Source organism: Euphorbia lathyris, chromosome 5 (assembly GCF_963576675.1).
Source record: "Euphorbia lathyris chromosome 5, ddEupLath1.1, whole genome shotgun sequence".
Lineage (NCBI taxonomy): Eukaryota > Viridiplantae > Streptophyta > Magnoliopsida > Malpighiales > Euphorbiaceae > Euphorbia > Euphorbia lathyris.
In genome coordinates this window covers 20,698,114-20,770,202 of record NC_088914.1, presented here as the reverse complement: position 1 = coordinate 20,770,202, position 72,089 = coordinate 20,698,114, and the positions used below count along the sequence as shown (strand labels likewise).

The 72,089-nt window shown below is 34.9% G+C and overlaps 3 protein-coding genes and 1 long non-coding RNA gene across 14 annotated transcripts; 2 read left to right on the top strand and 2 right to left on the bottom strand.

Moving 5' to 3' along the window:
* Positions 1–12,700: 12,700 nt before the first annotated feature.
* On the top strand, positions 12,701–16,892 carry LOC136230403 (U4/U6 small nuclear ribonucleoprotein Prp31 homolog). The gene is made up of 9 exons (XM_066019469.1): positions 12,701–12,860; positions 12,974–13,022; positions 13,432–13,497; positions 13,679–13,816; positions 14,136–15,028; positions 15,115–15,185; positions 15,557–15,659; positions 15,767–15,842; positions 16,629–16,892. The coding sequence occupies exons 2-9, from the start codon at positions 13,020–13,022 to the stop codon at positions 16,734–16,736; spliced, it is 1,458 nt and encodes a 485-aa protein (XP_065875541.1). The 5' UTR covers positions 12,701–12,860; positions 12,974–13,019; the 3' UTR covers positions 16,737–16,892.
* Positions 16,893–33,665: 16,773 nt separating this feature from the next.
* Positions 33,666–38,685, bottom strand: LOC136228950 (uncharacterized). 11 transcript variants are annotated; one of them, XR_010688907.1, is made up of 10 exons: positions 38,368–38,685; positions 37,000–37,078; positions 36,626–36,731; positions 36,149–36,524; positions 35,592–35,702; positions 35,459–35,522; positions 35,226–35,376; positions 34,971–35,102; positions 34,252–34,448; positions 33,666–34,050 (listed from the first exon to the last, which is right to left on the bottom strand). It is a non-coding gene; the product is annotated as an uncharacterized lncRNA (long non-coding RNA). The 11 variants fall into 11 exon arrangements; XR_010688911.1 differs by having other exon boundaries at positions 35,226–35,341; positions 35,459–35,702; XR_010688910.1 differs by having other exon boundaries at positions 35,226–35,543.
* Positions 38,686–45,550: 6,865 nt separating this feature from the next.
* Positions 45,551–50,607, top strand: LOC136229260 (benzaldehyde dehydrogenase, mitochondrial-like). The gene is made up of 11 exons (XM_066017914.1): positions 45,551–45,800; positions 46,394–46,546; positions 47,676–47,818; positions 47,906–48,059; positions 48,158–48,387; positions 48,743–48,832; positions 49,255–49,428; positions 49,514–49,651; positions 49,753–49,890; positions 49,981–50,042; positions 50,118–50,607. The coding sequence occupies exons 1-11, from the start codon at positions 45,731–45,733 to the stop codon at positions 50,389–50,391; spliced, it is 1,626 nt and encodes a 541-aa protein (XP_065873986.1). The 5' UTR covers positions 45,551–45,730; the 3' UTR covers positions 50,392–50,607.
* Positions 50,608–54,636: 4,029 nt separating this feature from the next.
* LOC136230349 (probable xyloglucan endotransglucosylase/hydrolase protein 33) lies at positions 54,637–57,275 on the bottom strand. Its single transcript, XM_066019402.1, has 4 exons — positions 57,037–57,275; positions 56,863–56,963; positions 56,569–56,777; positions 54,637–55,368 (listed from the first exon to the last, which is right to left on the bottom strand). The coding sequence occupies exons 1-4, from the start codon at positions 57,272–57,274 to the stop codon at positions 54,999–55,001; spliced, it is 918 nt and encodes a 305-aa protein (XP_065875474.1). The 5' UTR covers position 57,275; the 3' UTR covers positions 54,637–54,998.
* Between the last annotated feature and the right edge of the window lie 14,814 nt (positions 57,276–72,089).

The window sequence follows — 72,089 nt, the reverse complement described above, 5'->3', positions numbered from 1 at the left end:
CGCCCGACTCAAAAGACATGCTACAACCCAATATGGTAGAACCACCAACATCTCTCCCATCACCATAGACATCAATCTCCACACATAAATGAATTTCACCATGCTCCTCAAAGAGATTAACAAGCCCAAACTCCTTCTCCCCCTCTTCAAGACAAATATCCTCAATGTCCCTAAGCACACATATGTGCCTATGCCTAAGGGGCATTTCATCAAACACTTGGGGAGTACCTTTCTCAACATGGGTTTTCTCAATATTACCACACACAAATTCAACCTTCCCCATGTCCTCACATACAAGCATCCCTTCCTCCTCATCCACACATACATTTAAATCCTCATTCACAAATTCATTATCAACAACTCCACAATGAGAATTTAAATTGCTAACAACCCCATAAACAACCAAATCCTCAACAAAAGTAGGCATACCCACAACTTCCACATCAAGAATTGAAAGCTTTGGATTTACCTTTTCCTTGTGCAATAGAGGACAGATTTGGGACGAATCCTTAGGAGGCAAAATGGAAGTTGCTTAATCCTTTTTCCGTTGGGCTCGATGTTGTCGTCTTCGGCTATTTCGGGTTCCCCTTTGGAGCCTTTCCATCTCTTCTTGCTCCAAGTTCTCTCTTGTCTTTCTTATCATCTCAACATATTGGAGCCTCATCTCCATTGTCTCGGCTTCAAGACGTTCCTTTAAGGCTTGTGAATAACTCGGTTGAATCATTGTCGAAAGAAGTCTCCGTTCAAGGAAAACGATCAGCTCTGATACCAACTGATACAGATCGGATTTATCTGAAATAGTAACGTGTTAGTTTTAATCGTAAACTAACAAAGATTAACAACTTCTCTAGCTAACTAGAAGGAGTGGATCCCAAATTCATGGACTAAATCCATAGGAATAATAAAATCCCCATTGTTGAAGGATAAACCTTAACAAAAGCTTCTTGAAGAAGATATAATTTTGATTGATAAAAAGTTAAAGGCTTACAAAGATGAAGAGATGAATTTATATCATCTCAAAAACCCTAAATGCTAAATTACATAAAAGGGTAAAGAGCTTAGTTAATTAAAACATAGAGATAAGGGTAAATGGTGTAAAGATAAGTGGAGGGGGTTGTCTTGAAGGAGGGAGAGGAGCTGAGGGACCAAAGGTGTAAATAACCAGGAAGCTAGAGTAAGGAGCAAGTTTCTGAAAAGTGTAAGTACACGGGGCGTATCCAAAAGTACGCGGGGCGTACTTTGGCTGATGAGCCATTCTCTGGATCAGTAGCCATTTTACACGGGGCGTACTCAGAAGTACGCGGGGCGTACTTTGGCTGTTGAACTCTTCTCCGGATCAAACCCACAAGTACGCAGGGCGTGTTTTCTTCCACGCGGAGCGTGCCCAATCCAAGCCCTGCATATGTGACCTTCCCGACCTTCTCCGGATCAATCCCAAATACACGCGGGGCGTGTCTGAGCAGATGTGTTGTATTGTTTTGGCCTATTTACTCGCTTGTTGCTCGCACTTGGTTCTTCCTCCGACTTCCCTCGCTCGGACTCGATCCTAGGGAAAGATGCCCCTCATCATAATTCAATTTAGAAGTACACTGGTCGCGTTTAAAGTTTTTTCAGGATATGTGAATTGTCGGTCTCTCTTTACAAAAAAAGTAAAGAATAATTGAAAATGGAAAACAAACTCATTCTATTCCCTTATTAGTTTAATATTTATTCTTTTGTTTTTTATATAACTTTTGTGATTCTTTTTTAAAATGATTAGATTAGGTCAATTTTATTCTTTCTTTCAGCCACTCAACTCAATTCAATCTTATTTTTTGACGTTATACTGTATCAAATACTAAGAAAATGGAGAATAATAGAATATAAATTTTATAATAATTCCTGTTTAAAATTCGGGGATAGAAATGGAAAATTCTCGATACGTGGGAGAGCATGGATGAAGAATTTAATTACAATAACTAGTCTTCTACCCGTGCGATGCACGGTATATATATTTTTAAATATATTAGAGTTGAAGAATTAAATTAATATGATATCTGATTTGAAAAAAATGCATATTTAATCATTTGATCAATTTAATTTTTATATTATTAAGTCCTTGATCTTTTAAATGCATACATTAAACCCCTAATTCATTATTTTTAACATATTAAACTCTAATCCTTTAAATGAAAATATTAAAGTCTTGATTATTTATTTTTTAACACGTTAAATTCCTCTTGGACGAAGACTCAAACTTCATCTAGCGCAAATAGAATTGCGGTATGTTAGTCAATTGATATATAGATTGTCACACTGGATAATTTCATAACTATTTTACTTTAGAGGAAGAGTGATATCCTGACAGTTTTATACATGTTAAACAAAGTTTGAATTACTCACATAATCGATGTGACAAATATGAGCTTAAAAATATCATAAAAATCAGTCATGGATCATTTATATATCATTTTCGGATAAATTAGGCAACAAATAGATTATTTATGTATTATTTTTGGATAAATTATAATGTGTCATTTAAAAATTAGTCATTTCGGTTAAGTTATTGTTATTTTTATGTGGAACTTAGAAATCTATTATATTTAATATAAAAAAGTATAAGGGGATACATGAAATATAAGAATAACAAAATTAAATATCATTCATAATTATACATAGTTATGTATATGTGTTTAATTCTCCTGAAAACTTTTTTTTTTACAAACAGAAAATTAAATTATAGCTTTATATTTGAAAAAAAGATTTTGATAGTTAGTAGCTGAGTGTAGGTCAAGAAAGCGATTAATGTTTTTATATTGTTGTAAAAACACGACCAGACCAATTATATATAGTAGATTTAATTTATAACCAATTTTAAGAAATTAGATGATAGATTTAGAGTAAAACTAGTTTTTGGCCCGTGCGATGCACGGATTCATCTTAATATATAAATATTAATAAAAATACAATCTAATAATTACAATTAATGACATAAATGTGTTATATAAATTAAATATTATTATTTCATTTTCATATTTACTTTAAATAATATTTTTATAGATAAATATAATAATAAAATAAAAACTAATATATTATATATTATATTATATTTTTTATCAGTAAAAAAGGAGGAAGTGACACCTCAGTTCCATCATTACTGTTTTATATTATATATAGATATGTAGAGAATTAGAGAGATTTTAGGGATTAATTTAAATTCTGTAGTACTCTTAGATATATGGGATAAAATAATCTTTTTATAGATAAATATACATAATAAAATTAAAATTAATATATTAAATTTTTTATCACTAAAAAAGGAGGAAGTGACACCTCAGTTCCATCGTTACTGTTTTATATTATATATAGATTTTTATAGATAAATATAATAATAAAATAAAAACTAATATATTATATATTATATTATATTTTTTATCAGTAAAAAAGGAGGAAGTGACACCCCAGTTCCATCGTTACTGTTTTATATTATATATAGATATGTAGAGAATTAGAGAGATTTTAGGGATTAATTTAAATTCTGTAGTACTCTTAGATATATGGGATAAAATAATCTTTTTATAGATAAATATATATAATAAAATTAAAATTAATATATTAAATTTTTTATCACTAAAAAAGGAGGAAGTGACACCTCAGTTCCATCGTTACTGTTTTATATTATATATAGATGTGTAGAGAATTAGAGAGATTTTAGGGATTAATTTAAATTCTGTAGAACTCTTAGATATAGTACGGATAAAATAATCTTTTTATAGATAAATATATATAATAAAAATAAAATTAATATATTAAATTTTTTATCACTAAAAAAGGAGGAAGTGACACCTCAGTTCCATCGTTACTGTTTTATATTATATATAGATGTGTAGAGAATTAGCGAGATTTTAGGGATTAATTTAAATTCTGTAGAACTCTTAGATATAGTAGGGATAAAATAATCTTTTTATAGATAAATATATATAATAAAATTAAAATTAATATATTAAATTTTTTATCACTAAAAAAGGAGGAAGTGACACCTCAGTTCCATCGTTACTGTTTTATATTATATATAGATCACAAACATTTATAGAGTGAATATATATTTTTAAGGACGGGTTAATACACATATTTGCCCTCGTATTTTCTCGAAAAAACGGATTTGCCCTTATATCAAACAAACTCTCAAAAATCTCCCTGAGCTTTCCTCGAACCTTCACATATGCCCTAATCTAACGGGGTAGTGATTTGGCACAAACGGCGTGCCACGTACGACGCCACGTCCACTGCCACGTCCGTAATTACATTATTCTTTAATTTAATAAAAACCTATGTGACAACTATTATATAAAAGTGAAATTAAAAATTCAATTTTATTCATTTCGACCCATCAGTTCAAACTACACAGACAAACCTTTCGTGTTCTTCCTCTCGATCGTAAAGGATCGTCATCATGTTCTTGCTCTGGGTTGACAAAACCGAAGAGAGAAATCCTAATAACACTTGCGTTCAGACGAGTGAAGGGATATTCGAGCTTATTGGAGGATGAAGTACAGTACGCCGGAACACTAAGCACTGGAGTCGAGTGAAGAATCGAACGATCGATCGCGCGAGGAGAAGAAAAAAAACGCGTAAAGGTAAGTTTCTGAACTTCTTCTTTCTATGGAGTTTCTTTACGGGGTTAGGGCATGCAAGTTAGATATATGGGTATGGGTTTTTTGGTATGTGTTTGATGGGTATCTGTGTTCTGAGTGTCGTCGAATGAAATTTCATGTTTGATTGGTATGTTTTCTGTTTGTTGGAGTTTCGATTTTTATGTTACCGGCTTCTTTTAGAAAACCGTGGATCTTGTGTTTTTTTATTGGTGACTTGTGGTTTTTTCTCCTGGTAATGTATTTTTTCATTTCGATTTCTTTTGGAGAAGTTCTTGATTATGGTAGAAGTTCCCTTCAATATGACAGTTTATTAGTGATGTAGTCGGTTAAACTAGGACTGACCAATCTAGGCAGTGGACGTGGCGTCGTACGTGGCACGCCGTTTGTGCCAAATCACTACCCCGTTAGATTAGGGCATATGTGAAGGTTCGAGGAAAGCTCAGGGAGATTTTTGAGAGTTTGTTTGATATAAGGGCAAATCCGTTTTTTCGAGAAAATACGAGGGCAAATATGTGCATTAACCCTTTAAGGACAGATAGTAAAGAGGTTATTCAAGGAAATGAAAGCTAAATAACCATCAAATGCCTCTATTTCAACTATTTTATTAATTTTGTTCATAGAATTTATCTTAAGAAAAAAATAGGCATTTAAAATTCATGTTAACATGTGCAGCAATAGAAATAGATGAAAAAAGTATGCTCATAAAGAATGACATAACCGGTTAGAAAAATACTCAAACCTATAAAGAATATAAAGTATATAAAATCAATTACATGAATTCTATAAAAACACCTTTAAAATCTTCAACAAAAAATTTCAATTGAAAATTATCCACATAACGCAACAATAATCGATAGATTAACAATATATATAATTTTGAAAAAAAATATATTCCATCAAAAGATTAATTATACTATAATACAAACATGACCACTTATCCATCATAATAAGGAAGAAGAAACTAAACTTTTCAAAAAAAATAATAATAATAGTATGTACCTTGCCATCACTTCCAACTAAATGCCTAGTGAAAAATATATTTTCATAATTCCTTGATTATCTCCTAAAATCTATCTAATACTTATCCATAAGCAAATACATAATAAATGTATAGAATTTATTCATACCCATGATATGTTAATTGGAATGCTAAGGAGTACCATATGATAACATGACTATAGTGCTACATCATACTAATCATTTGATTTCCTAAACATATATGTATCTCTTTTGTTCATTAAAAATGTTACTGAACGGATTGTAATAATTACTATCAATTAGGAAACATACCTTAGAAAAACTAAAAAAATAGCCTAAGCTTTTATAAACTAAGTAGATTAAGTAAGGAAACAAATTTGAAAATAGGAAGAGACCAATGCTAATTTCCAATCCAAATCGTAGAATGCAATAAACAAAGCCTAAAAAGAATGCAAAATAATTAGGCAAAATTAGAGTTCATCAACAACTATTGTGCCTTTGTGGCAAAAACAAAGAGACATAAAAGATGATCTATTAGCAACAGGCTTTTGCAAGTGCATACCTACCTTTCTAATGTGATAAACTCTCCATTTAAGCTTCTTAACCTGAAATTAACAATTAAAAAAAAAAGATAAGAAACCAATATATCATAGGCCATTGATCATCATCATCAAGAACGTCTAAAATTAGATAAATAGAAAAGATCAATAAAAAAAACATGAATTAATAAGGAAAAGAAGAAAATTAAGTTCAATTCGAATTAAGCAATAATATGCGATTAAGAGCTATCAGCATCCAAATCAAATGTGATCCAACACATTTACAACAGTGAGCAATAGAGACCAGAAATTGAGAACCTTTAAGTAAAGAAAAAACATTGAATAAAGAGGTTTCCTTGCTTCTTGCCCTTGAAAATCAATAAAAGCTATCAGAATTGCTCAAGAAAAAGTAACCATTGTACAAAAAATCACAAATTCAGAGGAAATACTTACCTTCAGAAATCAAAGGTTAACCCTCTCAAATGAAAACGAATTTGTTATTCATTCATAACAACACCAATGGTAAAGTTGAACTTTATACACAATATCCAGACAGGGACAAAACAGTAAAATCCCTATCACTAAAACGCCATCCTCTTGCTCACGTGCTATTCTTAACACTCCCCCTCACGTGTGCAAGCCCAGAAACAAAACAACAAAAAACACATAACAAGAACAACAAAACACATTATCAGCATAACATATGCCAATAAGAATGACAACTCAAATCTTCATCTGGATACTTCAATCCTGCTTCATTTCTCAGGCAACTGAATAACTCCCATTTGCTCTAACATTTTCTTCATGCTCTTCAAAGTCAGGGGCTTTGTAAAAATGTCAGCCAACTGTGATTCAGTGGCTATGTAAGGAGTATGTAAAATTCCCTCTTGGATATACTCTCTAACAATGTGACAATCGATATCCAAATGCTTCGTCCGCTCATGGAACACCGGATTCTCTGCAATATGTATTGCAGCCTGATTATCACAACACAATGGCACTGGTTTTGGAAACCTCAATGTGAAATTCCTTCAACAAATACATAAGCCATTTCACTTCACAGGATGTAGTAGCCATTGATCTATACTCTGCCTCTGCTGATGATCTACTCACAGTGGCTTGCTTCTTGGCCTTCCAAGATATCAAAGCATTTCCCAGAAAGACACAATAACCACCAATTGACCTTCTTGTCTCCCTGCATCTTGCCCAATCTGCATCACTATAAGCCACTAAGTTCATCTTATCTTTCTTCTCTTGTTCTGTAAAATCATTGTGACAGTAAGCTTTCAACCTCAATTGCCCTTCTTGACAAGGATACAACAAACCAAAGTTCATAGTACCCTTCAGATATCTCAGCAAATAAATCACAGCATCAAACTGCACTTTTGTTGGCTGAACCAGGTGCTGACTTAACTGCTGGGTGGCATAGCATATGTCTGGCCTAGTAAACCCCAAATACAGCAACTTTCCCACCAACTTTCTATACAACTCTTCATTCTTAAATGGTGGACTAGTCATCAACATATCAACTCCAACTGCCATAGGGCTATTTACAGGATCCATTCCTTCTAACTTTGCTTCCTTAATCATATTAGTAATGTATTTCCTTTGAGATAACACTAATCCCTCCTTATCTCTTGTCAATTCTACACCAAGGAAATACTTTGCACTGCCTAAATCTTTAATTGTGAAAGCAGAATGTAAAGACCTCTTAACCTCTTCTATCATTGCTATTGATGATCCTGTAAGTAAAATGTCATCTACATAAACCACTAATATAATAAACTCTCCCCCTTCTGCCTTAGTGTATAAGCAGTAATCATGTATGGACCTAACAAATCCCAACTTCAACAGAGTATTACTAAACTCTTTATTCCACTGGCGCCCTGCCTGTTTTAACCCATATATAGACTTAATAAGCCTACAAACTTGTCCCTTCCTAGCCTTTCCATAACCCTCAGGTGGCTGCATATACAATTCCTCCTCAATGAATCCATGCAAATATGCATTATTCACATCAATTTGATAAACCTCCCACTTATTATAAGCAGCAACAGCTAACAACAATCTCACTGTCACTACTTTTGCCACAGGAGAAAAACTATCCTTATAATCTATCCCCCATCTTTGATTATACCATCTAGCTACTAATCTTGCCTTATATTTCTCTACACTTCCATCTGGTCTATACTTCACCTTAAACAACCATTTAGAAGTTATTGCTTTCTTCCCCTTTGGCAAATCAGTTAGCTCCCAGGTTCCATTGTTCTCTAAAGCAGCAATCTCCATATCTACTGCCTTTATCCAGTTGTTATCTTTGCAAGCCTCTTGATAAGAAACTGGTTCTGGAATTTTGCTCACATTGCTCATAAAGGCTGTATGAACATCAGTGTAAACCTTCAAACCTGTAGTATCAGTCAAAGATAAACACACATTGTTAATAATGAAATCATTTGTCCATGCTGGAGCCTTCACACTTCTATTAGATCTTCTCAATTCTTGTGTTGTTGAAGTATTTCTAACTTCTTCATTAAGAGCATCATCACCAGAAACCACTTCACCTACTTCTGTGGAATCCTGATGAGCATCTCCCCCTGATTCCAAAGAATCCTCCATAAACTCTTCTGACAAAAATGGTAAAACAACACTATGAGGATCTGAAGCTGTACCATCAGAAGAAACTCCAAATTCTTGCTCATTAAAATGAACATCTCTAGAGACACAAAACTTGTGAGACTCTAGATCAAAAAGCTTCCATCCTTTCTGCCCTGGTGAACCACCCAAATAGATACATCGTATGGACCTATCATCAAATTTTCCTCTATTTACATCAGTATTCACTGCATAAGCAACACAGACAAAAACTCTTAGCTAGTCATAAACTGGTGGTGCTCCAAACAACACTTCATATGGTGTCTTCCAGTTTAGCAACTTTGTGGGATGTAAATTGATTAATGTGACTGCATGCAAAACAACCTCCCCCCAAAACTTCATTGATAAACCAGCCTGCTTCAACAAAGCTCTAGCTACATTGATTAAAGTTCTATGCCTGCGCTCAACCACTCCATTTTGTTGTGGAGTATGAATGCAGGTCTTATGATGAATTATCCCAAACTGAGCAAGCACTTGCTGAGTTCTTTGACCTGTAAACTCAGTCCCATTGTCTGACCGCAAGCATCTAATCTTGGCATCAAACTGAGTAGAGACTTTTCTGCAAAAACACTCAATCAAGTATGGTACTTGATCTTTAGTTCTAAACAACACAAGCCACATGGCTCTAGAGTGATCATCCACAATTGTCAACAAAAACCTATCCCCTGTAATAGAAGACTGCTTATAGGGACCCCAAACATCCATATGCACAATATCAAATACATTCAATGATATTGAATTGCTATTACAAAAGGCTAACCTTGTCTGTTTACTTCTCAAACACACATCACAATGTGCAAACATATCTGCCTGCACTTTCTTAGAATCTATAAACTCCAAATGAATCATTCTCCCTACAAACAAGTGTCCCAACCTTTTATGCCATATATCTATATTGTTTTTCTTAACAGCACCACTAACCACAAAACATTTCTCCTTTACCCTTTCTATGACTGCAGGATCAAAAGATCTGTCTGTGAGATAATACAGACCCTCCTTCAGCCATCCCACTGTAATAATCTCCTTAGAAACCAGGCCCTGTAAAATACAAGTTTCAGCAAGAAAACTAATGTTGATTTTCTGATCTTGCAATAACTGACCAACAGACAACAAATTGAACTGGAAATTTGGCACATGTAAGACATTCTTCAACACAAAATGTGGCTCAAAACTAACTTCTCCTCTACAATGTATCTCCTGTGCTTCTCCAGTAGGTAAATAAACCTTTTTAACTCTAAAGAAATCTTCAACGCATCTCATCTTAGCAAGATTATAAGTCATATGGGTGGTAGCACCAGAATCAATTATCCAGGCATCTTCTAAACTAGAAGAAGTTTTAGCATCAATACCTGCAGCACAAACTCCTGCAAAAGCAGAAAAATCATAGGCCTTGTGGTTGTTATCTGCAACTCCTTTGCTCTTAAGAACTTTCTGCACTTCTTTCTGCACTAAAGCTTGCACCATATCTTGCTGGCTATGATCTTCACTTTCTGATTCTGAATCATCAAGAGGATTAACTTGCTCTTTACTCAAATTTGCTTGGTACTTCTTTGCATTATGCCTTTTCCCTTTAAACCACTCCGGATATCCCACCAGCTTGAAACAATCGGTCTTCTCATGACCTGATCTTCTACAATACACACAATACTTGTCTTCTTTATTGCCTGCATCACTTTTATCTCCTGAACTAGAATTAGATCCATGAAAATAACCTTGGCCCCTGCTGTTGTTACTGTTAGAATCACTGGATTTCCTCACTGAATTTCTACTGCCCCCTGCACTCTGTTGCCTTTGATTATATCCAGACCTCGAACTCTGATTCCCAGTCCTTCCTCCATTACTCATGTTTACAAAGTCACTCTGTACATGTGAATTGTCTGCATAACCTCCATTCTTTTGCATTTCTATAGCCATCAACATAGAATATGCTTTATCCACTGTAGGCAATGGATCAGTAATAAGAATTTGATTACGAATATGATCAAACTCAGAATTGAGTCCTGATAATAATTGCATCAACTGTTCTTCTTCTACCTGCTCTCTAGCCTTATTTCTCGCCTCAACACAATTACAGCTTGACATTGGCTTTATCTCAGCATACTCATCCCATTTTCGCTTAATTTTATTAAAAAACTCAGCTAAACTTCCATTTCCCTGAGTCATATTGCAGATCTCCCTCCTTAACTGAAAAATCAAAGGACCATTACTCTGTCCATATCTATTCTTAATCTCTCTCCACAAAGCATAAGATGACTTAGCATACATAAAATTCTCTGCTAAACTGCTATCAATCGAGTTTATGATCCAAGAGAACACTAAATCATCCATCTCCTTCCATTTTAGGTATTCATCCGACTCTAAATCCTCTGGTTGATCATTATGCTCCACAAATTTCAATTTCCTCTTAGCATTTAACGCTAACATCATAGATCTACGCCATAAGATGAAATTATTACCTCTCAGAGTTGTATTAACCAAGATAAGACTCGGATTATCGTTGTTGTTCTGATTATTCGCCATTAGAGTTGAATTTGAGCTCTGCAACTTCTCTTCCTCGTCTGAGAAATTCTCCTCGATCTGTTCCTCCGACGGATCTCCGATCTGCTTTTCCGATTCCTTTACTACTTCAGCAAACGATCTAGTTTTTCTCTTTGATCGCATTCCAGGATCGATTGAACCTCACCAATCCCGCTCTGATACCATCTCAAATGAAAACGAATTTGTTATTCATTCATAACAACACCAACGGTAAAGTTGAACTTTATACACAATATCCAGACAGGGACAAAACAGTAAAATCCCTATCACTAAAACGCCATCCTCTTGCTCACGTGCTATTCTTAACAAACCCAAAGAAATCAAAGGAGCTGCAAAACAGAAGGGAAAATAAGGAAATCAAAGAGTGGGTATGAAATCCAAACAATGAATACCTTCCCAACTAAACTTACATTAAGCAGGACGAGAGACCAAATCAAAAAGCTAGGCTTTATGTTCGCTATTACCTTCGCAATGCTCATCTAGTCTTCTATGTTTTTGTCTTCAGAGTTCCAATTAATACGCTCTACTATTTGATTAGGAGACTACCGGAGAGTATGAGTTAGGGAAATAAAAGAATTCATAAAGAAAAAGGAATTTGAGATAGTATTAGATAGATTTTAGGAGATATTCAAGGAATTATGAAAAAAAAGGAAAGAGGGTATTTAATTTGAAAAAAAAAAGGAAAGAGGGTATTAATTTGAAAAAAACAACATTATCTTAATTATTTATTTTTATATAAATTAATAACATTTGTAGATAGGTATTTAATTTGGAAAAACAATAACATTATCTTAGTATTTAATTTTATATAAATTAATAAAGTTTGTATTTAACAATTTTATATTTAATGAGTAAAAAAATAAAAAAATTGTTTTATTTAAAAAGATTATACTTTTAAAGAAAAACCTACTAACTTTCTGACTAAAATTAGAGGGCGGGTACAATACAACACATTATATTAAATTAATGTGCATTTTATTTTTTGATTTTGCTTAAACAAATATTGATAATTACTTTATTATTTTGTATTTTGTACACGCATAAATATCTTTTGGATTTTTTTCATATTCATCCTCTTAATCTAATACTTTGATTGGAAATATTTGTTTATTAATGTTAGTAAAAATTGAAGAAAAAAGATAAATAAAGAATTTTATTTTTAATCAACAAAAATCGAGGAATCGACACCTCAGCTCCATCGTTACTGTTTTATATTATATAATATATAGACAGATGAGTTGTTTGTTAATGATTTGTCGTTTCATTATAATACGACACTAACAGGCAAGCGAATCTCGGAGTCGTCCTAAACCTATACGACTTGGCGTTTCAGGAGTGTGCTAAGTTCGCATAGGATAGCTAGTCGTTTCGTGAAGCAAGCACGATCCTTGGGCTTACTAGGCTGGATCGAGAGTGTGTGTTCTCTCTGTATTTCTCTTTCAAATAAGCTTGGGGCTTCATCTCAATTAGCGATATCAGTTCTCGATCTCCTAAGAATTAAATACAGATTCTTATTCAGGTATTTACTACCCCCCTTCCTCGCCCTCCTTGTGCTCTTATCTTTTAATCAATTTGCTAATTCAGATTTCTGGTTCTTTTCACCTCTAATGGAAAATATTTTTAATTCCTCAGAAGGCGCGCACCCTACTTTGCTTCTTTTGAATTTCAAGCTAAATAAATGGTTTGTTCCATCATCTTACATCTTCTATCGTTATGATTTTCTTTTTTGTTATGTTTTTTGGGCTGGGGATTAGCAGTACTGTTATCATTCTACATTAATTCGAAAACCTAGAATTTCAAATATCTAATAGTTTAATTGTGGGTTATTCTGTCATTTGCACATTGTAATATTGCATTAGCGAGGGCCTATGGGTGCTTCCAATTGTGGATATTGAAACCCTATAATATGAAATTAGAGAAAGCTAATAGTTTTTCTTCTACATTCTATGATTTTCGATGAGTCTTTTTTCGAGTGGAGGAACTAGTTGAAATGATTTTAGTCGTTGCTCAAGTTCCTTACTTCATACTTATTTATCCAAGATTCATCAGCCAAGTGTCTGCTAACTTGCTTTCTTTGCTTATCTTGTCAGGCCACTCTTGCTGATTCTTTCCTTGCGGACCTTGATGAATTATCTGACAATGATGCTGAGCTTAATGTGAGTTCTCTTGCTTTCCTTTATGTCAAGTTTCCATGGCTTTTTTCTTTGTTTTACCAGTTAGTATGAGCATTGCTGGACCTGTTTATTTAATAGTTTTAGTCTTTTGGTAACAACTTGTTTTTTTATTCTATTCTGTTTATCATCTTTGACATTCTTGATTTCTCATTTTCATTCACAGGAGGAAGAAGATGCTGATGCTGGAAACATGGAGGAAGATGTTGATGGGGACATGGCAGACATTGAAGCTCTAAATTATGATGACTTGGATAGTGTGTCAAAGTTGCAGAAAACACAGAGATATAATGATATAATGCAGGTCAGTATTTCTATCATGCAGCTCACAATGTCATGATTTAAATTCTGGGTCGGTTAGGCTCAGACAATTTTCAAAATCCAGGATTTCCATTGTCTACCTACCATTATCATCTCATGTGGTCCTGCAACTCTTCTGCTTCTCTGTATCCTAGTAGAAATTTTGACACCATGCTTAGTTCCTCGCATATTAAGGGTGTTCCTTTGCTTTCATTTATTCAATTATAAGTGCATTTTGAGCTATGGAGCTTGTTATTTGACTTCATCCAATGCTTTATTATATCAACATGGGTACAATGGCTAATCTGTTCTTTAAATGGCAGAAAGTGGAAGATGCTCTTGAGAAGGGTTCTGATATATTAGACCACGGAATGGTATTGGAAGATGATCCTGAATATCAGCTTATTGTAGATTGTAATGCACTGTCAGTTGATATTGAGAATGAGATCATCATCATACACAATTTTATCCGTGACAAGTACCGTTTGAAATTTCCAGAGCTTGAATCACTTGTTCATCATCCTATTGATTATGCCCGTGTGGTGAAGAAGATTGGGAACGAGATGGATTTGACCCTTGTTGATCTGGAAGGTCTTTTACCCTCAGCTATTATTATGGTGATTTCAGTGACAGCATCAACGACAAGTGGAAAACCACTTCCTGATGAAGACCTTCAAAAGACAATTGAGGCATGTGATCGAGCTCTTGCTCTTGATTCAGCAAAGAAAAAAGTGCTTGATTTTGTAGAGAGTAGAATGGGTTATATTGCTCCTAATTTGTCAACTATAGTTGGGAGTGCTGTTGCAGCAAAGCTTATGGGAACAGCCGGTGGTCTCTCAGCATTAGCGAAGATGCCTGCCTGTAATGTTCAACTTCTTGGTGCCAAGAAGAAGAATCTTGCTGGCTTTTCCACTGCAACATCTCAATTTCGTGTGGGTTATATTGAGCAAACAGAGATATTTCAGACAACTCCACCTTCTCTGAGAATGCGTGCTTGTAGACTCTTAGCTGCAAAGTCAACGCTTGCAGCACGGGTAGATTCCACCAGGGGGGATCCATTGGGGAACACTGGAAGAAACCTTCGGGAAGAAGTCCGTAAGAAAATTGAGAAGTGGCAAGAGCCTCCTCCTGCAAAGCAACCTAAGCCACTTCCGGTTCCTGATTCTGAACCTAAGAAAAAGAGAGGTGGTCGGCGGCTGAGAAAGATGAAAGAAAGGTACTGCCAATTTTGCTATAATTTTACTCTGGCCTGTTCATATCTTTCTTTTGATCTCTTGTAACTTCCCTAATGCATTTTCTCAGATATGCTTTAACAGACATGAGGAAGCTTGCTAATAGGATGCAGTTTGGTATTCCTGAAGAGAGCTCTTTAGGTAAATTCTGCACTTTAGCATCTGAAGGTTCAAAGGACATAGGTTTATCCATTTTATTCATCAATTGATGTTATTGGCAAAATATACTGTTAGTCCGAGTTGATTGAAGCTCTTTATGTGCAATTACACAAAATACAAAACTAAATACTGTATATTTGCATTTAAGTTCATGAACAAGGAACACTTAATCATTTATGTCGTTTTTTGCATTGCATATGAAAGATCCAAAGTGAATATCAACCAGCTTTTGTTGTTTGTGGCATATAAAGAAAATTTTGTTAAGAAATGCTATGCTCGAACGTATTCATTTTTTCAGGATGAGAATTCATCAAGGTTTCATTTCTAACGGTTAGTTTGCTTGTTGAGAATAGGTGATGGACTGGGAGAGGGTTATGGAATGCTTGGTCAAGCAGGGAGTGGCAAGCTGCGTGTGGCTGTTGGTCAAAGCAAACTCGCTGCTAAAGTTGCAAAGAAGTAGTTATTTATCTCTCATGCTTACATTGTGTTGCTTTATTTTATTTTATTTTGTGATTCACAACAAAGCTGCAATATTTATTAGCTGTTTCTTTTTGGTATTTTAGATTCAAGGAAAAATATTATGGAAGCAGTGGTGCTACATCAGGTCTGACATCAAGTTTGGCATTCACTCCTGTGCAGGTTTCTATCTATTCCTTTTCACCTTGTCTTTGAATCACTGATGTTTGAGTTATTTGTTGTGTTAAAACTTCCAACCTGGTGATCGAAGCATATGGCACTGACAGAAATTATTTTAAAAAGAAAAAATGATTAGAATAATAATGGAGGACCTATAAATAGCCGCCGTCATTTATATGTTCTGTTCAGTGTAAGATTTCCCTGCCTTAAGAAAGGCCTGTGAAGGGTAAAAGGTCCCTGCCAAACTGAATCATTCATGATCCTTTATGTTTGAGTAGTCTCACTGTTTCAGTTAGTTACTCTGGAATTGTGCTTTATTAAATGACCATACAAGAACTTTACATGACCAGTTGACCCTGCTATCTTTGTTATGTTTTCTAATCACGAGAGTGGATATATATTTATCAGAGGTTAAAATGGGTACTTTCTAACGAACACCTTTTACGTGAAAACTTGATCAACTGTTGAAACATTGTATACTAAGGATCCACCATTTCAGTTTGTCCTTGTACTACTTAGGCATGCCCTCTTATGTCAAATCAATTTGGATAGCATTGATGAAGATAAGTTTATCAAAATACTATCATGCAGTTTGTTCTTTTCTAGAACTGATACTTGTTTACAATTCCATCCTTGCTTTGAGAATCAAGAATTTACTGGGTAGTAAGCTGTAAATTGCATGTATATAGAGAGAGAGAGAGAGGGAGAGGGTGCATTGGCTACAATTATGCATAGGATTCTGAATTATTTGATCGACTCGCATGGTTATATGTTTGCTGCTGATGTCAGGGGATCGAGCTCACAAATCCACAAGCACACGCACACCAACTTGGCAGTGGAACCCAGAGTACTTACTTCTCGGAGACGGGAACATTTTCGAAGATCAAGAGGACCTAAAATGTGCGAGATCCATAACATGGTGAGCAGCAACTTGACAGTGACCCAGAAGGGATTCGTTTGTGCAAAAGCCATCTTACATATCTTTGCTGTCAAATAGCTACCATAAATGATGCACTTTTGTGCACTATGACTAATAGGTGGTTTTTGAGATTATATCTTGAATGGTAAAGTAAACAGAAGACATACAGATCTTTAGCAAATATAAGAGGGAATTTAATGAAAAGCAAATCTGTGTGATGTCTTCTACAAAGTATTGGTTTCACTAAGATTTATCAGATTTCATTCGCCAAAGTTTCAATAGGAGTGAACTGAAATTTCTTAGGAATTGCAATAAAATTTGCATCCGCTTTTTACTAATAAGTTGAAAAATATATCAAACCCAATCCTTAATCTATCAATTAATAGTAGGGCTGTAATCGAGCCGAGCCGAGCTTTGGCCTGTTCAAGCTCGGCTTGCTATAAAATTAACGAGCTCGAGCCCGGGCCGAGCTTGCTATAAAATTAATGAGCCGAGCCCGAGCCGAGCTTTAGCTTGCTCAAAGAGCTTGAGCCGAGCTTCGAGCCCAAAATCCTCTTTTGGAAGGTTCATTAAGAAAATTATCTAACCATGAATTGTTTGTGAGTAAATTGTTAATTATATTTGTGAAGTTTGCTCGCAAATAACTCTTTAGTTGTGTATATAAACAAGCTCACAAGCAAAGTTAGTGAATAAATAAATAAGATGGTTACAAATAGTTCGTATATTACTCATTTATTATGTTTATGAACGAACTCATCTAATAGTAAATGAAATATATTAAGTTTAGATATTTGTGAACTAACACAAAACTATATAGTTTTCTACAAAACTAAAATTTGTTCATAAATGTTCTAATCGAGCCTGCTCGCAAGCTTTCGAGCCGAGTTTTGGTCTGCTCAAGCTCGGTTCGTTTACGAACCGAGCTAGTAAATCGTGTTCATGAGCGGCTCATTTACAAATCGAGCCGAGCTTTTATTAAGCCGATCATCGAACCGCTCATGAATGGCTCAGCTTATTTACAGCCTTAATTAATAGTACCTCAAAGAATCCTATAAGGGCCCAAATATAGGTTTTAAGGTTCTGTTCATTTGCAGGAAAATAATGAGGGAAAATGTTTTTTTTTTTTTTCCATTTCCAGCGTTTTTTTGTCAACAGAAAAAAAAAAAAGAAAAAAAGAAAAGAATTAGAAAAGTAATGTATCATTTGTAAAACTTTTTCCTAACCCTTTTCTTTAGTTCTAAACTCCCTCTTCTGTTATTTTTTGTTAAATGGTTTGACCCGTTTAACAACAACAACAAAGCCTTAGTCCCGAAATGATTCGGGGTCGGCTAACATGAACCATCATATAAAACCGTGAAAATCAAGTCGTGTCAGCGACACAGATTCGCTCCCTCCACTCCGTCCTATCCACTACCATATTTTCCTCAATTCCCAATAAACTCATATCACTCTCGATCACCCTCCTCCAAGTTTGCTTAGGTCTTCCCCTACCCCTCACCACTACATCCCTTTGCCACTCTTCGGTTCTCCTAACCGGCGCATCAAGCGCTCTACGTCTCACATGGCCAAACCACCTTAGTCGGTTTTCTCTCATTTTATTCTCAATAGATGTAACCCCTACTTTTGTCCTAATTATTTCATTACGCACCCGGTCCTTTCTCGTGTGACCACACATCCATCTCAACATACGCATCTCCGCCACCGACATCTTATGGATGTGGCAGTGTTTCACTGCCCAACACTCCGTACCATATAACAATGCTGGTCTAATTGCCGTCCGGTAGAATTTTCCCTTCAATCTATTAGGCATGCCGGGATCACAAAGGAAACCCGTAGCACTCTTCCACTTCGACCAACCAGCTTTAATCCTATGGGCAACATCTCCATCTACTTCTCCATCCGTTTGGATAATAGATCCTAAATACCGGAAGCAATCCGAGGCCTGAACAACTCTCCCATCTAGGGTGATTGTCCCTGCCTCCCTACTCCTACGGCCGCTAAACTTACACTCCAAATATTCTGTCTTACTTCGACTCAACTTAAAGCCTCTAGATTCTAGAGTTTGCCTCCATAGTTCCAACTTCATCTCCACTCCTTCTTTCGTCTCATCAACCAACACAATATCATCTGCAAACAGCATGCACCATGGTATACCATCTTGAAGTGAACTTGTTAGTTCATCCATAACGATGGCAAAAAGAAATGGGCTTAGTGCGGAACCTTGATGCACTCCAATCGTAATAGGAAACTCTTCAGTTTTCCCAACACTAGTACGTACACTCGTGCATACTCCCTCATACATGTCCTTTATGATGTCAATATATTTCCGCGAAATGCCTTTCCTTATCAAGGCCCACCAAAGTACTTCCCTTGGTACCTTATCATATGCTTTCTCCAAGTCAATGAAAACCATATGCAAGTCTTTCTTCTTATTTCGATAGTGCTCCATTAATTGTCTCATTAGATGGATGGCTTCCATAGTTGATCTTCCCGGCATAAAGCCAAACTGGTTTTCCGAGATCTTCACCGTCCTCCTTAGCCTTTGTTCAATCACTCGCTCCCAAAGTTTCATAGTGTGACTCATTAATTTGATTCCCCGATAGTTGGCACAATCTTGGACATCGCCTTTGTTCTTATACAAAGGGATTAAGGTACTTTTCCTCCATTCTGATGGCATCTTATTGTTTCTCCAAATTTTGTTGAAGAACGTCGTCAACCATTCGATTCCTCTTTCTCCCAAACATCTCCAAATCTCAATAGGGATGCCATCAGGTCCTACTGCTTTCTTCAACTTCATCTTACTTAATGCCATTTTGACTTCACCCTTTTGAATTCTCCGCAGGCATTCATGATTTATCATATCGTGATGGATACTTATATCTCCAACATCTTGTTGACCCGTTTAACATAAAATAAAAAAATGAAAAAAATGAGAAATCAAGAAAAAGAAAAAAAAGCGTGAAAATACAAAAAAAAAAGTAAAAATATGAAAAAAACATGAAACAAAATCAAGAAAAACACAAAAAATAGTTAAAAAGCAGAACAACACAACAAAAACATGTTTTTTTTGGTTTGTTTTTTTTGTTTTCCACATTTTCAGGATGCTGTTCTTTTCTTTCTTTTTTCCTTTTTTTGTTTTCCTATTTAGTAGGATTATGAAATTTTTCAACTAGATTCCAATGAAGTGAAGTCCAATGAAGATGCTAATTCTAATATGTAGAATTTTAAATTTAATTGTATTTAAATTATATTTTAATTAGATTTAGCTAATCGAGTTAACGAGTCAACTCGAAATGGGTCATGTCAACATCAATCCATTTATTAAATAGACTGTTTCATGTCGGCTTGTTTATTAAATGAGTCGTGTTAATACGTTTACCCATTTTAATAACCCTAGGTTTGAGATTATTAATATTATAGTTGAAGATATGTTTACGTATGAATATTTAAATTTCATCTATATTTTGTTGTTGATATTTTTTTTATATAAAATGTATATATTGTTATTATAATATAAACTTTAGTTGAAAATAAAAATTATAAATAAATATAAAAGTACAATAGGAAAATATTTTTTTAAAATATAAATAAATATCGAAACACATTTTCTGATCCGAAAAATATTTTAATTTACAATCGAGGCTTAAGACTCAAGATTAATGAATGACATAGCCCACATTTCCATCTATTAAGCACAAAATCAGAGTCTAGGGCTTAAAGATAATGACGTGTATTTTACTATTATCTCAACTGCCATTATCCTAAATCAGAACTAGTGAATTCAAGCGAGCGAGTATCCTAAATGAGAACTTAGGCAAAATCAGAATTAGTCGAATTAAGGTCATTATCTCCCCTTCATTACATGAGGGTGCAAATTACCATCCCTAACTACGGGCGTTAACGAACCGAACTGATACCGAATCTAGGCTGATTGGGTTCGGTTCAAGAATTGAAAAGATCAAACTCGACTCGAGTTCAAAGATCGTTAAATTTGGAATTTTTAAGCTCGATTTGAGTTCAAAGCTCGTCAGGTTTGGAATTTTCAATAATTTGGTTGCTACTGTATTACTTTGTTTTTTTTTTTCACCATTGGATGATGATATAGAAAATTAATCTAATGGTGAAAAAAAACAAAGTTATCATCCAATGGTGGGAGAAAACAAAGTAATTTTTACTTTGTTAAAAACAAAATAACCATAGTCTCCCTTATCAAAATTGTGGAATATTAAGTTTATGTATTAGTTGATAATATTTAATTTAAATATTTTAATTTATTAAAATAAGTGATTTTTAATTTAATTGACTAATTTAAGTGTTGGAGAAATAACGTTTATCAGATACATTTAAATTAAATAAATGTTTAATATTTTAATTTAAATAATTTTTTTAATAACTAGAAAACTTGTATTACGAAACGAGAAACATAACATCATTCTCAATACAGGAAGAAACACAAACTGAAAAATCTTCGATGAGAATTTTCAAATTAGATAGAGAGTGTGCCCAAGCATCTAAATTATGTGCGACGGCATTCGCTTGGCGCCTCTCATGCATGAACTCAATTGATCGGAAAGAACGCGCAATCTCCAATATATCTATACCTAACCAGTTTGACAAAACATGATCCCCTTTAAGTAAATTAATTGTCGAAACTGAATCAGATGCAACCAAAATCGATTTATATCTACAATCACAAACCACATGTAATGCAAATAGAATCGCTAATAATTCTATGTGCAATGCAGACATTGTAGATCCAATTCGTTCTCCACCAGATATTAAGACTGTTACGATCCCGAACCACCATTCCAAAACAACCATGACACATCCTAATAGAAAATGAGACATCGCAATTAAGTTTGAAAAAACAAGACCTCAGACTCTGCGGTCATTTTTCTATTTTTTACTGCGCAAGAAAAAGTTTACCTCATTTTTAGAAATCTGAGATGGATGTTTTGTCTTTTCTATGTTTTTTAAAACTTTTAGTAATATATTTCTATGTTTAGGAGGTTTCGGTGTAAATATTGGGTGTTGTACGGTGACGCTAGCGGAAATCTGGGGCTTATATTACTGTTTACACTTAGCTTGGGAAAAGGGCTTCAGGAGAGTAATAGTCAAGCTGGACTCTCAAACCGCTTGGTGTCAGGAGCTCCAGAGATTGGATTAGATTGTTAATTTTGTTCATGTTTACAGAGAAGGCAACCGTGCCGCTGACTGGATGGTGAACTTCGTAGGTTCTTGTCCGTTGGGTCATCAAGTGTTTGATGTACCTCCTACAGACCTCCAAGAAATCCTCTCCGCTGACACTAGGGGGACGTTACTCAGCCGGGTTGTCCGGATCTAATTTTCTGCTTTGAGTTTCTTTTTCTTTCTTTTTTCCTGCTTCAGGCCTTGTGTCTTCTTTGCTTACCAAAAAAAATGTATTAATATTACAATTAGATTTTTTAATTCGTAAAAATTATAATAAAAGTCACCTATATATATCAGAGAGAAATATAATAATTATTATTGGACACCACATGTGAATATCTCTTAGGTTGATTGTGTGTATAACAGAGAGCCATTTCACCATTTATTTTTAATTCTATCAATTAATGAGGTCGTTAACAAAAAAAATTCCAACTCACTCTCAATCATTTAGCTTAAGAAAACTTAGTACAATGTTATGAAACCAATTGAACTAAAAATTTAAATTAGTAATTATTATCTAATAATAGTTTTTATATTAACATTTGTGTATTAACTACCAATTTAAATGGATTTATTACATAGTAATATAGTATGAAATAATGGAAATAGATTTAAGGGAATAAGCCCAGGCCCATTATTTCATATATCCGGTTGGCTCATTCAAGTATGAAGGGCTTTTTTGAAAATAGCAAGAGGGAAAAGAAATCAGACTCCAAAACACACGCTAAAGTCACTTATTGCGGGAATGTAGCTTCCGAAGCAATCAAAAGATGACACGTGTAACCAAGCACAAACTAAAATGTCTATAAATAATGCCGAAATCAACAAGGCAGGTACACAATTCTATATAGTACAACACTATTACATTCCTACTAAATTAAGTATTCTTCATACTAATTTAGGCATCGGAGAGGATTCGCCGGTTATCGGCCCCCTGTCTGACTGTTTCTCTCTTTTAGGTTACCGAAAATGACAACGAAACAAATTAAAGGATATTCTGATATCACATAGTATTAAGCTTCTCAGACCAAATAATGAGTTGAAACCTGATAATCCTATTTTTAAAACCAAATACACTTGGATTTTGGTTGAGTGGATATGAAATAAAATTATAATTTTTTTTATTTATGTATAAATTTTGGCAGTTAAACTAATTTTTTTTTTACGAAATAACCAAACAATTACCGAATTAAATCTAAATGAAAGCTGAACTGAACCAGAGAGTAAAGATAATCGAATTAAATTAAGATTTTGTCACATCCGACCCTAGACGACCTCAATCGGCATCGGACGTGAAATAGAAAGATCACAATCAATACTTAGGAGTCTCCCAATTTATCTCAATCTCATAATATCATATTATATTACAATTGAAATACCAAAGTTCTAACCATAATTCTAACAATAAGCAGCCAACTTCCAAACCTCGCCTAATCGGTTGGTAACATTCTCTATATCCTGTACTTTCTCACCTAAAAACATTAAAACATTTAAAAACGTAAGACAAAAATCTCAGTAAGAAACTATCAGCTATAAAAACCAACTTTACTCAAAACTGAAGTTCAAATAACTTTATATATATAATGCATTTTATCAAAACAAATAAAAGTTTCATTAAACCAATTCATAATCAAATAAATATTGAAACCAAAAACATATATGTATATATGTAAATCAACCGAATTAAGCCTTAAATCAACAGAATCAAGTAAAATCTAAAATTCTTATACAATTGAAAGAGCATGCTTGGTCTCTCAGATCTGTTGTCATGGTGAAGAATTTTTATGAAGATTGAGAGTTTTGAGATCTATCTCTTCTCTTTTAGATCTTTCTCTCTCTTTTAGATCTATCTTCTCTTTTTCAGATCTGGCTTCTCTCTCTCAGATCTGTTGTCATGGTGAAGAATTTTTATGAAGATGGAGAATTTTGAGATCTATCTTCTCTCTCTCAGATCTATTTCTCTCTTTTAGATCTTTTTTCTCTCTTTTAGATCTATCCTCTCTCTCTCAGATCTATTTCTCTCTTTTATATCTTTTTCTCTCTTTTAGATCTTTTTCTCTCTTTTAGATCTATCTCCTCTCTCTCTCTCTCTCTCTCGGCTAGGGTTCATGGTAAAGCGTGTTAGGGATAGATCTAGGGAGAGGGGGGCTGTGGCCGGCGAGGGGGGGTCGGATCTGGAGGGGATTTGCGGCAAGGAAGGGGGCGGTGGCCTGGTGGTTTGGGGCGAGAAGGGTGAGGCAAGTTTTGTTGGCGGCGAGCGTGCACCTAGTGTAGATCGGGGCGGGGCGCTTGGCGGGGTGGAGGCAGGGGAATCCAGGGGCGTCGGTAGGGATCTCGTGGGCATGGATGGTGCGTCGGCAGGGTTCTCGCGGGCGCCACCCGTGCGGCTGGGGACGGATCTTTGCGATCCACAGGCGGCAGATTCGACAAGGTTGTCGCGGCTGGGTGCGGATCAATGGGAGATACGGGCGGCTGGGTTTTCTGATGCCGGGGGTAAGGCTCCCCCAATCTCGAGGGGAGAAGTGGGGCCGGGGGTGCCTGGCGTAGGGCTATGCGCCGATAGTGCCGGGCACTGCCCAGGCGCTGCCGGCTCCTCGGTCGGGCAGTGGGCTGGGGCTGTCGGCGCAGTGCCTTGCGCGGGATCCTCTCCTCCGGGCTGTGAGGGGCAGGCAGGGGCTACGACGGGGAGGCAGGCTGCCTCGGGTCTGGATTTTTCTAATAATTCGGGAAGGGTGGGTGTTGTAGGAGTAGCTCATGGGAAGACGGTCTCCCCCAGACCTAGGGTTCAGATGAGCGAGATTGGTAAAAACTCTTGGAAGGACACGGTCATGGGGGTGGCTGAGGAAGAGCCGGTTTTAGAGGAAGTTTTAATGGTGGGAGATTCTGATGATATGTTCTCGGATTCTGATGAGGAAGATAATGGCCAGGAGGATCCTCTCTGTCCGGTCATTAGACTTTCCGCTGCAGAGAAGCGTGAGCTTAGAGAGAAGTGGAAGGTGTCTTTGATTGTTACTGTCCTGGGTAAGCGAATTAGTTTTAACTATTTTGCCCAAAGAATACAAGCGCAGTGGGCAAGGAAAGGTAAAGTCAGTATTACTGACCTGGAAAATGACTACTATGTCATTAAATTTACTAGGGTTGAGGATTATAATTCGGTTATCAAGGGAGGCCCATATATCATTTCCAATCATGTTTTGGCCTTAAGGCCTTGGGTTCCTAATTTTAATCCTCACGACTGTTCGGTTAACAGGATCTTGACTTGGGTAAGATTCCCGGGCCTTCCCATTGAGTACTACAGTGAAAACTTTCTGAGTAAAATAGGAGGTTTGGTTGGTAAGGTCCACCATGTGGACAAGACTACAATTGGGGCCATTAGGGGTAAGTTTGCTAGGGTATGTATAGATGTTGATCTGGCTAAACCTTTACTTTCTAAGTTCTGTGTTCAGGATAAAGTGTTTTTTATTGAGTATGAAGGTTTACATAACATCTGTTATGATTGTGGCATGTATGGTCATTCTCAGGAGGGTTGCCCTAAAAGGGAGAGGGTTGTTATAGAGAGGGTTGAGAGTAGTGTGCGGATTACTGGAGGGAACCAGGGGTATGAAGGGAACTTTGGTCCCTAGATGGTGGCAAAGAGGCCCGCTAGACGTAGGAATCAACCTGCAGTGGTTCACAATCGTCCTCCTGATATCAACACAAATTCTAAGTCCCTTTCTCCTAAAGCTACTGTTATTCCAAATGTCAAGGAGAAGCCTGTCCTCAAAGCTAGAAAGGAGGCTGGGGTTTCTTCAGTAGCCTTGCCTGGGTCCAGATTTGGGGCCCTGATGATTGAGGAAGTTCAAGAGTCAGACCAAGATGAGAATCATATGGATGAGAGTATTCCAGGATTAGAGTCTGTAGATCCAGTCGAGAAGGTGGTTGAATCTGTGAACCCACTTTTTGTCTCTAAGGATGAAGCCCAGGGGGGGACCCTGACCCTTGCAGCTAGAAGGATGAAGAATTCAAATGAGGTTAGTATTCCTGTTCCTGGTATTGATCCTGGGATTGGGAAATCTATGGGAGTTAACAAAACTAATATGAAAAAGCTTAAAGGAAAACAAAAAAGTGGCCTTAACACTTTGGCGTTTCCAGATAAGAGGGGGCCTGGGGGTACCTCGGTAAGGCTCTCAGGAGCCCCTAGTAAATACCTAGCTTAGGGTAGGGGTGTGGTCAGTTGTCCTCCTTTCTATGGATTTGTTATTTTGGAATGTTAGGGGTGCGGCTAGCAAGGCTACCCGTATCCATATTAATGATCTTATTAAGCAGTTTAATCCATCTTGTTTTGCTCTTTTGGAAACTAAGATTAGTGGTGAGAAAGCAGATGAGGTGGTTAAGAAGTTTAAGAACTGGCACTGTGTTAGATCGGAGGCAACTGGCCGGGCTGGGGGGATTTGGCTTTTTTGGAGGCCAGATCGGATTCATTTTGATATTCTTAGCATGGATAAGCAGTTCATTCATTGTAAAGTGAGTATTTCCGGCAATACTTCCTTTTTTATTACCCTTGTGTATGCTGACCCTATCTTGTCTAATCGAAAACGGCTCTGGGAGGTTCTCTATTCTATGAGTGTCAGCATTTCGGAGCCCTGGTTTGTGGCGGGTGACTTCAATGATATCGCCTTTATGAGTGATCAGAGAGGGGGATCCAATCATTATGTTAATCGCTGTCTGCATCACAAGAATAGTATGGATTTATGTGGGCTTTCCGATCTGGGGGCTTCTGGTCATAAATTCACTTGGAAGCGTAATAATACTTTTGTTCGATTGGACAAAGTCTACGCTAATGTTTTAGCTCTAACTTCCTTCCCCGAGTGCTCTGTGTTGAACCTCCCGTTCCGTCATTCGGATCATTGTCCTATTTTGTTGAGACTTTTGAGAGGTAAGCATCCTAAGGGTAAGAGACCGTTCTGGTATCAGTTGGCTTGGGAGTCCCATCCTAAGTTTAAAGAGTTCGTTCATGAGAGTTGGAGACCTCATTCGTATGTACTGCAAGCTGCTGAAGGGTTCAGGAATAAGGTGCAGGGGTGGAATAGGAATGTGTTTGGGCATATTATCAGAAGGAAGAACAAGTTATTAAAGAGGATGGAGGGCATTCAACGCAGGTTGGAGGGGAGGTTTGATCATAGCCTTGAGGGCCTCCTCAGAACCCTTCAGAAGGAGCTGGAGGCTGTGCTTAGGCAGGAGGAGTTCCTTTGGTTCCAGAAGTCTCGGAAGTCCTGGATTAGAGATGGGGATCGTAATACCAAATACTTCCATCTCTCTACCCTGATCAGAAGGCAGAGAAATAGAATTGAGGCCATTAAGGATTCTAATGGTGATTGGGTTTATGAAGATGAGGTTATTCGGAACTTAGCCCTGGATTTCTACAGAGAGCTGTTCAAAGAGGAACCTGTTCTTTTGGAGAGGGCTCACTCTATTGCTACATTTCCTTTAATCAGTGAGGATTGTAGTCAGGAGGCCTTTCAACCTATTTCCCGAAAAGAGATTGACCAAGCTATCTTCAACATTGGGGCTTCTAAAGCTCCTGGGATTGATGGTCTTCCGGCGGGCTTTTACCATAAGCATTGGGATGTAGTGAAGGAAGGCATCTATAATTTTTTCTTGGGGGTGTTCAGTGGTTCGAAGGATATTGAGCTGGTTAATAGAACCCTCCTGGTTCTGATTCCTAAGATTGATAAGCCTTCTTCCTTTTTGCATATGAGACCTATCAGTCTTTGTAATGTTCTTTACAAAACTGTTACAAAGATTGTGGCTAATAGAATCCGTGGCATTCTTCCTGCGATCATTTGTCAGAATCAGGGTAGCTTTGTGCCTGGTAGACAAATGATGGATAATGTGGTGATCGCCCAAGAGATGGTCCACACGATGAAGATTAGGAAGGGGAGGAAAGGCATTGTGGCTCTGAAGCTGGATTTAGAGAAGGCCTATGATCGAATTAATTGGGATTTCTTGATGGAGAGCCTTGAGAGAGCTAGAATCCCGGACAGCTGGAGAAGTTTAATTAAGGTATGTATTTCTTCTCCTGTGTTTCAAGTTATGGTCAATGGGGATATGTCGGAGGAATTTTCCCCGGGCAGAGGAATCCGTCAGGGGGATCCTATGAGCCCTTTCCTTTTTGTTATTGCTATGGAGAGGCTCTCTCACCTGATTCAGGATGCGATTGATAATGGGAGTTTCCACCCTGTGGCGATCAACAGCTTCTGTCCCCAGGTGACTCACTTATTCTTTGCAGATGATGTCCTTATCTTTCTTGAGGGTAATGAGGAGCAGTTGAGAGTCATTATGGATATTCTGGATTGTTTTTGTTCGGCCTCTGGGCAGAAGCTTAATATCCAGAAATCTAGGATGATGTGCTCTAAGAATATGAATCAGAGAGTCTGTAAGAGATTAAGTGATCTCTCAGGTATTCCTCTTACTGATTCTCTTGGGAAGTATCTGGGCGTTCCCCTCCATAGTGAGCGTGTGTCTAAAGGCTCCTTCAAAGAGACTTTGGATAAAGCTAATTCGAAGTGTGCCACTTGGAAAGCCAAGACTCTGTCTCTCGCTGGCCGCCTCACGTTAATTCAATCTGTTAATTGTGCTGCTCCCAATCACATCATGCAGGCTTGTAAGCTTCCGGATCCTGTGCTTAATGATCTTGACAAGATTAACCGTAGGTTCCTGTGGGGGGAAGCTGCGGAGGGCAGGAAGATCCATCTTGTGCCTTGGAGTGAGGTTTGCCAGCCTAAAGATTCTGGGGGTCTGGGTATTAGGAAAGCAAAGGACAATAATAAAGTTTTATTAATGAAACTCCTTTGGCGTATGTGGCAAAACCCCTCCTCTTTTTGGGTTCGCCTCCTTTGTGGTAAGTATCGGAAAGACAAAATCTTCGGGGGCCCGAAAGAGAGAGTTGCTAATTGTTCCTTCCTCTGGAAAGGACTTAGTGCTGTGTTTGATGAGTTCTGCTTGGGAGTTGGCCTGGAGGTGGGGAATGGTAAGTCCATTAGTTTCTGGTTTGATAACTGGATTGGGGATAAACCGTTAATTGAGGTGTGTTCTTCCCCCCCGCCTAGTGATATACGCAACTGGAGGATTGCCGATATGGTTGACTCGGAAGGGGACTGGATCTGGTCAAAGTTTGATACTTTCTTTAGCCTTGAGACTCTCCTTAGAATGCGGGGAGTGAAGGTGAGTAATCAAGAGGAAGACTTGGATAGGCACTGTTGGGCGCTGACTAACAATGGAGTTTATTCTTGCAAATCGGCCTTTGAAGCTTTCTCTCTCTTTAGATCTGATCCTCCCTCGGATGTGTGGAAGTCGATTTGGACCCTTAAAGTTCCTTTCCGTATTAGGAGTTTCCTGTGGCTGGGCGTTAAGGACAGGCTTCTTACTAATTCGGATAGGCACAGAAGGCACTTGGCTGATTCTGGAGCTTGCAGTAGATGCAGAGGCCATGTTGAGACTTTGTGCCATGCTCTTAGAGATTGCTCTAATAGTAAAGAGGTTTGGAGGAAAATTCTCCCACACCATATTTTCTCTTCCTTCATGGCACATTCTGAGGTCGACTGGTTCTCTGATGGTGTTAGAGGAAAGTTGCTTCCATACATGGAGCATGGTGACATTTTCTTTGCTATTATCTGTCACCAAGTTTGGAAATGGAGAAACGAGGAGATTTTTGGAGATAAAACTGTTTTTATGACAAACTTAGCTGATTTCTTCTCGAAAAAACTTTTCTCTATTATCGATAGTTTCAAAGGAGAGTCCCTTGCCAAAGCCTCTCAGTGTTGTGATGTCCATCTCGTGGGATGGAGCAGGCCAAGAGAGGGGGTTGTGAAGCTGAATACTGATGGTTCCTGCCTCAGTAACGGTAAGATTACGGCTGGAGGTGTGCTTAGAGATGTAGGGGGCGTCTGGCTTTCTGGGTTCTCCCAGAATTTAGGGTTGGGTTCTTCCTTTTCTGCGGAGCTCTGGGCTATTCTTACTGGAATCAATCTTGCTAAAAGGCTGGGTGTTAAGAGGCTCTCTGTGGAGTCTGATAATTTGGAAGCAATCAAAATGATTTCTGAGAATCATTCTATGGGTCTTAACAGTCGCAACCTCATCAAAGCTATTATAAGGCTTTGCTCCTCCTTTGAGTTCGTAGAGTTCAGACACATTTTTAGAGAGCAGAATCGTGTTGCTGATCGCTTGGCGGCGGCGGGCCATGAAGGGACGTTAGGCGTTACTACCCTTCCTGTTTCCCCTAGTTTCATCTCTCATCTTCTCTTAGAAGATAGGATTGGGGTTAGCTTCCCTAGGCTAATTCCTGGGTAGTTTGTTGTTATTCGTTTTTCTTTTCCTTTTCTACCAAAAAAAAAAATAGCTTCATTTGAACCGTAATTTCACAATAAAAAGCAAAATCATGAAAAACCCTAGTTTTACAAAATTCTTGCATAACCCTAAAATATCACTTTCTGAAAATTCTTTGATTATATATATATCTATATACATAAAACTCAAAATATAGTTGATAGTTACTTACCTTGGTCTCTAATTGAAGAAAATACACTCGTTCAATTCTCCTCTAAATTCTGTCTAAGACGTTTCCCTCCAAACACTGTCGAAACTCAAAAACTCTTCGATTAGGACTTAAATCTATGCATAAAGATGCTATGTTTAAAAGTTCGAGTGATTTGAACGGTCGAATATCCGTAAATCAAAGAAACGGTGGAGAAACGGTTGAGAGAAAATTGATGAATTTTTAAAAAGGAATTGAAAAAGAAAAAAAAGAAAAGATTTAGATATAGTCGATGATGATGATCCGATATTCTCTGGAGTGCTTGCCAAAAATTTGGCATATATCACATTTGATCCTCCATCCTTCTATAATCTTTTAAAAATTATCCTAAACTTTTAATTTACACCTAAAACCATTGAATTAATTCCAAACTTTTTCCATAGCATCAAATTAACTTCACACAATTCTAGAAATTTAGACACGGACGTGACAGATTTCGATTCAATTATCTGTTTGGTAACCAACTACCGATTATTTTGCTCACTCCTACCAATTACCACTAGAGATTACCCATGTTGGGCTAAGCCATTGGCTCAATTTGAATTTATGAAAAAAGCTTAAATGTTTGTCTTCAAAGAGATATTTAGAAGGGTAAGACATCTCATATTGCTTACACAGATTGTGGTGATATTTATAAAGAAGATCTTTACACACTTGGTCGTGTCTCAAGGCGTATCCCACTTTTGTGAAAGGGTAAAGACCTACTTGATGCTTGGTCACCATACGCGTCGTCATCCGTCCGATCCGATCCGGGCCGGGTTGGGTGTGGTGTAAACTCTACATTTTTTTATTGAAAAATAATATTTATTATAATTATTTTATTAATTTATTAATTTCAGGATTAATTTTTTAATTAATTAAATATCTTATCTCTTAAACGTCTCTTTTGATTTGGTCTTTCTGAACCGGTCGTTCCAGTTCCCCCAGTTCTCTCCGTCTTCTTCTCCACCAAATCAGAACTTCTCTCCTCATTCTCCACCAAATCAGAACACAACAGCTCTATTTTACTCTATAAATATTTGTTGTGATTTTCATTTTAGAAAGATTGAAAAACAATACTTTCTAAAAATTCCGAACTAAGCATTTAGAGTGTAGACAGAACCGAGTTTGTACTGTGCAATACGAACTCGTATCACGATTGAGCTGTTTTATTTTGGAGAGTATCGGAATTTGATTTGTTTTGCACTTTTTAGCAGTTCCGCGAACGTTTTAAAAAAATCGATATAGTCCCGATACATCCCATTATTGTGTTCCGTTAATTTTGATGCTTTCACTGTTCTAACAACCCATAATAAAATTGGTTAATGATACAGTGAAAAATAATTAATTTAAAAAAGTAACTTAAACTACAAGATTTTATTTTGCACTGATGCATAGTTTTTTTTCTCTACAAACAAGAACAATCTACGTGGCTGATGTAAGGTTGAAAATTTCTATGTATATTTTAATTTATTATATAGTACTATGAAAATTCAAATTCACGTTACACCTATGTGTTACTCTATCAAGGTTTAATATGTCTAGGGGTGGACACGGTTCGGTTAACCGATCCATCAGGATAATTTTTGAACCGAACTGAAACTATCGGTTTTTAAATTACATAAACCGAAACTGGTCCATTAATATCAGTTAACCATATTAACGGTTAACCAATATTTTCGGTTAGGTTTTCCGGTTAACAGTTTTTAACCATTTTTATCTAATTAGCTAAAAACAACGGTTAACCTATGAACATGGTTAACCAAAATCGATCCATTAATTTTTTTTTTATCAAAGCAAATTTACAAAATGAATATCATAAATACTTATTATAGCTTATAAGTAATTCAAGATCTTCCAAATTAATTAATCTCTTAAACACTACTTATGTATTATATTGCAAGTGCTTCAATGCTTTCTTAAAATAAGTGGTTAAACAAAAGATGGAACAATGGTCAAACAAATGGTGGAACAACTAAAGATACATAATTGAAAAATATGATCTCAAACACCAAAATCCAGGATCCAAAATTAAAGATACATCAATAATATGCATCTAAACTCTCAGTTATCAACAAAAAGAGTATTAGTTGACAGATAGTTTCAACAATGGTCTCTGTCGCCGCTGTTGCTACACATTTCCGTGAATTTCTATGAGTTTGAGCTGCTTTCAAATTGACAAAATCCTTGAAATCTAAATCTAAATAAGGAAAAATTGAAGCAAAAGTAGTGAGAAAATAAGAGAGTTCAGATAAAGTATAACAACAACCCACAAAATTGAAGATCCAAAAATCTAAAACAGCTAGCAAAAGAAATCAATTCAAAATATTGAGATATAAGGTAAGTAAAATCTCATGAGATGCAGAGATGAAACCGGCTATGCCTATGTATGCGTTAATCACCAATAACTGGCACCATGCGAATTCTCTCCTCCATGTTTACAGCTTTATCAGATCTTCTTAAACTTAGAAACTATGAAATTAAGAGAGAGATTTCTGTTTGTCTGAGAAGAAATTTATCAACATCGGAGTATGTTTTTCCGATCCCTGAAACCCAACCATCGATGCTGGCTGTTGTCTGCTTGGCGGCGGAAGAGAAAATGAATGGGGAATATGGATGGTTGAAAGAAAGCAGAGAAAGCAAAATGGGGGTGGGCGGCTGTTTACGAAAAATAAAAGCAGGAAGAGACAACTTTAGGGTTTCCAACTATTTATTTTTCAAAAAAAACAATATTTTATATATACACTATAGAAAAAATGAGTTTTAAAAAGAGTGAAAAGCCTTATTAAAAGTCAAATTTTCCTTATTATAAGCTTTTAATAAGGGAAATTCCCCCTTATCGACCCCTTAATAAATGCTTCCTTACTAAATATTTTTAATAAGGGAAATATTTTTTTTATAAGAGTATTTATAATAACTAAAAATCCTCTTATTAATTATTATTTATAATAATGAAAATTTCTGTTATTAAAATTATTTATAATAAATAGAAATCCCATTATTAAAAACTATTTATAATAATTAAAAATTCTCTTATTAAATCATAATATTTACTCTAATTAATAATATTTATTATTTGGACTAAAATTTCCAATAATAAAATAAATAAAAATTTGGATTGAATGGAGCTATGATATCATCAAATAATAATTGGTATCCATGTCACTCCAAAACAAATAAAAAGGTAAATAAAAGCAAATCAACAATATGACAAATAACATAAGTATGTAGTGATATTGACCACAATCTTCTACCAAATTATATTAACTAATCTGAAAGCTAATGCTAGTCGTGGCAACTATATGGTATGCATGCGAACGGACTTGGTCCGTCTATAAGTTCATCTGCTGGAAGTTCAGTTCTCTAAAGAGAATTTTGAGATGATTTATAAAACAAAATTCATCTCGTTGTTCTAAAAGTAATGGGGAGCTATATTGTAACTTTAAAGAAAGAAGAAACAGGGAGCTATATTACAGTAAAGGCCCTGCATAAGGTTTCAAACCAGAAGATGGAACAGAGTGATTAAGAGAGAGATCCAGCCAGTCACGGAGCTGCAGTTAAGATTCAGGAAGCTGACAAATTATCATATTGAACTTCATATTAACAGATCAACATTAGTAGATACCAACTTATGAAAATGAAACACCATATTAAACAAGTCCATGACTAAAATTAATTTGACTAAAGTGAGAGGAAGTAATCAATAAATTTGGACAAAGAGCTCAAACACGTGAAAGGGTTTCAAGAAGTACCTGCTTCTCTAGCTTCAAGTGATGGCCATCGGAGATGATATGGTGGTCTGCGTTGAGTGGTAGTTGCAGAGGTGAATAAGGTTGAGAGCAACTTGCGCAGGTGACAAAATTTACCTTCCCTTCTCAAGCATCGAATGCCTTTGTCATTTGAGTAGCACAGATGAGATGTGTCATCTCTGCATCTGGGGCTTTTGATCCTGAACCAGAGTATATAGGTCAAGAGTGAGATTGCATCCTCCATACACATATACACACAAAAGGCTGAATACATCAAAGGTCCCTTATACTCGGAACAAAACTCTGATTGACCCCTGAACTTTGGACATATCTCATTAACTCCCAACAACAAGAACGACAACATCATCTGCAATGAATCCATTTTATGTCCTTAACTGAAACTTCACATGAGTTCTAAACTAGTGATCCAGGAATAACAAAGAAGTTGCGAGTGTCAAGCACGTTGTATAACATCTGATTCAGGAAGGGATATATATATATATATATATATATATATATATATAAACAGGACAACATAAGAACATTCATTAAAAAAAGGCAAAGATTTAAGGTGTAGTATCATAAAAGCAGGGCACAGTTACTGGCAGGGTGAAATATGGGAATACAACATGTGTTCTCTTAAGTGCTTCTCGCTAATTAGACATGAGAAATTGCTAGCCATTTCCTCATAAAGGGAAAGATGATTTGAAAGGGTGTCTTACTGGATTATCCATATAAGGGGCACCGAACAAAAAGGCTCCTGCATAAGGCTGCATAAATATAATACTCATGAATCATATAGCTTCACAAACGAAAGCAGCAAACACACAGATCTTCATATTCCACACATTAACCTGGGCCAGAAAAGCTAGTTTAGCTCGCAGAAAATCAAGTTGTTCGATAGTTAACTCATAGAAAAGCTGCCAGCCAATCATTAAATCGGACAGATAAAAAAATAAATATGATACAAGATTTACCTGTTCGACGAATTACTTTGTTGGTGGATGGTTTTCTGTTACGAAACTTCAGATTGTGTCTCTATTCACTATTAATATATGCATTTCACCTGGATGAGCTTGCTCCTCTTCCAGTACTACGACCAGATTGTCATTTGGCTTTAAATAACATCTTGTATAAAAATCATGTTCACATTTTTCATTCACACAGAACCTTAAAGTACAATTTTAAAATGAATATTTGGTTTACTCACTCAGATTGAGTAGACTCGCCAAGAGGGGAGAGGTAAGACATCCAGCAACGGCCAATGTTATTACCTACATGCCTTCAAACCTTATCTACAGGTGATCCAGCATTGAAATATTATGGATTATGTGAAATGTTACCTCTTGATCAGGACCCCGTTCCTGGATTGCCAAAAATTATAGCCTTCTTGGCTAGTTTTCTTACTTTGTGCAAGTCCCTGAGGTGGCAGTATTTAGGTTCCCTTACTAAGCCTGCAAAAAATAATAACAATGTTTAATTAAAAACCTCATCTTAGTTTTGTTTAATCTCTGGTTAATTATGCTTACCAAATTCATCTAGTGGTGCTTCATCATAGTATTACAAAGGAAGTAGCAGTTCTTTTAAGATATAATTAGGTAACAATATAAGAAATTATCAATAAGACCCCTTAAACAAAGATCAATATCTTCTAAGGTTTTGATCTGCTTAGATTCACATACACTCAATGATGGAAATCTAGAGCTCCACACAAAGGAAGCAGACAACCATAGTTTAAAACCTCAAAATGGAGTTTTGCATATCTCAATAATGCAAAACAGAACTGGCAGTTATGGAAACAAGAACTATCATAAGATTAGTAAGCATCATGAGATTATACTAATTTTAGTTTTTTTTGGAGTCTAAGTAAATATAATAACTAGGTTCAACAAAGTCAAACCTCTTAATATCTAATTTTCACATGGTAGAAACTCGTATTATAATGGAACTCATTCTTTCTTGAGAAATCCTCCCATTTCCATCCTCCAAGACTGATCAACTAGGGTCTGTAACTCCCTGTCAGGCACTAGATAATCCATAAGGTAACAGAGTACCATAACCTTTACAAAATTGCAAAAGCAGTAGATTGACAGAAACAGAGGGAAAAATATTACCAGTAAAGTTCTTAAATAAAAATACTTGTTACTTACTTGAGGTCAGGACTAATAACAATTATGGTTAATTCTTTCTTCAAAGGGCGACATATTCTCGAGCTTTCCAATGGGGTCTTGCACAAAGCATTGATAATTAATCATAACAGACATAATGGCAAAAAACTGAAAAAAAATAAATCTACATTAGTAAGTTAAGCAACATAACATGGCAAGAAGGAGCGCAAGTACAATAACAGTTCTTTCAAGATTTTCTAGTATTTCACCTGAACTCTTTAGGAACCCTGGTTTAGGATCCAATAACATTTTCCTGTCAACTTCTTTTTATGATATATTTACAAGAAATGGAACCAACATGATCAAATGGATGATCTGGAAAATGAGTAGCACCAATTATTAGGCCAAAGTTATGGAAAATATAAACTCGAAAAGTCACATAACATAATTTTGAAAGACAACTAGTTAATCTTGAAATAAACATGTCGATTTTTGAAAGATAATATACTAATTTTCTAATGCAATAAGCTAGTTCTCAGATATGACCAAAAGGTAATCTGGAAGGTCAAATACTCGTATTTCATACAGAAAACAACATCATTAATGAGGAAGTAAACTCATGCAAAAAATAAGAACATCAAACCTTTTGTTTCACTGGACAATTGACAAAATGATCTAACAAGTTTCATAACAAACAATCCTTGCATCTTCTCATTACCAGTCTAGCAAAGTGGGAAAATTCTCATCATCAGTAATTAGTATCTTTGCATAGTAACATGCAGAACATAGGGAAACAAAGTTACTTCCCAAAATGGAAGAATTGAAACAAAACATGAAGTCACTAATCGAAAATATTAAAAACACAACAACAATTATTATTTCATTCTTTCTATTGTTGCTTATATCTAGTGAATTCCCTACAATTTCTATTTTACAGAGTTCTTTTCATGATTATGAACATTGAAACCAATTCATGCAACCAAGTTCCACAATGTGTAAACAAAAAATGGGGAATTGAAAAGCCTTCACATTCACATTCAAATCCTATTCATAACTAAGGAAAGAATCTCCATATTCTTACAACTGTTTCGTGTACTATACAACTTTTAGTAATTAAAGCTTATGAGTTAGCGAATACAATACTTGCAGGGATGCACACTAATATTATAATTCCTTTGCTAGGTATGCAGGTCACCAACCAAGATGCAATATTTCACCAACCATGCTAATACCCACAAATCCATGCTCAACTATACCGTTACTCCGAGGATTAGCTCAGACTCTGACCAAAGCTCAGCAATTATTTGAAGCAGCATTTTACCATAGAGAAGAATTCCATATGCACAATATAGTAAGGAGGAATAATGTCTATCAAATACTGCCTATGCGCTCAAACAGTTAATCCCTACTCACTAGTGATTTAGAAAGATGAACTACTAAACATCTCGTAGCTTGTTAGAAAGAAGGACAACCGAAATTCAGATCTAATTAGTCCAGTGCCTACTAGGATTTTATAATTGCACACATTTAAAGAACAATCACCAGACCTTCACACAAACAACACTGCAAATTTGAACAGAACAAATTCCATAACTAACAAAATTGCTCTGACTCAAGCTACATATCAAAACAATTAATAGAGACACACCATAAATCAACCTAACCTGTTTGTCAAACATCTTTATTTCGATGCTTTCAGTAGGAAATAAATAAACCAAACACATTGTAGTTGACAGTTTAAACGAAACAGAAACATACCCAAGCCATAAAATTAAAATAGAGGAATCATCTAGAAAAGAAGGACATTATAGCCTTTTGTTGGTCATCACTAAACTGAACCACAACTGTTCAACAAACCAGCAAACCGAACTAAAGCATATCAAGACAACCCTCTTGAGAACTCTAATTGATTTGTCAAACCCATCTTAAATAAAGCCCAATGTCAGCTTTTGACTAATTAGGAAAATTGGTGAATAAATCTAAAATTAAGACAAAATAAATTAGAACGTACCTTTCTTTGGGTATCTTTGAATTAGAGTTCCTCCTTAGCAAGCGGTAAACCTCTGGAGAATATGATAGAGCAGAATTTCAGACGATCGAGCAACTCGCTGTGATTGATGAAAAGCTAGGGATCGAGGTTTAGGAAAATCGCTTCCCCAAATAAATTGAAAGGGTTTTTAGAAAGATAATAAAGTGATCCTACAATCAATAAAAAAGATAGGGATTGAGGTTAAGGAACGGTGCATCTTAGTCTGGGGAGTGGCAAAAATTTTGGTTTGAAAATTTTAGGTTTCTGAAGAAGAAAAGACAAGACGAGGTTTTAGGGGGAAACGGAAATTGGGGGGAGGGAAATATGGGCGGTAAAACCAAAATAATAATAATAATAAGAGATTTACTTCTTATAATTATAACTAATAAGTATTTGTATTTTTCATTACTAATTAGTAAGGGGTTTTCTATTTTGCTATCAGAATAAAAATAAAAATATTTTAATTATTAATGAATGAATAAGAGGAATATTTAATAAAATTTAATAAAAAAATGTTTTGCTTATTAATAATATAATTACAGAATTTACTCTTATAAGATAGATTGAGAATATACTTTTAATAAGGGTATTTCATACCCTTAATAATGTTTGCTTACTAATACCCCTTTTTCTTGTAGTGATAATAATATAAATGGTTCGGTTAACCGTAAATCATCGGTTTTTGAATATCTAAAACCGAAAAATGCAATTTACATAAACCTAAACCGTAACCACCGGTTCGGTTAACCGATTTTTTCGGTTTGGTTTTTCGGTTTTCAGTTCGGGTAACGATTTGATCGGTTTTTTTGTCCACCCCTAAATATGTCATAAAAAAAAATTCATTGACCCATGTGTTTCGATATCCTTTTCGAGTGGTTTAAATATTAAAAAAGTAAATTCAATAGATAATAACTCTTATCATTATGTTATATATAAAAAAACTATTTTCATTATTATAATATATTCAATTAGTTTTTAATAATAATATATTATTATTATTATTATTTGAACAGAAGGAAGGGCCTAAGCCCCGAAACCAAAACACAAAAGGAACTCAATCCAAAATCCGAGCTCTCCTGAAGATACCAGTACTAGAGTTGTCCGTATTAATGATGTCCATTAGGCCTGCAGGGAGATTATCACACCCGTGATGCCCTAAACTCATAGCTCCTGCGAAATTTGCCAAAAAATCCGCTGCTCTATTCCCTTCGCGAAGGGTATGAGCAACTTTGACTTCCCAATCCGAACTAATCTGTTTCCGACATTCTTCAATCAGCCAATCATACCGATGTGATCGATAACCTTTTTTTCTTCAGCAGCTCCACAATTGACTGAGCATCCATCTCAAACATGACTCTCAAATATAACTCTTTTTAATAGCCGGAGGAAAGAGAAAAAGTCAGTAATTTTATAAAAACTTTTGCTTACATGCAATCTTTAAAAAAAAAATCTCTCCCTCTAAAATAAAAAGAGTGTTGCTATTTACCGTTCCAAAATTATTTATCACCGTCCCCTTTTAGACAATTTTATCCTTTTCATAAAAAAATTCAAAACTGAAAAATTTGAATTAAAAAAAAAGCGAAATTTTGCCTAGGTGGATGCCGGATCCGCCCAACCAATGGACTGGGTGGATCTAACACCCACCCATTGGTTGGGTGGGTGCTAGATTCGCCTAGCCCATTGTTCCATTTTTAGCGATGAAAAACGATAAATTGTTCCATTTTTTGTGACAAAAATGCAAAAATTTTCATTTTTTGTGACGGAAAATACAAAATCGTCACAAAAAAATATACATTATTTTCATGATTTTTTTGACTAAAAAACGTAAATATTACAACTTGTAATCATCCATTTCCGGGGTTTAGATTTTCACACATTAATTATTTTCATAATTTCAATTATTATTGTTTAGGTTTGTAATTGTAGAGAGAAAACTTTTAGTTTTTAATCAAAATTATGAGAAGAGCAAAAATATTGGAAACAGTAACTAATAAAAAGGAGTCAGAGTAATTTTAGGTGTAACATTACTAGAGAAAGAAAGTAGCTAAAACTAAATTTCGTGCTTTCCTTCTCTCTCAAATTTAATACTACTTCATATTTAATGCTTTTTACTTTCTTCAATCAATCATGTTATTTAATACTCCTTATTTTCTTCAACTATGCAGCATCAATTCATTTAATTACATTCAAATTATATTTATAAAAAAATTTAACTTTTCATTTCAACAAGAAATGAAAGACTCTTGTATGAGGAAGAAGAACACTAATTAAACAATTGCTTAAGAATATTAACTAGAAAGAAGTTGAGCTTTGCAAGTTTGATGAATACCCCTCCATGACTTGAATAAATAAAAGTCACTTTTGAAAGCAACTTGTAACAAACAACAACACACCTCAAATCAAATCAAATCAAAGAATTACATAAAAGCAATAGATATATAGCAATGAATGTCTTTTACTCAAATGTCGTTTTGCATTAAATAACTTTTGGGTAATTAATTTATTAGTCCCTATATTTTGATAAAACACACTGTTTAGTCTTTGTATTTTCAAAAACATATGGTAAGGTCCCTAACCTTTTTCTCGGTGATTTGTTAGTTTTTTTACCGTTTATGAATTCGAAAATGACTAAATTACCCTTTACTATTTCTCAGTCAAAAGCAATTCACACCTCTATGTCTTTCTCTCACAACTCGCGCTCACAAAAAAATAGAGAAATGATTGAATCCCTAACCTATAATCGAATCACTCATGCTCACTCTTCCTATTTGAATTGAAGGTAGAAATTGATTCAAATCTCTCTCGCTTACCACACCTAATGCTTACGAATTTGAACAATTAAGAAGAAAATCGAGAAGAAGAACACTCAAATTTGATTTCAGATGCAGTAGAGTCTCAAGGAAAGGAAAATAAAGGAAAAGAAGAACGCAGAGATGAGAAACAATGAATTTAATGGTCTTATATATTTGATTTTGTGGTAAATGGTAGTTAAGATATTACATTTTTATTTTAAATAGATTTTGACTCAAATCTAAATTGACTAACGGAATCTTCATGAGAGTCTAACGACAGGGACTAAACAGTTCACCGAGAAAAACATTAGGGACTAAACAGTTCATCGAGAAAAAGGTTAAGGACCTTAACGTATGTTTTTAAAAATACAGAGACTAAACAGTATGTTTTGTCAAAATATAGGGACTAATAAATTAATTACCCGTAACTTTTATCAATGCTGTTGGATAGACTTTATTTAAAAAAATAAACGATTTATTATTATTTCCTATGTTGTTACTATTCCCTCCTCCATTCCATAATACATGTTTTGTTCCATAATACATGACATTTTAATTCAATCCATGCAATTAATTGATTTTCACCAAATATACCTCCGTTTAAATTGCTTTTTATTTTGCAAATAGAGAAAAATTAATTAGTACAATTAATATAAAGATAATAAAGTCTTTTAATTGAAATTAATTATTTTTTTAATTTTTATGCCTTAATCTTAAAAAACTATAGTGGAATAGAGGTGTTTAAGTGTGTATATCAATTTATTAGCTTTGTGTACTTCTAGAAAACGACTATGTGATACACATTAAACCCAAAGCACTTAATTCAAGTAAGAAGGAGAATAATCCAACCGCTAACTCAATACCAATCTTCAACCCATTATTGCTTCCATGACTAGCTATCTACTCAAAGCCGAGTCTCTCAACAACACAAACCACTGCATTATTCCACTTCAAATTGGTACACTAGGTGTGAACATGAAAAATTAACACTCTGAATTTGACATCAGTTCGAGATTTTAGTTCAATCGGTTCCATGACATGGTATCAGAGCCTCTAGGATCAAACGGTCGAAGGTTCGAGTCTCGGCAACCTCATTAATTTGTGGAATTAAAACACATGGCGGGATGAGCCTGTGTTGTGCACGCTGCAAGCCCAATGGGCATTTGCGTGTGGGGGTGTATCGGAGATTAATATAAGATCTATGATTGGGCCTTAACTACAAATTCGAGCTTTTAGTTCAATCAGTTCCATGACATGACTATCAAGGAAATGAATGAACCTTTATGGATGCCAATAACAATCTGTTGGTACCTCTTTGAAGTTACACCATAGTTGGATCAACGAATAAGTAAGTTCATGGATGACTCCACATGCTGTGTGGATGAATCAGAAAACTTCAGGAGCTTCATCTTCAGGTCACATGTCGTGCGGGTGTCTTGCTAATACTCCTTGTTGCTTCACTTAGGACCACACGTTGTGTGGTTGTTTGACATGCCATGTAAGCCATGTTTTTCTCACGGTTTGTCATCTCTTTTCTTAGGCGTGTTGCCTCCATTGGCTCGATTTCTTTCACTACTCGTCTTCACACATTTAGTCGACTGGATGCCCTCATCATACACTCCATCTTGAAAGGAACTTGACCTCGAGTTACATGTTGAGTATAGAAGAAACTCGTAGATTTTGAGCGGACTCAAACCTTTCAAATCAAACAAAAGTGTTATTCGAAATGAATTCATGAAGCTCATTCCACAAGCTTTCAAATTCACCTTCTTCACACGAGCTTCATCCCATTTTTCAACTTGTGATTGGCGCTAGTTCTTGATAGGGGTATTTTACCCCTATCTTTTAGCGTGATTTACGGGTTAATTTTGGATGAAATAAATAAGTTTAATTACAAAAATAGAGTGTTTTAATAAAATAACAAAATAAAAATAAATTTCGTACTTTCGGTTAATTTTTCTTATGTTTGATTAATATTAGAAAATAAAACGTCAAACTAACTCGGCTCTCGAGAATTGTATTTCAGGTACGAGCAAGGAGTGAAAATCTAACGGTAACTTCCTTCAGTCTCATCTTTAATGATGGCATATGCGATCTTGAAATTGTTATTGCAAGGCGTCATCCCAACAATTTCAACAAATGGCATTTTGTACTTGTTGGTTTTGTACGTGGAATCAATGCCGATGTACCAGTGATAAGTCCTGAATAAATCTACTGATTCTGGATGTGCCATAAACACATGTGTAATGACGCTGGAATCACCCTCAGTTTGCGTATAAAGAGCATACTTGTTCTCGAGAGCGATATGATAGAACTGACTAGCCAAGTCTCTACCTTCAAACCCATCATTCCTCATCTTATCTCTATAGTTGTAGACGTGTTTAATTGTTGGGTGGTCTTCAGGATGCTTTTCTTTAACGGCTGCTAAAATAGCACAAGGCTTTGCTTGAGCCGAACTCATATCACGAACGATTAATTTAGATGCGATACTGAGTCCGCTCATCTGCCGACTTCTCTCTGGATACACACGTAACGAATGATTGTGCTGACCAGTTAATCCATCCTTAGCCTTTATCCCCCAACCAGTAAGGTCTGACCATTGATAGGCTTTAATCTCAAATTTACACCTGCACGCTTTAGTTTTCGTTTTTCGTATTAACCCTGCGTCATCTGTTTTCCCTCTGTAGCGTTCACCTCGTGAACATCTCAATTGCTTTTGCTTTCCACCATTTTTATGCGAAGATATTGTAATCTCAAGCCCAATTTGAATAGCTACCTGTTTTGCCCAAGTAACAGCATCTTCACACGAAGCGAAAACGGTGTCCGTTATAAAACGAGAACTGTAATCAATGCCGTCCAGTTGCCAATCTTCTAACGGTTCCTGAATATATAAATAATGCATAATATGTATTAAAAATACGCAAAAAAATGTTAAAAAATGACATTCGGTTGCATAATAGGTATTAACAATACATGTAAAAATTTAAAAATATAAATTTAGGGCTTAGTTGGGTTAAAAATTACAATTCCGAGCTTGTTCGTGCCTCGTATAGGCTAAACGGACAGGCTGCCCGATTAAAATGCCAAAAATTGGTCAAATTATGCCTAAATGGGCAACCTGCCCGTTCCACCGTACGTGGGAACGGGCAGGTCACGCCGCTCGCCCCGACGACGGAACGAGCGGCATGCGCTGCTCGTTCCGCAGGCCGAACGGGCAGCGCACTCTGCTCGTTCGGCTGGTGGAACGAGCGGCGCATGCCACTTGTTCCGTAGGCCGAACGAGCGGCGCATGCCGCTCGTCCGCACGGCCGAACGGGCAGTTCGTCCGTTCGACCGTGCGGACGAACAGCATCGGACGCCCGTTTAGGCCAATCCAATTAAAAAAAAAATTTAAAAATTAAAAAACGAAATTTTAATTTAAATTTATATCGTATGATTACCTCGTGTACGAAATCATGGTCTTCGGGAATGCTCGGGTCCATTTTCGTCCAATTAGAGTTTTTAGGCTTGGGAGAGAAAGAGAGGAAAAAAAAGTTTTGGTTTTTGAGTTTAAATTATGAGGAGAGCATAATTGTCGAAATAGTGCGGTGGTTGGAAAACATATTGCGGTATATAGCAATACCGTTAGTTGAACTATGAATGACTGTAAAATTATTGTAAAAGCTCATAATTATTGTGTTGAATTCCTTAGTCTACGGATCATGTAGCTCACATATATAAATCATTTACCTTTTAAATTTTACTAGGACAAGAAAGCCATTGGATTTAGCAAAGACTCGCGGCCAATGCTAATAAAGTTTGGTCAAATTGTATAGGCCTAATACACAAATAACCCTCTGAACTTGTCCAAATCTTGCAACTGCCCCCTCAACTTTCAATTGTAACAACTTACCCTTTAAACTTGTCCAATTGTAAAACATAACCCCAAATTGGAAATTTTTTTACCCCGTATTTGAAGCAACCGTAAAAAAGTTTTCTCGGATTCGTATTACGCCAAAAATCTGATTATCATACTCCACGAGCGTTGCAGATTTTGTATTTCACGTGTTTCTTCAATTGCAGTCCATGTCAGCAATTTGGGGTTGTGTTTTACAATTAGACAAGTTTAAGGGGTAAGTTGTTACAATTGGACAAGTTTAAAGGGTAAGTTGTTACAATTGAAAGTTGGAGGTGACAGTTGCAAGATTTGAACAAGTTCAGGGATTATTTGTGTATTAGGCCAATTGTATATTCTTGTAGGTGTCCTTTTTTTCTTTTTTCTGGTTTTGTACGTATCTTTCCATTCTTTGCATGACTTGGCTAGCTGGTGGGTGGTGTTAGTGGACTGGTGAGTTATCTCATGCTTTTCTTTCCCTCTTTTTTATTATTACATTATCTTTTGGGAGTTGTTGATAACTCTATTTAACCCTATTTATAGAAATCATTTTAGCTTTTACCATTTCTTCCATTTTATCGGATAACGATTATTTTCGATACCAATTATATATACACCATATCATAAAAGAGAGAGTTTGTCAGAATCAGTATCAGCGACAAACAGAATCTGAGTTTTAATGGCTGCTAGGAGGATCTCATCGTTGGTCTCTCGCTCCTTCACTTCTCCTTCTGCTCTATTTTCAGGAGGTATGCCTTTATTCCTTCCTTAGTTGATTGATTTGAATTGATTGTATTTTGTCGCAGAAATAGATTGCGATTTCAATCTCAACTACTTTTGGAGTTTCAGTTTGGTCTTATCAGGATATAGATAAATCTAATATGAATTGTTAATTCGTTGATACTCAAAAGATAGGTTATATTCTGATGCGTTTAGATTCAGAATTTCCTCTTCTTGTTGTTGTTGTTGTTGGTGGTGGTGGTACAGGTACCGTTTTCCAGATCTCGTTCTTTCTTTCTTGCTGTGAATTTGATTATTTTGTCAATTATTTCATTTCTCATTATCATTTTAGACGTAGGGTTAACTATTTTCTACTGTGGGAACCACCATTCTGATTTGTGTGGTCCTTGCTTGCTTGCTTTTGTAAATATACCTCCAATTTCAACTACTCATGCCATTTTTGGTTAATATATGACCCTACACTGCAATTGGATGAACTTGTTTGATAGCTCTCTCAAAGTCATAATTGGGTTCTATTTTTCTACATTTTGACAAGGGAATTTTTTTGATTTCTTCTGGTGTCACATTCACACCATATTAAATGAGAGTGTACCTTTTTTAGGGAGGAATTCTGGGCTTGGGCTTGGCAGAGGAATTAGTAGATTCAGTACTACTGCAACAGCTGCTGCAGCTATTGAAGATCCTATCACTCCATCTGTCTCTATCGATTACAATAAACTTTTAATTAATGGACAGTTCGTTGATGCAGCTTCAGGTGAAAGCTTATTCCCTATGGATTTATGAAAAAAATATAGTTATAGTTTATCTATGCCAATTAAATATAGTTATAGTTTATCTATGCCAATTATCTTAATTAATGTTGGGCAACATAAATGCACTGTTGTCCAAGTCTGCCAACACATTATTATATTTATTAGCATTAATTTCTTATAAGTTTAATTGGACTCTAGGACTTGTAGTCAACCCAAAGGCACAACTTAACCTAGAATGACATTCTGGCCAGATTTCGTGTAGTGATTTATTTAAGTCAACCCAAAGGCACAACTTCACCTAGAATGACATTCTGGCCAGATTCCTTGTAATGATTTATTTAATTCTAATATAGCCGGTGCTCCAATGCCTATGGATGCTTAATTGAATTTTTTTGGATGCTTTTACTCTAAAAAAATAAAGTTCTATGCACATGCCTAATGGAGTTTTCCGACGACTAGTGGGTGTTCAAGCCCTCTAGATCCCATAGTTGTTAAAGGTGCTAGGGGTCCTGGAGCTTAGGTGCAAGGCTCAGGCGCACCCTTGATGAACAAAGGTGCAGAAAATGAAAAAATATATAGATACAAAATCTAATTATCAATGTTTGATATTAATGTCACTAATACTCTATCAGTAGTTAAGGCACAAGTTATGATGAACTGAAAAAGGAGCTCCCCTCCTTTACGTCTCTTACTCTTCTTCCCTCCCTCTATTTTTACTTCTCTTCTTATTCTTTTTTACTTGGCTGTTTTAGATTTAAGTTTACTGAATACGATAAGTGATTGAGATTAATCAACCTTTTAGTTTAATAAGAGAATTAAAAAAAATTAAAAACCTACTTATTAATAAGACGCAGAAGAGGCGTGCCACGGTAAAGCCTACGAAGCCCAGGCGAGGCGTACAAGGCGAGAGCCTTTTAAACAGTGCCTCACCTAGGACTTATTAGGCGCGGGACCTCGAGCCTCGCCTCATTTAACAACTATGCTAGATCCATCCTTGAATATAGCCTAGCTCAAAAGTTCATTTTTAGCTGATTACAAATTGAAAAGAAATTGCACTTATGGTATCTTTATGTTGTTATTTCGATATGGTTTCATAGAGCATTGATTTATTGAATCTTGTTTTGCATATAGGGAGAACCTTTCCAACATTAGACCCCAGGACAGGGGAAGTGATTGCTCATGTTGCTGAAGGTGATTCTGAAGATATTGATCGAGCAGTTTCTGCTGCTCGCAAAGCATTTGATGAAGGACCATGGCCTAAGATGACTGCTTATGTAGCTCAATTCCTCTGAACTTATTTACATTTTACGTCTGTGTTGAAAAGATTTGTGTTTTGAAAAGTTTTTCCTTTTGCACTCCAGGAAAGGTCAAGGATTATGTTGCGGTTTGCTGATTTGGTTGAAAAGCATAATGATGACATTGCAGCACTTGAGACTTGGGATAATGGGAAACCGTATGAGCAAGCTGCGAAAGCCGAAGTACCAATGTTTGTACGTCTAATGCGATACTATGCTGGTAAGCAAAATGAATGAAGAACACAGTAACAATTCTCTTGTTTAGTGTGCTATTTTCTGGAATATGCTTAACATTGTGTTTCTTCCTACAAATTTCAGGTTGGGCTGATAAGATTCATGGTCTCACTGTCCCAGCTGATGGCCAGTATCATGTTCAAACCTTGCATGAACCCATCGGTGTTGCTGGTCAGATCATTCCATGGAATTTTCCTCTGCTCATGTACGCGTGGAAGGTTGGCCCAGCATTAGCATGTGGCAACACTATTGTTCTCAAGACAGCAGAGCAGACGCCATTGTCTGCTCTCTATGTGTCTAAGCTGTTTCATGAGGTAGCTTTTAATGATTCTACTACTGTCACTCAAACTGAAACATTTAGCTAGCTTCTTGTGTCCACTTTGTCACCAAAAAACTTTTGTTTCGCCAATCATTTTGATTCAGTTATAAAATTACATCAAAGGAAAACGAGTACAACTTTTGGCATATTCTTGCAGATCACAATGCTTTTGATGTAGTCAAATTGTTGTCACTATTCATTCAAGTTATCAAATTATTCTCATGGCTCGGGATGATGTTCTGTACCATAAAGATACAAACTTTTTATTCTTCATTTATGACCAAAGTTTAACAACCGAATTCTTTAGTAACTGACAATTTATATTTTGTGGTCCTGGTTGATCGTCACAGGCTGGGCTTCCAGACGGTGTTCTCAATGTGGTTTCTGGGTTTGGTCCAACTGCTGGTGCAGCTCTTGCCAGCCATATGGAGGTGGATAAGGTACTTGTTTCTCCTACATTGCCCACGAATATATCCAATCTCATTCCACTTGGTTTGACAGCTAAAAATTAGATCTATTTTGTTTTCAGGGTCTTAAAACATAACAACTGAGAGTTCTAATAAGAAAACAGTTTTAAATATTTGTTGTGGATAAGTTTAACCTTAAGGCTGCAGAGGCAGATTATGCAGATATTCACATAAAGCTTGGAACTTTTCTGCTAATTATCTATTGCTTTTGAGGAAAAAAAAAAAAAAATTTGATAATTAATGTGTAAATAGTTTAGCAAAAGAAATATTAAAGTGTTATGCTGAACAATCATATAATTTGAAATAAGAAAGGATTTAGTGCTAAGTTAAGAACATTGTAATCGTTGCCTGATTATGGTTCCAATATAATAACTTCTCTGTCTATCTCTATGCAGCTTGCTTTCACTGGATCAACTGAAACAGGAAAAGTTGTTCTTCAGTTGGCTGCAAAAAGTAACCTTAAGCCAGTAACCTTGGAGCTTGGAGGAAAATCCCCTTTTATCGTCTGTGAGGATGCTGATGTCGATCAGGCTGTTGAACAGGCCCATTTCGCATTATTCTTTAATCAGGTATGTTCAAGCATATACACATGCCAGCTTTTCTGGAAGTTAAGCTGCATTGGTTCTACTGATTACGGTTATGTTAAATCTACAGGGCCAATGCTGCTGTGCTGGATCTCGCACATATGTCCATGAAAAAATATATGATGAGTTCACGGAGAAAGCAAAGGCACGTGCTATAAAACGAACCGTTGGTGATCCGTTCAAGGGGGGTATTGAACAAGGTCCTCAGGTAAATCAACAAGATACTGTCTTTTACAGATACTACTGCACGGTGATTCAACTTAGCTACCGATAAATTAAGATTGAATGTTCTCCGCTTGAATGAAACAGATCGATCAAGGACAATTTAAGAAGATATTAAAGTACATAAAGTCTGGTGTGGAAAGTGGAGCTACGCTTGAAACTGGAGGAGAAAGATTTGGTGCCAAGGGCTATTATATTCAGCCCACAGTTTTCTCGAATGTAAATGTATGTTCTTCACTTACCTACCTACCGTTTCCGACTGATGTTTCGTAATATGACTAGAAAGCTTACTCACAATGTCACCAATTATACTAGGAGGATATGCTGATAGCAAAAGACGAGATATTCGGTCCAGTACAGTCAATTTTGAAATTCAAGTAAGAAATGGTCCCTTATCCTGCATCTTCTCAATCATAGAAAAATGCTCAATGTCTACTTACCAATAACTGCAGGGACCTTGATGAAGTTATACGGCGGGCGAATAGCAGTCGTTATGGTTTGGCTGCTGGGGTGTTTACAAAGAACATAGATACAGCTAACATCCTGACTCGAGCGTTAAAAGCCGGAACAATATGGGTCAATTGTTTTGATATATTTGATGCTGCAATTCCTTTTGGTGGATACAAGATGAGTGGACATGGAAGAGAAAAGGGAATATACGGTCTTAGCAATTACTTGCAAGTGAAAGCTGTGGTTACTCCATTGAAGAATCCAGCATGGCTATAAATTGAATAAACTTGCACTGTTTTTTATAATTTTTCTACCTGCTACGTAGATGAAAAATAAAAGGGTAGAGTGCATAGTGGGAAATATGAGATTGCAGTAAAGAAGGTGATGATGATGACGACGAAAATGTTTGTGAGAAAGTTGAACTGCTGGTTGGATCTTTCCTTTTTTGGGCATGTAATGGTTTAATTTATATAGTTTGATCATTGATGCTTCTGTCTCTGTTTTTTCTCTCTCTTGATGTCACCTCAGATTCCTCTTTTACAGAAATTATTCATCAATTATTCGAACATGAGAATTGGATGTGGAAATTCTTTTACTTACCACTAAAACCATCTATGCAAATTTAATTTTATGTCATATTATCACGTCCTATATTATAACTACTAATTTTAATTATTTTGGGGACTGTTCGGGCTGAACTACTATTCCTCAAGGGTGTTCCGGAGGGTTGGCCGACTCTCCCCGCCCCTGCTTCGAAATCATCCAGGGTTTTAAATGAACAACTCGTAAGCCCGGATTTCTATATCTAGTCCAAAACAAAAATCCTACTTAAGTACAAATATTGTAGGAAATGAAAACCGAATCGTAACATATAAAAAAGAAATATATACAAGCGTTATCATGTGTGTTTAGGTTTGGATCAAACAACTTTAGAGTCTGATAGCGAACTTGGCAAACTTTAAGGCCTTATGAGTTCAGACCAAAAGAGCAGTTTTCAAAGAGGATGCAACGAAAGTTTAGACCAAACATGATTAAAACAACATTTCAAAGAAGATAGGAGGAAAATGTTAAGGCCCCGTTTGGTACGTGGTAATGCACGTCGTAATGGAATCCCATTACGATGGAGGCTCATTACTATGTTTGGATATGTCATATTGTTTCTATCGTAATGGAATCACAAATACATCACTCAAATTTTCTTTACAAATTTATGTAATGAGTATTACATAAATAATAGACATGAATCCTCATTACGACTAACTCTTGCATTTTATTATTAATACTTATTATGCACAATTCTTATTAAATGATAAAACAAAAACTAGAAAAACATAAAAAAAATGAAAAATAAAAAAAAACGCGAAAACTCGAAAATACGAAAAATGAAAAACTCAAAAAACGTGATGAAGTATTGCCCGTCACGATTTTTTTTTTGTTTTTCGTCTTTTTTATTGGATTTTTTTCATGTTTTTCGTGTTTTCTGTTTTTCACGTTTTTCTCATTTTTCACATTTTCCTATTTTTCGATGATTTTAATTATATAAATAAAATTTTATGATTACATTTTAACTAAGCAAATATAAGTAGTGTAACGGTAATTAAGTTTCATCATTTTTTTTAGTTTGTCAACCAAACATGGTAATGGAATCACTATTCCATTCCATTACATTACAAGGTTGATTACATTACAAATTTGATTACATTACATTGCATTACGTCATACCAAACGGACCCTAAGAGTTTAGTACATGTCAAAAAAAGCAGTAAAAAAAAGTAGTGCCAAGAAATACTCTTAAATATTAGCAAGTATTTTTTTTTTTTTTTGTATTTCCAATATTTACATTAAACTTTTATTAATGTAAATATTAGAAATACACAATAATAAATATTTAATTTATTCAAAAGTTGAATGCATATAATAAATGTGATTATTAAAACCGTTAATTTTATTTCAAACTTCTATTTAAGAAAGGGGTGATTATTTATGGAATAAGGAAGTGGAAATGTGATTGTAATTATTATGTGATTATTGATTCATTAATGTCCATTTGTTCTTACTTACTTTGTAGTATTGATGTCCATACTACTCTATCTTGTGCATGTTTCAGCCACAGCTGTATTCCACAACGGCTATATTTCACAAATTACTACGATCTAACTTTTCCACTTTTTATAAAGTAAATTTAACAAAATTCTAGTTTAAAATTGATCTACTCTTTTCACATGTCAAAGGATAACTTTTTACGTTCAAAAATTCACGATTCCAATGCATATTTAGTCCGGTCCGAACCCACAAAAATCCGAATTTAAAATGGATTGGATTTGAGATTTATCTTAAAACCCAAGTCTTGCTTGGTGCGGCTCGAACTATAAAATAATTCATCGTTAGATATAGGCTTATTAAATCTAAGCCTCAGGATGCTTTGAATCTCCACCTTAGGATTCTAATAAGCCTAGATCTAATGGTGAATGAGCAAATTCTACATGCTCATTAAGGTACATGTGACCAAGACTAATAATTTAATTATATTTAGTATTTTACTTGTTCATTTAGATTTAATTATTCCATTATTTTCTACCAAAAAAAAAAAAATTATTCCATTATTATTTTCACGTCCCTCACTCTATGAAATTTAAACATTTTTATTAACTAGTTTAAATCACTGTAGATTGATTGATTTCTTTTTATGGTCATGGTCAGTGGATTGATTTTCATAGTTTGATTCTTACAAACTCTTATTTATAATATATGTTTGTTACCCTTTTTCTTGTTTATAATAATATTTTAGTGTGCTAATTTTTATTATTTATGATCACAATTTAATTTTAAGTTATATTAAAAAAAACTTTTAATATAAATATATTAGGTGGATGGGCCGGGTTGGGGTGAGCTTGAGAACTAGTTTTTTAGTCTGGCCCGATGTAAATATAGTGCGGACTGAGCTGGATTTGGACACAGTAATTAGATGCAAACCCCAGTTAGGCTCGGTCTAGCCCATAAACATGCATAATAGCGGGTAATAAACATATTATCAGAGGTTTTTAAAGCCTGTTTGTTTCAGCTGTTCGTGGTTACTGTTAGCTGTGTGTTGTTTACTGTTGCTGATCGGTAATAGATATTAATTGTTTTTTCTACTAAAAGCAGTCGTTTTGGAGTTTTACCAAACACTTTTTTTATCTGCTGTTTAAAATTAAAAGGTAAAAAACAGGTCCGACAAATAGAAACAAACAGACACTTAATATTTTAGAACCCAACTCTTTTATTCTATTTTTTTTACAAATTTATATTTAATTAATATAAAATTTAATTCATTTTTACTAGATCGATAAGAATTAAATAAAGATTAGTTTTTTTTAATGCAATTTGTATAGAGAACAATTTAGTAGCTATATTATATTATTCTGGAATAATATACAAATTTAGTCCTAAAAATAGATTTAGTTTCCACCTTTAAAGCAATACAATCTTAAATTTAATGTTTATTAGATGGTACAATTTTAGCAGTTGTTAATAAAAGATAAGTTTTGTATAATTTCCTACTTAGTCCTTATTATACAATTCCAATATAACTTTGTGCCAAAATATATAATTTCTCCTTCAATTCTTATTTCACAATTCTGATATTATTTGTGCCAAAATATATAATTTTCTTTTCGTTGCTTATTTCACAATTCGGATATAACTTGTGCTAAAATATTATAATTTCTCCTTTAGTTTTTTTTTTTAGAAAAATTAATGGCATTTTTGCATTTTTTTTGTATTTTTGTTAGAGATAAAGATAGAATTGTCAGTGCATCCTATTAATTTTGTTTCAAAACTTATTACAATATTTAAAACATTTGTTAAGTTAGGCATGTATATATTAAATATTATTATAGTATTAACGTGAAATGATATTAATTAAGTTTAAATTATTTAAATTTTAATAAAATAATATAATAAAATGTATATCTCTATTCATATCTTACCTACCAAATACGAAATAATAAGTCTTTATTATTTTATTTTTATCCATATCCCAATTTTTATTTCAATCTCTATCCGATCCAAATACCATGCCCCCCTAAACCTTCAAGTTATTGTGTAATGATCCATTTTTTTTGTAGGAAAAAAGTTTAGATAATGATAGGTCTACCCACTCTCAAGGTCAGGGCAAACCACAAACCTCGATAAGGGTTTACAGTGGAATTTACAGATCATCTATTAATGAAGGCTAAATTTTGATGGAGTGGGAAATCGAACCTCAAACCTGTCAAGCAGAGGTTTACAGTGTAATGATCCATTTTGATACCCACTTAAAGTTTCACCGAGGAATACACAAAATAAAATTAAACTATTTAAAGAAAATAAAATATACACACGTACTTACTTTAATAAAATAAAATATATACACGTACTTCAATAAATAATAAATAAGGATCTCCCCAATCTTAAGAATACCAACTCCAACCCAACCATTTAAATATATATATATATATATATATATATATATATATATATAATTAATTAATTAATGTCTGTTACTGTAATCTTGAAATGAACACACTATGTTATTTTAATTCTTCTAATTAGAGTAAATAAAAATTAATAAATTAGAAGGGTTAATTAAAGTAGTTACCCTGATTTTGCAGATAAATGATTATAGGTTTTTATTGTCAAAACGAAAACTGTGCTAGTCGATATTTGCAAATCAATGACTTTTGAGTTAACAGTCAAATTTGATGAAATTTTTTAAAAATTAAAGTTGCTCAGAACCCACATTTTCAAAATCATCATTCTTGGAGTTGTCAACAGATATAGTCCTCGTTTTGACCCAAAAAAAAACGACAGTCATTATCTGCAAATTAGTGTAACCGTAATTTTATTTGGAATTAACCCTATATTTATTTGCATTCAGGTGGCATGACTTTGAACCTGGGTTTGTCATTACAATAAGAGTAGAACATGAGCTTTCTTCTAGCCCAATCCATGGCCATAATTTGATCTTTTGATAGACTCACAAATTGTTGACCTTCAATGGTTGAAGAAACAGCCTTTGTACATGATGTTGAATTAGGTAAAGTGCAGCCATTTATTGACATTTCTGCAAATGAAACCACAAATGGAGCATACTTGTAATTAACTGCATACTTTCCACCATGTGTTGCCCATTCTGACCCATCCCATATTGTTGCATATACTGACATTGCTTTTGATGGATAAATAGTCGGGTTTAGCTTAAATTCTCTTACCGGTATGTTGTCCACTAGAAATCTGAAAATTTCATTTTACACGAATGGTTAACGAGACAGTTAGCTATACGAATGTAAAAAAAAAAAATACACGATTCATTTTATTCACATTTGATATTGCGCTTTTTACTGTTCGAAAAGGAAACGGTAAAAACCATTTTTAACCGTACGAATTGCAATGACTATTAGTTGAGTTTGATCTCGTTAATCAGTAATTGAATGTGTTAAATTGAAAGATTAAAGGTGCAATATGTACAAACTAGAAAAATTAGGAATCTAGAATAATTTTATTTTAAAGAAATATTAATAAAAAAAAAGGGCGGCCCGGTCGCATTACGCGTCCTCGCTGAGCGAGGGTCCGGAGAGGGGTCCCACCACAAGGGTGTATTGGAGGCAAGCCTTCCCTTGTCAATTTAATTGGCAAGAGGCCGCTCCTAAGACTCGAAACCGTGACCTCTGGTCACACGACAACAACGTTTTACCGTTGCGCCAAGGCTCGCCCTCTTTAAAGAAATATTAATAAATAGGAAAAATCATCCCGAGGATCCTACATTATGATTTTGGTGAATTTGAGGATCTGATTTTTTATTTCAATAAATCCGATCTTTGATTTAGTTAGTTCTGAACATTTAGGTTCTGTTTGGAAAATAGCGATTAGCTGATTACTTTTTTAGTTAGGTGATTTGATTAGCGGATTTGAATAGCTGATTGTGTAAACTTGTTTGGTAAAACTTAACCTATTGCTAATAGCTATTTGTGTAAAATGACAAATAAAGACATGGTAAAGCCTTTGTTTCGGTTAAAGAGTAGTAAGTAGGGGTAAAAGTGTTCTTCAAAAGAGACGGAACAATAACTTAATTGAAAAAGCTCATAAAACCGGTTTTTTCAAAATTAGCTTTTGGACTCAATAAGTTATTTCAAATCTCTTTTCACCAAACACCACTATTAGAGGGTTTGACTAGTTAAAACCTCGAAAGTGGCTCAAACCTCTAATTTTACCTCAAAAAAGAGTGTTACTTATTTTGAGTGCGTCTGAAATTAGGAAAATTTTAGGGTACTTCTGAAGTAATATTCCTGACCAATGAATTTACAACACATGTATATATAAATTGAATAACGCTCTATTAACCGAATTTTAGGTCAAAATGATTTTTCTGGTCACCAAGGAACAAGAAATCTTAATAAATATTGTAGTTGCAAAGCAATATGAGTGTAAACTTACACAATGTGATGACTGTTGAATAAAATGCTGTAATAATGGTGGTCCTGTGTTGGATCAAACCATAGATAGAACTTCTCTTCTCTTCCTGTGCTTACACTTCCATTTGCATACACATTTGTTTGAATCACCCAATCATTTCTCTTGTCATGACCAAGTAGTTCTATATCTATCTCATCATGATTGTGTGGATTTGTTTCTGCATTCGACATCTAAAAAACACCGAAAACACTCTCATCGATAACTCAACACATCAAATTAAAATAACACGTCAAAACGAGTCCAAAAAAAACTTACATAGAACGCAACAACAACCCCAGAGGATAAACCAGCAGGCAACTTGATGGCAGCACTAAAAAATCCATTGTAGTATTTGCTCTTTGATGCCAATCCAGAACCTACCAAAAATGAAATCAACTTAATTAAAATGGATCTGGAGAGCACCCGTGTCAGTGAATCATGGATCCGTACCTGAATATTTGTTAAGGGTAAGAAAGGAAGAAGAGCCATTATTGAGAAACTTAACATTAGAGGCACCAAAGGAAGTGGAGAATTGTTGAGAGATGGAGACATTGGAAAAGAGGTGAGTTAAAGGAGTAACATTGGGAGGAGAATAGTGCATATGTCTAGTACTATGTGAAGAAATTTCTAGTGCTAAGAAGGTTAAAACCCCCAAAATTGAGAGGAAATTTTGTTGGAAAAGTGACATTTTTGTAGTTAGATATTGAAATGGGGTCAAGATGGGATTATATATATATATATATAATGGTCAAAAAGAAGGTTGATTATGGTGAGTAAAAGAGTTGGCAAATGTTTGCTTAGTTGTGAAGTAGCTGGCTGGTTGTCTATTCATAGTATCTTTGTGTTTTGGATTTTAAGGACAGTGATGTAGATTTCATATGGGGTGCCTTATTTGCCTTTAGTATACTATCAATGCACTTTTCTCACATTACAAGTTTTACATTCTTCCCATGTATTGGGGAAATTTCTATAATGGTTTTGGATCACAACGGGTTAATTGTTTACGGGAAATTTTAAATCAATATCTCACGTCCCTAACGTAAAAAAATGCTAACTTGAAAGAATTTTAGGCCCATATAGTGATATATAGAGCAATTTTGGGCTCAAATTATAGGTAAGAGGAGAATAGAGAACTAATAATTCGAAACTCTTACTTTACTTCCTAAAGGGAGAGGTAAGAGTTCATAATTTACATTGTTATCCGATTTTTTATAGATATCCGAGTTCAAGACTCGTTAGAATTTTTTTTAGGGAATTCCCTTCTAATTAAATTTTGTTGTATTCATTAAAATTCCAATATAAAATTTAACTTAATCTCCTTCAAATTTTTAACACTCAAATTAACCTTAATTCATATCTAAATTATATTCACTTAAATATTTCTCTAGAAACATAATTAAATTAATCACTTCAACATATTATATTATGATTGTATCATAATTAAATTAAGTCAGATGTCAGTTTTTTTTAGTTTCAAGAAAACAAAAATTGATTTTATGTTGTAAATTAGCCGACAGTAATTATATAAATCATCAATATGAAATGATTTATTTATTAAAAAAAAAAAACTAGGACATATTTGTTAGGTGTGGAATGGTCAAAATTGGAAGTCTCAATTCTGAGAAGTAGTTGATACTTAAGTTATATGGTATGGTACTACGAGATACTGACATTTTCCTTCCCTTCCCTTATCTTTTTTTTTTTTTTTTTTCTTATCATTTAATGTCATTTTCTTCCCCTTTATTTCTTTCATGTCATACATAATTGTTTGTATTTGGCATTTTACTATATTAATTGTTGGAAATTATTTATTTTCAATTAAATTAAAATAAGAGTAAATATTATATTCAATCAAGTAATAATAATAATAATTAACACATCAAAATAATTAAATATATTATTAAAAATATGTTCAAAATATTATATCAACTATCATATATGCTCTAATATATGAACTATCATATACTAAAAATTTGAGCATATAGAGAGACTTGATAGAATAGTGAAGCACTAAAAACCAACTTTGAATCCAATGTTCATGTCATTCTCAATATCTGTGTAATCGAAGATATTATATATAAATCAAGAATAGTAGTTGTACTTTCATGTCATGTTCTGCTATAAAATAAAACACAACAAAGCTACAAATTTATGAAAATTTAATCAAGCATAACTAAGTCAATGCACATCAAAGAAATAAAAATATGCAAGATTCTAATCTGAACTTTTTATAACATATTAGTAGTGCATCATCAGTGGCGAAGCTAGGAGATAAAGGTCGGGGGGGCTAGACCGTGGACAAAAATAATAATTTAAATGCTACTGCAACATATTTATAAAAATAAAATAAACAATATAAAAGACAAATTATATCATAAAATGAGAGTAAAAAGTATTTGTGTACATATAGTAAGAAAATTAATGCCTAACAGATGGCAATTTACCCCTACGAGATATCATGTTCTGAAAATTTTGCACAATTGCTTTATTTTGGATATCGATAAAAATTCTTTTCTCAACATAACACACCAGACAATCTGTGAGAAAGTCATCACACATCTTGTTGCGTAAATTAGAAATCTCTAACATAGTAAATAAATTATAATTTAAATTAAAGTAAACCAAAAATACTCAAATTATACCCTAAATTAGAAATCTTAAATTAAAATTCCTAAATTAATTAGAATTAATAAAGAATCTCTAAACAAAAAAAAATATGTATTAATAATCACGAAATAATAATAATAATTCTTTTCTCTCTCTCGTGCGGTGATTCTTTCTTCTCTCTCTCGTGCGGTGTTTGCGGGATCTTATCGTTGGTTGGATGAGGAGCAGGGACCGGTCTCGGTCCGGTGGGGGGCTAGCGCAAGCGGCGTCGGGGAGGGCGGGTTTAGGGTTTGGCGGGGAGCGCGGGGATTGGGAGGAGTGTGACGGATCTGGGGTTCAGGGGAATAGGAGATCCGTGTCTCCTCGGTCTTATGTTGGCCCGAGCCTGGCGGCGGCGACGCCATCTGAGTCGGAGGGAAGGGAGGGAGTGAAGAACGAGAGGCCAGGGGGGGTCGGGATGGCGATGGCAGTGGTTGGGGAAGGGAAGGGCTGGGCGTCGGTACTGGTTTGGGCGGATTTATGGAAGAAGGTGTGATTGGCCAGCGTTTGGCTAGGCAGGAAGGTGAGAAGCAAGGGTTAGGAGTTAGCGGAGGTAGGGTGGCTAGCGGTAGGGAGGCTGCACCTGCAGATCTGCTGGGCGCGGCTTCCGTCTCTACGTGCGCTGTCCAGGCGGGGGGAGGGGCTTCTGTGAGCACTGGCCTGGTCCAGGCGGGCGGAGGCTAGAATCTAGGGGGAGCGGCTGCCTCCGTGAACCCGGCCGGTGGATTTGTATCTCCTAGATCTTTAGGAGATTTGGCGAATAAAAATAAGATGGACCTTGGTATTGGGAGAAATTCATGGAAGGATACGATCATGGGAGTGGTCGAGGAGGAGCCTTGTGTAAATGAAGTAATTATGGAAGGAGATTCGGAAGAAGTTTTTTCTGATTCTGACGAAGAGGATGGGGTTCAAGATGACCCTTTGTGTCCTGTGATCCGGCTTTCCTCAACTGACAAGCGTGCTCTTAGGGATAAGTGGAGGATCTCTTTAATTGTAACGGTTCTCGGAAAAAGAATTAGTTTTAACTATTTCGCTCAGAGGATCCAGGCTTAGTGGGCGAAAAAGGGAAAAGTTAGTATTACTGACTTAAAAAATGACTATTATATTATTAAATTTACTCGGGTGGAGGATTATAATGTCGTGATTAATGGGGGGCCGTACATTATTTCTAATCATGTTCTGGCATTAAGGCCATGGGTTCCCAATTTTAATCCACATGATTGCTCGGTTAACAGAATTTTAACGTGGGTTAAGTTCCTGGGCCTACCAATCGAATATTATAATGAAGTTTTTCTTAATAAGATAGGGGGTTTTGTTGGGAAGGTCCACCATATGGACAGAACTACTGATGGGGCTATTAGAGGTAAGTTTGCAAGAGTATGTATTGATATTGACCTTGCTAAACCCCTATTGTCAAAATTGTGTGTTCATAATAAGGTTTACTTTATTGAGTATGAAGGTTTACATAATATTTGTTTTGAATGTGGTATGTATGGTCATACTTATGAGGGATGCCCTAAGAGGGAGAATGTGGTAGAAGAGGTAATGGAGGGTGTTAATGGGAGAGCTGAAGGGATCCAAGGTGATGGGGGGAATTTTGGCCCCTGGATGGTTGCTAAGAGGTCGGCTAGACGAAGGACACGACCATCTGTTGTTCAGAATCGTCCCCCTGACATTAATATCGAGTCTACTCTGGCACATCCTATTGCTAATCTTGTTGCCAAGGAGAAGTCTTGCCCTAAAATTAGTGTGGACTCTGGGGTTACTTCGGTCATCACTTCAGGGTCTAGATTTGGGGCTCTAACTATTGAGGAGGTCCAAGAATCTGACCAGGCTGACGAACACATTGAGCAAAGCATGCCAGGCTTAGAACCTGCTGAACCATCAAATAAGGTGGTTAAGACTATTAATCCCCTTTTTGTTTCCAAAGGAGAAGCCCAGTTTGGATCCCAAGCTCAGGCGTCTCAAGGGAATGTGAAGTTAAATGAGGTTAGTATTTCTAATTACCGTGGTGAACCTAGTATTGGGAAGGCTATGGGTGTTAACAAAACTAGCATGAAAAAGCCTAAGGGTAAACAGAAAATTGTCCATAGTTCTATGATTTTGTCAGATAAGAGGGGGCCTGCTGGTACCTCGGCAAGGCTCTTAGGAGCCCCTAATAAATACTTGGTATAGGGTTGTGGGTGGGGTCAGTTGTCCTCCTTTTTATGGATTTGTTGGTTTGGAATGTTAGAGGAGCGGCTAGTAAGGCTACCCATATCCATATTAATGATTTAATTAAACAGTTTAATCCTTCTTGTTTTGTTTTAATGGAAACTAAGATTAGTGGAGTTAAAGCAGATGAGGTGGTTAAAAAGTTTAGGAACTGGAATTGTGTTAGATCGGAGGCTACTGGCCGGGCTGGTGGGATTTGGCTTTTCTGGAGGCCAGATCGAGTTCATTTCGATATTGTTAGTATGGATAAACAGTTTATTCATAGTAAAGTTAGCTTTTCTGGTAATAAACCTTTCTTCATTACCTGGGTGTATGCTGATCCTGTCCTGGCTAATCGAAAAAGGTTGTGGGAGGTTCTTTACTCTATGAGTGTTAGTATGACTGAATCTTGGTTTGTGGTTGGTGATTTTAATGATATTGCCCTTATGAGTGATCAGAGCGGGGGTGCGAATCACTATGTGAATCGTTGCCTCAATCATAAGCATAGTATGGATTTATGTGGGCTTTCTGATCTGGGTGCCGTTGGTCATAAGTTTACTTGGAAGTGTAACAGTACCTTTGTTCGTTTGGACAAAGTTTATGCTAATGTTTCAGCTCAAACTAGATTTCCTGAAGTGTCTGTTTAAATCTGCCCTTCAGGCATTCGGATCACTGTCATATCTTAGTCAGGCTGGTGAGAGGCAATCGGCCTAGGGGGGAGACCGTTTAGGTATCAAGTGGCTTGGGAATCGCATCCTGAGTTTAAAGACTTCGTTCAAGACAATTGGAAGCCTCATTCTAATGTCTTACAAGCTGTTGAGGGCTTCAGAAAGAATGTTCTGGGGTGGAATAAAAACATCTTTGGTTATATTATTAGGAGAGAGAATAAATTATTGAGTAGAATTGAGGGCATTCATCGTAGGTTGGAGGTTAGTTTTGAACACAGTCTGGATGGTCTCCTCGGAACCCTTCAGAAGGAGTTGGAAGCTGTGCTTAGACAGGAAGAGTTTCTTTGCTTTCAGAAATCTAGGAAAGCCTGGATCAAAGATGGGGATCGGAATACCAGGTATTTTCATCTCTCTACTGTTATTAGAAGACAGAACAATAGGATTGATGCTATTAAAGACTCAAATGGAGATTGGGTTTATGAGGATGAAGATATTCGTCACTTGGCCCTTAACTTCTATAAAGACCTTTTTAAAGAGGACCCTGTTGATCTGGATAATGCTCAGACTGTTGCTACCTTTCCCATGTTGGGAGAGGATAGAATTCTGGAAGCTTTCCACCCTATTTCCCAGAAAGAAATAGATCAAGCTATTTTTAGTATTGGGGCTACTAAAGCTCCTGGGGTTGATGGTCTGCCTGCTGGTTTTTATCATAAACACTGGGAGGTTGTGAAGGAAGGCATTTATGGCTTTATTAAAGGTGTTTTTAATGGCTCTCAGGATATTGGGCTTGTGAACAGCACTCTTCTAGTTCTCATTCCTAAAGTGGAGAAGCCTTCTTCTTTTCTTCAAATGAGGCCTATTGGTCTTTGTAATGTTATCTATAAAGCTATTACTAAAATTGTGGCCAATAGACTCCGTTGTATCCTTCCTCATATCATTAGCCAGAATCAGGGAAGCTTTGTTCCTGGTAGACAAATGATGGATAATGCTGTCATTGCCCAAGAGATGGTCCACTCTATGAAAATCAAAAAGGGGAAGAGAGGTATTGTGGCTCTTAAGTTGGATCTGGAGAAAGCTTATGATCGCATAAACTGGAGCTTCCTTCTTGAGAGTCTGGAGAGGGCAAGGATCCCGGACAATTGGAGGAGTTTAATTAAAGTTTGTATCTCTTCTCCTGTTTTTCAAGTCTTGATCAATGGGGATATGTCGGAAGGTTTTTTGCCTTCCCGGGGCATCCGTCAAGGGGACCCAATGAGTCCTTTCTTATTTGTTATTGCAATGGAAAGATTAACTCACCTAATCCAGGATACTGTTGATAATGGGAAATTCCACCCGGTGTCCATCAATAAATTCTGTCCCCAGGTTACCCACTTATTCTTTGCAGATGATGTTTTGATCTTTGTGGAAGGGAATGAGGAGTAGTTAAGTGTGATTATGGATATTCTTGATTATTTCTGCACTGCCTCTGGGCAGAAGCTTAATATCCAGAAGTCCAGGATGATGTGTTCTAAGAATATGAACCAGAGAGTCTGTAAAAGATTGAGTGTTTTGTCGGGAATTCCTCTGACTAATTCTCTGGGGAAGTATCTGGGTATTCCCCTCCATAGTGAAAGAGTTTCGAAAGCTTCTTTTAAGGATATTTTGGATAAAACCAATAAAAAGTGTGCCGTTTGGAAAGCTAATACTCTCTCGCTTGCGGGTCGCCTTACTTTGGTTCAGTCTGTCAATTGTGTGACTCCTAATCACATTATGCAGGCTTGTCATCTTCTTGAGCCTGTTCTCAAAGATCTTGATAAAATTAATCGTCGGTTCCTGTGGGGGGAAGCTGGAGAGGGGAGGAAGATTCACCTTGTACCTTGGAATGAGGTTTGTCAACCTAAGGATATGGGAGGTCTGGGCATTAGAAAAGCCAGAGATAATAATAAAGTTTTATTAATGAAGCTTCTGTGGTGAATGTGGCAACTTCCTTCTGCTCTTTGGGTTCAATTATTATGCGGTAAATATATAAAGGATAAGGTTTTTGGGGGTCCTAAAGATAGAGTGGTTAATTGTTACTTTCTCTGGAAAGGCCTTAGTGCTGTTTTTGCTGAATTTTGCTCAGGGATTGGGTGGAATGTGGGTAATGGTAAATCTATTAGCTTCTGGAAGGATACTTGGATTGGTAAAAAACCTTTATTAGAGGTTTGTGAGTCTTTACCGCCTTTTGAAATTCAGAACTGGAGGATTGCTGATGTGGTGGATTCTGAGGGGGAGTGGATTTGGTCGAAGTTTGATTCTTACCTCAGTCTGAAATCGCTCCTGAGAATTAGAGGAGTTCAGATTAGTAGCAAGGAGGAAGACAGGGATAGTTACTGTTGGTCATTGACGAACAACGGGGCTTTTTCTTGTAAATCGGCTTTTCAGGCTATCTTTCAGGAGTTGGATTCGTCGCACCCTGAGGTGTGGAAGACGATTTGGGCCTTAAAAGTTCCTTACCGTATTAGAAGCTTCCTGTGGCTAGGGGTTAAAAATAGATTGCTTACTAATTCAGATAGGAAAAGGAGGCATTTGGTGGAATCTGGAGCTTGTGGCAGATGCAGAGGTCATGAAGAAACTTTGTGCCATGCTCTCAGAGATTGTGCGAAAAGTAAAGATGTTTGGAGGAAAGTTCTCCCTATAAAGGTGTTGTCTACGTTTTTATCCCACTCTGAGCTTGATTGGTTTGTGTATGGGGTTAATGGGAAACTTTTGGCTGATTTGAAGCATGGTATTCTCTTATTTGTGGTGGTTTGCCATCAGCTTTGGAAATGGAGAAATGAGGAGATCTTTGGAGGAGAAACGATTGTTTTGCCTAATGTTTATGATTTCTTTTCCAAAAAGATTTGCTCCTTGGTTGATTGCTTTGTTGAGGATCCTTTGGTTAGGACTTTTCAAAGGAAAGAGGTCCATCTCTTAGGCTGGTGTAGGCCTAGTGAAGGTGTGGTTAAGCTTAACACCGATGGCTTTTGTCTAAAAGACGGGAGAATTACCGCGGGAGGGGTTCTGAGAGATGAAGGTGGTGGTTGGGTTTCTGGTTTCTCTCATAATTTGGGTATGGGTTCGTCCTTTTCTGCTGAGCTTTGGGGAATTTTTTCTAGCCTTAGGCTAGCTAAAAATCTAGGGGTGAAGAAGCTTCTGGTGGAATCTGACAACCTTGAAGCGGTCAAGATGATCTCGGAGAATATATTTGCTTAAATAGCCAAAATTTATTCAGAGGAATTAGAAGGATTGACTCTTCCTTTGATCTTCTTAGCTTCGGCCATATTTATAGGGAGCAAAATCGGGTAGCGGACCGTCTCGTTGTTGAAGGTCATACTAGGATATTGAGCCTCTCAACCTTCTCTTCTCCTCCATTATTCATTTCTTCCCTGATTTTGGATGATTTGGTGGGGTCAGCTTTCCCAGACCCAGGTTAGGTGGCTTTGTTTGTTTTTTCTTTCCTTTCCTACCAAAAAAAAATATATATATTAGCTTTGTTTTATTTTCAACTAGGCCCTACACAAAACAACGTCATTTTGCCTAGGTTCTAGTTAAAAATAGGGTTAATGTGCAAAAATACCCCTAACGTTTTGGGTCAGGAGTAATTTTACCCCTAAAATCTAAAATGGTGCAATTTTACCCTAACGTTTGTAGCCAAGAGCAATTTTACCTCCAACGTTGATAAATTGGGTCAATTTCAGAAATAATTCATCAAACTGTCTTCTCGGTCATGAATCTTATCATCCACACTTCACATGTGCGTCATTTTATCAGTAACAAATCATAAACATATGTTGGGATGTGAAAAAAATAAAAAAATAAAAAAAATATATTGTCTTTTGTACGAATTAGACAAAAAAAATTCAAAAAATTCACCAAATTTATAAATACTAATCTCCAATTCTATTATTAAATTACAAAAAACATGAAATCCTTTTTTTAGAATGAATTGATATGCAATTGGTGCAAAATAATGAATAAAAATATATGTGTTTTATAATAGTGTCTGAAATTGACCCAAATTACCAATGTTAGGGGTAAAATTGCTCTTGGCTACAAACGTTAGGGGCAAAATTATACAATTTTAGACGTTAGAGGTAAAATTGCTCCTGATCCAAAACGTTAGAGGTATTTTTGCACCTTAACCCTTAAAAATAAAACAGATAGAAAGGGCTAATATTTTCATCCTATAATCTCTCATTTTAATATACTTCTCTGACACTTTATTTTATTTTATCAAATTAAACATTTGGCTGACAATATTAGTTACATTACTTATTCCACGTACGTTTGAAATTGGATGTTTTATAGTTTGAATTAAGATTTTACAATTTTTCTATCACATATAAAAAAATTCTTTCAAACTCTTAAAGTATAAATTTTGAATGTAAATAAAAAAAATAACACTATAATAATTGAGTTTTACATTAGAAACTAATTTTTCTAGTTACCGGAGTTTAACAGAGAAGAAAAAAAAATGCAAATTTAATATGTTGAAATCAAACATCCCAAACATTAACTATATACCATGAACAGTAGTTTCGAGACCATTAGGGGGTTTGATGTTCCAACCTCTTTCATGTATTGCCTTGCCCATCTATTATTTTATTAATTAATTTGATTTTTTCTCAAATAAAAGTTGGTTAATTATGTAATTCAAAAGTTTTAAAAAGAAATTGCAAGTTGGGTTCGGTTTTATGATTAAGCAAAAATGAGAAAAGTTAGGTTGTGAGTAGACATGCCAATAAATGAAATAGTTTGTTATATTTTTCCTGGGTGAAATGAATATCATATCATCTATCAGACAGACCCATATTAGCTGTCCTTTAGATTAGATGCTTCCATTTGGATTTGACAATTAACAAATAAACATTGCATTAATTTGATATGGGAGAGTTATGGGTCTATTTCTTTATTGTCTATTTCAACACCAAATGAGCTACTTGGAAGAGAAAAACAAAACAAAACCAAAATAAATAAATAATTAGTTTTTTATGATTGCATTTCACCCACTAATCTTAACCACCTGTTTATGTTGGATTTTATTATATTATCAATTTCACAATTATAATTATTACTTGGAAGTAATAAGTTTATTTAAAAAGGTTCCAGCTTCGATTTTCACTGAATGTACCCGTATGAAGGAGGAAGAGCTTTAATTGAACTAAATTCCTAGCAAAATTAATACATTTAGATAAATAAATAAAAAGTTTACATCATGTATAAAAATAAATTATATGACTTTATGAATTTACAAAAAAAAACATTCTCACTTGTAAAATGGGTTTGAAATCATTTTTCATCTTCCATCTTTGAATCGTGTTTCTTTGATTTCAAGATTTCTTTATTTAATTTTTACTATCTTTTTACAAATTGAAACACTATGAGTCAACAAAATCTTCTGAATCCACATGCAACAACTTTTGAATTTGGACTTATACTACACTATGATCATAAACATTGCCCTTTGGTAATATGAGTAATAATTATTCGATGGTTTTCACGTGGTTAGTGGCTGAAGAAGTCAATTTGATTAGTCACTGTTAGATCTAAACATGGCTCTAAGAAAGTGTCACGAGGATGATAGGTGTGAGTAAGGAGAGATCCTAAAAGAAAACGATGTGAAAAGAAACACTCATTTCTAATCTGAGATTCAATTTATTTCAATCTTTACTGCCAATGCCATCCTTTAGATGCAATCATTTCTCAAGCCAAAATTTTAGGGTTCTTTACATAGAAGTCATGTATACTAATCTATACTTACTATATATAATTACGGAAGCAGAGAGAAATGAGAATAAGTGTTTTAGAGGTCTTTTTGATGAGTTGTCAACGTAGTAAAAAAATCAGATTAAAAATATTTAATTAATTAAAAATAAATATTTAATTAATTAAAAATAACAAAATTATATTTATAATATATTAAATAATTACTAGCCTATTAATTAAAATAATAAAAGAAAGCAAGAGTTACGGGAAAATAAAAAAAACACAAAACAAAGGAAATCCAAAAGTCACCAATAAACTTCTATATAAAGCATGATAGATAGTATTCCACCATTATATTCATTGGTCACGATATATAGTATTATATTTCTGAAGGTAAATATTCGAATTTTTCATATGTTGTAGTTATTTTGTTCTCAATTATGTTGTTATTTTATTTTTATAAAACAATGGTTATTATAGTTTCATCTTTCAGATTCATTTCTGTTGTTACCCAAGTTCTATACCTTTCGCTATCTTATCCATGTTTTCTTTTTTATTTATCTTTTTTTTCCAAACTGATAGCTTCAATTGAAGAAATCCGACAGAAATAGAAGATGCATGAACAACTAAAATCGGAAAACACAAAAGTGTCAAAAATTACAAGAAATTCTTATGTTTCTCAAGGTAATTATTCGATTTTTTTTCATATGTTGTAGTTATTTTTGTTCTCAATTGTGTTGTTGTTTTCTTTTTATTAAACAATAGTTGTTATAGTTTTATTTTTCAGAGATGGAATTCTATTTCTGTCGTTACCCAGGTTCCATACCTCTCGCTACCTTATCCATGTTTTCTTTTTTATTTGTCTTTTTTTTCAAAATGACTAAAATAAAGATTTTGTAAATTTTTATTCTTTTTTAGTATATGTTGCTAGATGTTATCGTTTCGATTGCTAACTCTTAACTAAAATTTAGATTTTCGGCTTTATATGAACTCCATTTTTGGCTTTCTCAATTGTGTCGTTGTTTTATTTTTTATTAAACAATTGTTGTTATAATTTCATCTTTCAGAGATAAAATTCCATTTCTGTCGTTATCCAGATTTCATACCTCTCGCTACCTTATCCATGTTTTTTTTTATTTATTTATTTTTCAAAATGACTAAAATAAAGATTTTGTATATTTGCATTCTTTTTTAGTATATGTTCCTAGGTGTTATCATTTTGATTGTTAACTCTAACTAAAATTTAGATTTTCGGCTTTTTATGAACTCAATTTTTAGTTTTAATTGAAGTTAGATTAATTTTTCTAATTCGGAACATGTTGAAATCCACTCATTTTTTTAGTTTGAGTTTAGCTAATTGATATGGATTGTATTTTTTATTTTTATGCATTTTGGTACAAATAGATATAAAGTTTCACGCAGTAGTTGTTCATTGAAGTTTGAGACATATTAAATAAAATTTTAAAGAGATATTGGAATATTATACTTGCAATGAAGTTTATTTCAATATAAATTATGTTATATTATTATTATTATTATTATCAAGAAGTTATTTTTTCCCAATTTTCTAGACAAGGAGATTGTAAGAGTCTAATACGCTTGATAAGATGTTTATTCTTGAAGAATGTGGATTATGTTATATACGAATTCAAAATCAAGGTAAATAAAAATAAATTTTGATGCTCAAAATCCTAAAAATGTACATTAATTATGGATATTGAGATAATTGCTTTTGCAAGATTGGCTTATATAATTTTTACCTATTATATTATGGTTCGTACAAAATTGTTAGTATTTCAAGAGTTTTTAACCGATGAAAATGAAATATGATCATAGGACAAATTATTGAAAAATATTAATTAAGAAAATATTATTATTTTAATCTCTTCAAATTCTCAAATGTTGAGCATAATGATTCTAATTAATATAATTAATTTCACATATTAATTATAAAACGTTTTTTTTGTACTGAGTGGTTACAATTGCGATTTAATTCTATTTAACTAAAATTAATTTATGGACTTAATACTTCATTAAGAAAAAATAAAATGTTTAATTAATGGGCAAAAAATATTTTCACTCTCCTCTTTATACGTTTATGTCTCGACATTCTCTCTTATTTTCAAAAAAAAAAAAACCCGAGAGGAAGATGGTTCTCTCCTAAATATCTTTTTCATCCCTTCATTTTTTTCGATTCTTTTGTTTGTTTTTCTTACTTACAAAATTCAAGAATATATAATTATTAGAAAATATTAATGAAGCCAAATAAGTGATATCTGCGAGTATGACTGATATTCTATATAGTGAAAGAATGAAGAACAAATTGATCGAATGTCTTGATAAGATATTACGAGATGAAAATAAGAGAAATCGTCATCTTAAACTGATTCAATTAGATATATTGGGTTATTATAGCAGAATGAATAATTGAGTTCGAATACTTGGTGATCATGAAATTCCATCAACCAAAATAATTATCATCAAGATGAATTTGTGACTAATTCCTACGAAATTTATTTTTTTATATGTAACATATTGAATTGATAAAGTTTCTTCATATGCAACATTAGAAAAGTATTGATTGTAATAGTTTATAGAATAATATATTGATGTTGCTTCCATTTTAACATAGATTGTAATTCTTTTGTATCGTAGATATAATATTTAATTTTAATTGTAGTTTAATTCAATTTTTGTTTAACCTATATTGTAATTCTTTTGTATCGTAAATATAATATTTAATTTTAATTATAGTTTAATTCAATTTTTGGTTTTTTATTATATTCTAATATATTTCTTAATTAATCTACTATTTTATTATTATTGTTTCAAAGAATATTTGGAATATGAAAATGTATTAAAATTGCTAAAAAGTACAAATCATTGAATTTTGTAAAAATAAATAAATCATTCATCTTTAGTTAAAATTCTATAAAAAAAGTAGTCAATTATTTTTAAAATTAATTTAATTTGAATTATCATTAAAAAATATATATTAATTTCAAATATACATAATATAAATTTTTTTTATAGCATGATATAAAATTATTTAAAAGTAAATATATCAATTTATTTATTTATCTAAATTATATGAAAGTTTCATACCCCCATGCATCGCACGTTTTTGACTAGTAATATTAGTATTTAATCAATATCGATAAACTGATCCTTAATGTATTAAAGTGTCAAAACTTGTTGTCAAAAAAAAAAAGTGTCAAAACTTATTCTACAAATATCAAACGGTTACTAATTTATTTTATTTTTTTAGAAAACAGTTACTCATTTTCTAATTCATATAAAAAACATGGGTGTTTAATTTGACAAAATGAAAAGAAAATTAATTTAATTCTAAATAATTTTTAAAACTTGTAATTCTACGATAAATTTCTCAAAATTTTATGACATTAGAGTTTAGGCGTAAAAAATCATAATATAGCCAAGTGCGTGGACACTACTGTAATGTCTAAATATCATTTGTCATAATTAATTGTATGGGCTCGACCTCTGGGCTTTTGTGGCTCGACGACCTTAGAGGCTCAAGTGTCTAAATTGAGAGTATTGGGCTTTTGCGGGCCGCCGACCTGAGGGTCTACCTTGAAAGTTTTGGGCTTAAGGGGTATATGGGCCTTATTATTATATTGTCATCATAGAGTCAAACTTTAATGGGTCATCATAATTAAGTACAAAATTACAATTAAGTCATATCACCAAACTTAATTCTTAATATGTCATTATTCTTTATATATTATGAATTAAAGGCAAAAAGAAGATCACTAACCAAACACCTAAAACTCTCCCTTTTAAATTGAAAATGCAAAAAGGAGCATGAAAAGGAGCAACCAAACACCCCCTAAAATATGAAATGATGCAAATCTAACCTAACATTTAAAGCAACATCACACTCATAATTTATTGATTTTTACCTTAAGCATATGCTTACCAAATTAATTAACTGTAAATATTTAAAAGAGTATTACTCATGTTATTTGCGTCTAAAATTATATCTTTTACAAAATAAATTACATTTTATTAATCAGATTTTATGTTCAAATCTGATTTTTCTGAGTTCAAAACTGATTTTTTTTATTATTAAAAACTCAATATGGAAATCTATATATATATAATATAAAACAGTAACGATGGAGCTGAGGTGTCACTTCTTCCTTTTTTACTAATAAAAAATATAATATATTAACTTTAGTTATATTATTATATTTATTTATAAAAAGATTATTTTATCCGTACTATATCTAAGAGTTCTACAGAATTTAAATTAATCCCTAAAATATC

What these genes read in the sequence shown, in the direction of transcription:
- LOC136230349 (XM_066019402.1), bottom strand. Translation starts at nt 57,274, where the DNA reads ATGTCACTTTTCCAACAAAATTTCCTCTCAATTTTGGGGGTTTTAACC. An exon ending in TACCCTTAACAAATATTCAG is followed by an intron (nt 56,964 to 57,036) that starts GTACGGATCCAT and finishes CATTTTTGGTAG; the next exon opens with GTTCTGGATTGGCATCAAAG. An exon ending in TTCAACAGTCATCACATTGT is followed by an intron (nt 55,369 to 56,568) that starts GTAAGTTTACAC and finishes TGAAATTTTCAG; the next exon opens with ATTTCTAGTGGACAACATAC.
- LOC136230403 (XM_066019469.1), top strand. An exon ending in ACAATGATGCTGAGCTTAAT is followed by an intron (nt 13,498 to 13,678) that starts GTGAGTTCTCTT and finishes TTTCATTCACAG; the next exon opens with GAGGAAGAAGATGCTGATGC. An exon ending in TCCTGAAGAGAGCTCTTTAG is followed by an intron (nt 15,186 to 15,556) that starts GTAAATTCTGCA and finishes TGTTGAGAATAG; the next exon opens with GTGATGGACTGGGAGAGGGT.
- LOC136229260 (XM_066017914.1), top strand. Translation starts at nt 45,731, where the DNA reads ATGGCTGCTAGGAGGATCTCATCGTTGGTCTCTCGCTCCTTCACTTCT. An exon ending in TGTCTAAGCTGTTTCATGAG is followed by an intron (nt 48,388 to 48,742) that starts GTAGCTTTTAAT and finishes TGATCGTCACAG; the next exon opens with GCTGGGCTTCCAGACGGTGT. An exon ending in TCGCATTATTCTTTAATCAG is followed by an intron (nt 49,429 to 49,513) that starts GTATGTTCAAGC and finishes TTAAATCTACAG; the next exon opens with GGCCAATGCTGCTGTGCTGG.